Source organism: Brachyhypopomus gauderio, chromosome 8, assembly GCF_052324685.1.
Source record: "Brachyhypopomus gauderio isolate BG-103 chromosome 8, BGAUD_0.2, whole genome shotgun sequence".
NCBI classification, from domain to species: Eukaryota; Metazoa; Chordata; class Actinopteri; order Gymnotiformes; family Hypopomidae; genus Brachyhypopomus; species Brachyhypopomus gauderio.
In genome coordinates this window covers 24,404,013-24,470,100 of record NC_135218.1, presented here as the reverse complement: position 1 = coordinate 24,470,100, position 66,088 = coordinate 24,404,013, and the positions used below count along the sequence as shown (strand labels likewise).

Sequence of the window (66,088 nt, the reverse complement as noted above, 5' to 3'; positions counted from 1 at the left end):
ACCAAACGACACACCAGTGGGGCACGTTTCAGCCCAGTCGACGCATGCCTGTCTCTCTGTCGACTCTATCGGTCTAAACGACTAATCTAAACACGGGGAGATATTCGAGGATTCAAAAATGAGGGTAAGGGCACTAAAATACACAAACATCGAGCTTAACTAAAATAGATTAAAAATGTCCCCGGATAAAATAGTTGGGGGGTAACATCACGTTTATGGGCAAATATCAAGGAAACGAATCCATTATGAGCCTATCAAAGAATCAGTTAAATGAGCGTGTAAAATTAAGAACAAAACCTCGCTATTTTTTCTTTTTCCTAAAATTCTGATCCCCTGTTTCCATATGTGGCCCTTATTCCGTCGAGTGTTGCCACGGAAAATAAAGATGTACTTGGGGGAGCCGCGCCGACGATCCGTGCAGAGAGCGATGAATCCAACAGGATGAGCCGAGCATCACTCGACATGGAGCCGGGCAGGTGGGGACGATCCGCTCGGGATGGTACCGAAACCGCTCCACGCCAGTCGCACTGCTCTTCCCCGTCTGTCCAAATCCGTAGCCGTTATATCACACCCAGTACCGGAACCATTACCGACACGCACGCACAGCCCTTGCGCCATGTACAACAACAGCAGTAAAAAAAAAAAGATTAATACTAAGAACGAGACAAAACTGATCACGACGCGAGGATATAAAAATAATGCGAAAAATTCAAAACAAATCCCACCAACCTCGCTCCTTCCGTCTCTCCTTCTTTCGGTACACTGTGAAACAAGTGGGGCGGCGAGGAGGGGGTGAGAGAGGCAGAGAGAGAGAAAAAATGACAGAGCGGAGAGAAAGATCCACAGCGCGCGCCAGAGCGCGAGAGCGCGGGCCGAGCGGGGAGCAGGACGGGGGGGGGGGGTGGGCGGTTCGGTGCCGTCGCCTCTATAGGTGACCAGGGTCAGGATGGAGCATTGAATATTTACAGCTTCTTCTTTTTCTTTATCCCCTTTTCAGTACAGTTGGTAATTTTTTGTTTGTTTTTGTGTTTTTTTTTTTGTTGTTGTTTTTTCTGTTTTTGCTCGTTTGCCAAAAGTCTTTCGCTTGTCTCCCACAAACGAAAACGGCCCGAATTTATCACCCCGTTGGGCGCTTGTTGAGGATAGTAAAGATGTTTTAAATATCTTTTTGGGTGGACGTGGAGCGCGAGAGCAGCACCGCTCGGCACGTGGGTGTGTGCGAAACAGAGAATGCTCAACAAGAGTCCGTCACGAGCTCCTTACTAATGTGCACTTGTGTGAAACTGTGTTGTCCGTATGTGGCAGAATTGAATTTGAGTGAAATTAGGCTTCGTGTAGTCCAGTCAAGAAGGCGCGTGTTAGTCTCGCGTTTAGTTCTTTAACACATTACTGTAACACTTTTGGCCTTTTAACAAATATTAACGGTGTATGAACCAGTTCAAACCCAGCGTCCATATTTACGTCCACGAAGCAGGAATAAACTTTATATTGCAAAATTAAAATGCCACTGAGGTACAAAGTGTATTGCTGTAGTCAGCATCAAAAACAGACGCGGACATTTTCGGCTGAGTCCGTGAGTGTTGTGGTGCTGAAACGGACAGCTCCTTCGTCCAGACTCCGCTGGTGCCCACAGTGGCTGCTCACTGTCTCCCCCTAGCGGTGCTCTCACACATCGAGCCTTTACTGCTGTGGGATCCGTTGCAGCAAACGCACATGGCCACTCTAAACGCACCTTGGCGTGGTGGGATCTTATGAGGTTCTGTGTTTATGCACACAGTTGCAGTTAGACGTCATTATATGGACTAACAGATAATGTCTGTTATTCCCCTACTAGAGTGTGACAGGATGCGGTGGCTGACGACTTCATATACATAAACCCAGTAGCGAACCGTGACCATTAAACCTGCCCCCCCCCGGAAAAAAATTGTTTCCTCTCTAAATTAACTGCAATAACGAAAAAAATTGAGACGACAGTACAGCTTTAGACACGCAATAAACAATAATATCTGTACTAGATAACTTCTTAAGCAAAATAAGGTTCCAACAAAATGAGGTTCACAGCTGCGGAATATGTAAACAACGCGCACGAGGGCATCAAAGGAATGAATCTATATTAGCTAGCGGTGGTACGCTAACGACAGCTAGCGTCGCCACAGCGGGCGGGAATTATCATACAGTTAAGCCCGCCCACTAAGAGGGAAGATATGATTGGTCAATTATGCTGTCATTTGAAACTGGTATTGCTGAATTATAACTGCCAGGCCCTCTGTAAACGAACAACGGGCATCACAGTCCTGATAGGGGGAGACAGGCTCACAGGCTTCCACTTAACCCCTCACCTTCCAACACAGATTGAATACATGGTTGAATAATTTATTTGCTTATATTTTTGTAATTGTTTAGATGTCGATTGTCAAACTGTAAGTAGATAAAATAAAATTGGATAAATTATATTATATATATATTTATGATTTAAGAATATTTTTAGGCCCTCTGAGAGGGCGTAGAGGGCCCTGACGGTTCCCCACTGCATAAACCATCCCATATGATAAAGACTGATCTCATGGTGATTATCTAAGATCTGGTTTTGTGGTCAAGATCACTATAGGGGCTCACTATGTGTGTGAGATCAGCACATTGGCTCAGAGATCTTCTCCAAAAGAGCCCCAGATCTTTGAGGAGGTTTAGTGCTTTGGCCATTCGGGTTGCAGTCACCAAAAGGATGATGTGTCTCTGCTGGCCACCATGGGGGGGCACTGACTAGAATAGGAAAGATGACATAGAGAGGAGCAGACAAAGAGAAAGGTGTGTGTGTGTGTGTGTGTGTTAGAGAGAGGGAGAGAGAGTGTGTGCTTCGCATGAATAAAGCTCGGGCGGTCAGATTAGCTATTCACTCAGTTAATGCTGAGCTCACTGTGGAGTGGAGCAGAGGACACGCTTAACATTCAGGTCCACAAAGGAAACACTCTCAACCAGTCAGCGATACACCGCACAGAGACAGAGAGAGAGAGGGGGAGAGAGAGGGGGGGGGGAGAGAGAGAGAGAGAGAGAGAGAGAGAGAGAGAAAGGAAGGAAGGGAGTGACAGCAGGAGGAAGAGAGAAGGAAAAAGAGGGGGAGGGGGGTAGCGGAGAGCAAAAGAAACAGCGAAAGAAAAAGGATGGAAAGAGTGAAAGAATGAGATTAGATAAGAAATGAGAGGCAAGATTAGACAAGAACTTCTCGTGCCTTTATACGGGCTATAAAGCGGCCCATCCATTGTGATGTACTGCTTCCCTGGCCCGGGTGAGACGGTGGTGAGGAAGACGAGGAAGAGGAAGAGCAAATCCAGCCTGACGGGCCACACTTGGCCTGGTCCTGCCCATCCCACGCGCCAGATCCGATGGCAGGCGACCGCAAGTGCGCCAAGGGCATTACGCCATCCGCCCTGCTGCTGCTCCCAGACACGTGGGTGTCTGTGTCTGCCCCGTGCGTCTGTGTCTGTGTCCTGCACGTCTGTGTCCTGCACGTCTGTGTCCTGCACATCTGTGTCCTGCGCATCTGTGTCCTGCACGTCTGTGTCCTGCACGTCTGTGTCCTGCACATCTGTGTCCTGCGCATCTGTGTCCTGCGCGTCTGTGTCCTGCACGTCCGTGTCCTGCGCGTCCGTGTCCTGCGCGTCCGTGTCCTGCGCGTCCGTGTCCTGCACGTCCGTGTCCTACGCGTCTGTGTCCTGCGCGTCTGTGTCCTGCACGTCTGTGTCCTGCGCGTCTGTGTCCTGCACGTCTGTGTCCTGCGCGTCTGTGTCCTGCACGTCTGTGTCCTGCACATCTGTGTCCTGCGCATCTGTGTCCTGCGCGTCTGTGTCCTGCACGTCCGTGTCCTGCGCGTCCGTGTCCTGCGCGTCCGTGTCCTGCGCGTCCGTGTCCTGCACGTCCGTGTCCTACGCGTCCGTGTCCTACGCGTCTGTGTCCTGCGCGTCTGTGTCCTGCACGTCTGTGTCCTGCGCGTCTGTGTCCTGCACGTCTGTGTCCTGCGCGTCTGTGTCCTGCGCGTCTGTGTCCTGCACGTCTGTGTCCTGCGTGTCTGTGTCCTGAGACATGCATCAAAAATCAGCCACCTGCCTCCATCTAGTCTGAAAGGCAAGGCAGGAGGGAAGATTGCACTGTGTGTGTGTGTGTGTGTGTGTGTGTGTGTGTGTGTGTGTGTGTGTGTGTGTGTGTGTGTGTATGTGTGTGCGTGTGTGCATGCGTGTGTGTGTGTGCGTGTGTGTGCGTGTGTGTGTGAGAGAGAGAGCATGTGTGTGTGTGTGTGTGTGTGTGTGTGTGTGTGTGTGTGTGTGTGTGTGCGTGCGTGAGTGCGTGCGTGCGTGTGTGTGCGTGTGAGAGAGAGAGCATGCGTGTGTGTGTGTGTGTGTGCGTGCGTGAGCGCGTGCGTGTGTGTGTGAGAGAGAGCACGTGTGTGTGCGCACCAGAGGGCTGGCAGAGGTACAGGGTTGCTGCTGACTGGCGTGTTTGTCTGTGCAGCTGTCCAACACTACAATCACACAGATCCCAAACACAATTAGACAGCTTACAGCAGCTTTGGGGAAAACACAACAAACTAACTGCTGGCAGTGACACTCCCCCCATGTTTGGCCTCTAAAGAGCGTCGCCCAGCGTGAGGTTTTATTACGCCGCTCTAGATTACACTCTTGGTGGGCCAAGAACTTCTTACACATTAAATCGGCTATTTGCGATCATAAGTGTCAATGGCCAAATACCGTTCACATCTAAAGCCCAAAGAACCGGGCAAAGTGGGCAGGAAGGTTTTCATAGAATTGTAAGTCCTGTTCTGAGGTCAGTGGGTCTGTATACCGGACAGGTCCTTCAGCTGTGGTGTTAGTACTGCAGACCTAGTTTATGTAGTTGGGTTTCAAGGCTTAAAGCAGAGCTCCCCAACTATTTGGGGCAACACACCTTTAAACTTGCAGTTAATCGTATTTTTCTTATTCTCCTCCTTCTCTCTCTCTCTCCCTCTGTCTGCCATATTCTCTCTATGTCTCTCGCCCCAGGGACAGGTTGGGGTGCCCTAAATGGTTGTGTGTAAGTCGGGGCTGTGGAGCGTGTGTGTGGCACCTGCCGCTGACTGGCCTAGTTCAGGAACTCCTTCTGCACCGTCGCCACCAGCAATGTCAACCAGGAGGAAGGAGCAGAGAAACAGGGGGATGGAGGGAGGGAGGGAGAGAGGACGTGGCAAGAAAGAAAGAGTAAAGAGAAAGAAGCAAGGAAATAAAGGGTGAAGTGAAAGGCTCATTCTAATTCAAGTGTGACTGGAGTCAGCCCCTCCAGGAACACCATCTTGTTCAGTCCACTGTGTTTTTGGTCACATTCAGTCTCTTCTGTCTGCAGACTTCAGAAGTGAGACTGTAGGGATGTAGAACTGTACGGCTGTTGGGGTGTAGAGCTGTAGTTCTGTAGAGTTGTAGACCTGTAGGGCTGTAGGTCTGTAGACCTGTAGGGCTGTTGGGTTGTAGAGGTGTGGAACTGTAGGGCTGTTGGGTTGTAGACCTGTAGGGCTGTAGATGGCAGTATAGTTTGATAGCTAAGACTCCTTCCAGTGTGAAAGGAGCCCAGTTATACAAACCTGAATATGAGGCAGTTTAGGTCTGCTGTCCCCACCCACACTCCTCCTCTTAAGAAAAAAACTCCCCTGAGGGGCTCTCTTCTCTTTTCTTATGTATCCCTCATTCTCTCTCTCTCTCTCTCTCTCTCTCTCTCCATTCCCTTTCTCTTGCTCTCCATCGCTTTGGTTCCAAGGACGGCTTAAAAATAAAGCGTGTCGAGGCCTGTTGGGATAGCAGACGCACGCAGGAATGACACACTTCTCAGAGTGGAGGGAGGGGCAGAAAGGGATGAGCAGAAAGAGAAGGGAGAGAGAGCAGGAGAGGAGGAGAGGGGAGGAGGAGAGAGAGGAGGAGAGGGGAGGAGGAGAGGGGAGGAGGAGAGAGAGGAGGAGAGGAGGAGAGGGGAGGAGGAGAGAGGAGGAGAGGGGAGGAGCTCAGTGAGGAGGTGCGATAGGGAGTCTGCACTGCTAAGTGCTGTAGGGTAATGTAAGGACAGACAGCGTGTCGGAGCTTTGCCTCTGATTGGAGGTGTGTCTGGAGGGGGGGGTCGAAACGCTAAGAGAATCCCCAATTATAAGGTCTAAGGTTGACATCATAAATCATTATCAACGTTGCAAAGACAACATACAATAACAGATACACAACCAAGAAAAAAGGAATCGGGCCTTCCTGTCATGTGGTTATGGTCGTCTCTTTCGCATGTGCAGAGATGAGGAGTGAGTCTGGTGTCTCAGTGACCGAGGCAGCGTCCGTCCCAACGGCTGGTCCTGTATGACGTCTGTCACGTCCACCTATAGATCACACACTGAGAACTGAGCACTGAAGGCACCAGTGCAGTACAAGGAGTCAAACATGAGGTTTTGACTGACTATGCAATAACCATTAGGGCAGTCACACTGATTTCTCTTCTTTAAGAATGATGTCAGTGAAGTGATGTCAGTGAAGTGATGTAAGTTACAGACACTCACTGTAACTCACTGCAATTTAGATTATGACTACGGTTAATCCATGACCATGGCTGGGAAACTCGCTCTAAATCATTATGATTATGGGATTCTGGCTGATTATGGATTATTATTCAGGATCATTGGCTTACTCTAGTTCTTTCTTCTCTATCTCGTATCCACTCTGCTTCTGAGAGGTTCACTTTGGAAAGTAACACTCTAACCACAATCTCTATGCTTCTCTCTGAGTCATTTTACTGGACACCCACCAACACACCGTCAGGAACTTCACTGCATGGTCTGTGGGATCTCCCCATAGGACAAGCCTTCATCAGTATCCAGAACCAGCCACCAGACCAGTGGTCACCAAACCTTCTTTGTAAATCTACCTTCCTACACCATGAAGTTCTAACTCACACCCACCACACCCACCACACCCACCACACCCACCACTCCCACCACTTCTACAAACTGTGCTCTTGCGTCAGACTTGTGGCTCGGGTCTCTGCCGGGAGGTAAACATCTAGGAGGGGGATCGGTGACCCCTGACCTGCGTCGTCATTAGTGTCACAGTGACTACCATCTACATGTACGCACCAGGTCCTCCAGCTCCACCTGTGGAGTGCTGATCTGAGACCTGATCTTCTGCTCTAAATTCACTTTAACCAGCTGAAGCATCTGACTCAAGATCAGAGCTGCCAGTCCTGGGATAAAAGAACTGGACTCACAGACCTCTGGGGTGTAATGTCACTGCTCTCAGTCGGAGAACTTCAGGTAAAGAGGTGGAAACACTGCTGCTCCGCGGACCACAGCACCACCTCTCCACCTTCTCCATCACGCTCAACAACAACAGTGATAGTTATAATAATGCCTAACCCTGGTCTGCCCTTCATGTCTTTGCCTCACTGGTCATCTCTTCCCATCCCTCTCTCTCTTTCTCCATCTCTCCCTATCCCTCTCTCCCTCTATCTCTCCATCTCTCCTCCATCCTCTCTTCCTCCCTGTCGTCTGCTCTGCCAATGGGAACAGAAGGAGAATCAATATGTTTTCAATTTGCAGCAGCATCTCGCACCCGCGCATTCTAATAAGGGCTGAGTGTGTGTGTGTGTGTGTGTGTGTGTGTATATGTGTGTGTGTGTGTGTGATTGGTATTAGGCTATGTTTACCTTTATATTCTCTGCTATTTCCAGGAATCGTCTGGTAGGCTGACACCCCCTCAAATAATCTTTAAAAAGTAATTGTTGGCATGTAAAACACTTCTGTCATCTCATCTTCTCACATCTTCAAACATCCATCCACAAAAGGAGAGAAGATGTCTCTGCACCTACTAAAAACCCTTTATAAAGCTATTTTCAATCTGTTGACATGTTGGGTTTACAGTGTGCAAAATGCCCCATTTTAGCAGAGAGTATATATGTCAAGTTCACAGTGAGCCTCATAATGTGGTTTATTTATGAAGATAAGTCCAAGCACACGTTTGTCTGCACAGAGTGGGAGGACTGAGACAGATGTGTGATGTGTGAGTATGTGGACGCATTATTGATTGTTATGTGTGTCGTGAGAGTTGTCAATATTGCTGTGAGTGGCTGGGGGTGGTGAGAATATCATTTTGTGTGTTTTGTGTATGCGTGTTAGTGTGTGCGAGTTCCTGTTGAATGTTTGTCAGTATTGCAGCGGGCGTGTGTGTCTGAGTGTGTTAGTGTTGGTGGTGACGACGCTCTGGGAACCATACAGATGTGCTGACTGCTCAGTTTCCATGGGAACCGCCCCCGCCCCTTCTCCTCCACCCTTCCATCCTGCTCAGCATCAATGAAAGCGCGATTCGTTCTCATCACTCAACTTTCCTCGTCTTCTGGAGTAACACGCGTCAACGTGCGCGCGCATGTGTGCGATTTAAGTATCATATTTGCTCTCCCCACCCATGCAAACTATAAAACGCTCAGCTGGGATTTACCGCGTTTGAGTGCGGCGTGGTTCGGCTGCATGGGTCGCCCCGGACGGTGTTTGTATGCAGCCTGCGTCCAAAGGTGCCGGAGTTTGTTTGTGTATGGACATACGTGCACATCCACCTGCATGCTGAGAATGAGCACACACACACACACACGTTATTTCTATTTAACACAAACATATGTCCAGTGCATGTGTTCCTGTGGTGAATCCTGTATCATGTACTGGGTAAGTGGAGGAGCGGTGATGCTGGTGGTTGTGTGAGAGTTCCTTAGGAGTGGGACATTCATCATGTATTTAATCAAAGGCAAAAGCAAAGGGGGAGGAGGGGGTGGGGTTGTTATCAAATTGAGTGGCTCCAACATACACTAAATCAATATTTGTGGAGTTTCACCGCGAGAGAAGTGCACCATGGGAGTGTGCACGAGACTGGACGGAATGTAGCGACCACCACCTGGAAGCATTGCGCGCGAATGACAGAAGATCAGAGGGTCCCTGCAGCCTGTGACATCACTCCCGCACAAAACCCTTCATTTAAGGAGCGGACAGAAAGCAGGAACGAAAGAATTACTGCACATGAAGAACCGATAAGATTCCCTCTCCACCGATCAAAGGCATCTTCAAAACCCCCCGGTCCTGCACGTTAGCTCGTGATCCGCAGCCTTCGCTCGCCCCCTCCCGGAGCCGCAGCGCGGAGCACGCGCGCCTGATCAGTATTCCGCGCGCGCTCTGTCTGCCTCTTCGCTTTATTGGACTATTTTTAACCTGCTCCCTCCTTAACCTTGACCAGAAATGATTGAAAGATCGGGATGGCAGGGGAACGAGGAGTGGGGGGAGGGGTGTGACGGATGATATTAAAGTGGAGGAATAAAAGGAGCCCATGAATAAAAGAATAAAGAATCATGCGCGGAGAATTAAGAGGAGCCGGGTCCGGTAACCGCGCGCCACACTGCACAGAAGATGGTGTCTCCGAGTTCAGCGTGTTTGTGGTCAAAGCACTTTACACATCGTTCCTACTCTTCGTATTCTAAAAAACTGTATCATACATGAAGTTTAAACCCATATATGGAGTGGCAAAACAGGCTAATGTCAGCGAATTAAGACTACCTGTTACGTAGCTCAACAACAAGTTATTTTATGTGTGGAGGTTCATGCTGAACATGACAAATTCCACATTATGCAAGAGATAAAAAATTATTTGTAAGAACGGCCTGGTCATTTCATATTAGCAAATGAAATAAGGCACAGGTATCACTATCATCCCCATATTTATCTAGTTATTCATTTCAAGACCAAGTTTGTTTAAAGCCTCGCCACACTGCCCCCTTGTGCAAGGTTTGGGTATAACGTGTGTGAACAGCACAGATACACTGCAGACTTCCACCGTCCTAATACAACCAGTGATACTGTAAAAGACACACTGCATGTCTTTCTGATTGCTTTACCTGCAAAACAGCAAAATTGCAATTTCTACTGAAATGAAGACACGGACAATACAATATTGCTCAAGCCTTTTAATAACGTGTCTTGTTTAGTTTGTTGTTAGTTTGTTGTCGATGAGCAAAGCTCGGGCGGGTAGGTGCTGACATTTGGTCTCTCCTCCAACGCATCTATCTCTTCAGGTCTCCTCATCTGGGGGGGGGGGGGGGGGGGGGGGGGGGGGGGGTTACACAAAAACATACACGAATGAGTAAACCCCTTCCAAATGTTCCAGCCTTTTCTGGGCAGTTTCCTCTTCCACTTGAGACACTTCATCTAAGGAACTGCACCCATACACATGATGAGAACGAAGGATATGCTGGTATAGCCAATATGACATTTTCTATTTTGTCACAGCCTACAAGCGACTTTAAACTGATTTTGTGACGCAATACACCCGTTTGTTCAGAACCAGGGAAACGTTGCCCCATATGACGGTTCTTATGAAGGCAGTTAGCTTTTAGCACGCGAGGCTCAACGCGGTTCAGCGGGTTTCACCTTCGTCATCTTCGTCCTCATCCTCCTCTTCCTCATCCTCGTCTTCGTCGGAGCTGAAGGTTCCGTCCGGGAGGCTGTAGATGCGGATCACTTGCTGGAAACACAAACACGCCGGAAACCTCAAGTCAACCTCAGTGCTGTGATTCACTTTATACCACAGGTGTCAAACTCAAGGCCCGCCGCGGCATTTTATGTGGCTCGCGAGAGCTTAAAAAGCCAAATTGTCAAAAAAATAAAATAAGTAAAAGTGAGCAAAAACTACATTTCCCGCAATTATGTTACCCGCATCTCGACACTGTGGTGTTTCCATATCGATGCGATTTTCCCAATAAGTAATTGAGAAATACAAATAATGATCCCAAAATGTCCAGGAAGAGAAACGTTGATGCAGATAGGAGGGTGTTTCAAGAAAGATGGGGAAGCGATGTTTGCGCTTCAAGGAGAAAAACGGGTATGAAGCGATGACGGATATCAAAGAGTACAATATACGTCGGCATTTTGCGTCCAAACACGGAGCTAAGTATGCCAAAATGAGCCATCAAGAAAAATGGCGAATTGTCAAAAAACTAAAAAGCAAAGTGCGATCACAACAGAATGTGTTCACAACCACAAATGAAACGGCAGTAAAAGACAGCTTAGTATTGGCTGAAGTAATCGCCGCACTTCAGTCTCTCAGAGGGAGCATTTTTGAAGTACAATTCCTATTTTCAGTTATTTGATATTTCAAGTTTTGAACAAAGTAAATGTGATATATTTGATCATTTTTTCTTTATTCACTTGGTATAATGTGGGTTTCATAATTTAAAGGATTTCTGTTATAATAACAGAGCAACAAGCAAACATTTTTTTTTACATTTATGCAAACATATCTGGAATATTTGTAACTTGAATATGTAATAAATCCAGAGGTATTTAACATTAAGGAGTAGGTACATTTATAAGTTACATATGACCCTCCATGGGTAACGATTACGCTGATGTGGCCCGCGGTGAAAATGAGTTTGACACCCCTGCTGTATACGTTTCCCCTCTAGCATCCCAAACTGCCTAAGTGATACCAATCTCCATACATCACACCACACCATGAGGTGGGGGGTGAGGGGTCACGGGGGGGGGGTCGTGCTCACCTTGTTGGGGTCTTTGAGGATGAGGTATTTGCCCTCGTCCAGTCTGCGGCAGATGTCGATGGCACAGCGCAGGATTCCCCAGGCGTTCTCCATGCTCAGGTTGATCTGGCTGGCAAACTCGTTGGGCTTGAACTGCTGCGTGCCCAGAACCACGTGGCGCGCCGAGTCCTTCACGTGGTAGCGGGACACGTACCTGAAACACCAACACAACTCTCAACACTCCCCAGATGTGATCCGCACTGGCAAAGCCACCATCTCTGATCCAGGTCCCCTGTTTGCAGTTTTAACAATCAGTAGAAATATTGGTAAATGTGTGAACACATTGAGGTTTTTGCGCTAGTCTTCCTCGTTCCTAAATGAAAATGCAAGGCTGAGTTTTACATTTGGCACTGAACACATTAACCAGAGGGATGTGGTTACTTACACAGATACACACGTTTTGGTTGTTATTTTAAAATATGAATACATTTTCCAATCCTTTTGCGCGAGTGTAATCTTATGCAGTAGACAGGGCACTAAAGTGTGTAAAGGCACACAGCCTTACTCTGTGTGAACGTGTGTGTGTGTGTGTGTGTACGTTCTCACCCCAGTTTGAGGTACTCGGATCCTGCCAGCAGGGCACAGCAGGTCCAACGGGCCAGCTTGTAGCTGTTGTTCTTCAGCTCTGTGGCCAACACGGCTCCCCTCTGAGAGTCCAGCTTCTGCCGCCAGTCCACTCCGTTACAGTGCTACACACACACACACACACGATCAGACGTTTGGCAGGAGAATCCGCATGACGAGCAGGTCATGAAGCACGGTGGTTGTGGGCCGTCCCCCATCTAGCCGTCTGGGGGGTGTGTGTGTGTGTGTGTCCCCGACTCACCCGGGAGTCCCACTCGTTCAGCGCTTTGATGTTGATGAAGGAGAGCTCTCCGTTCGCCCCAGTCATCACGCCATCGTGCTCGCAGCGCACAATCAGATCGATATCTTCACCCAGCTTCCACCGCCGGTACCTACACACACACACACACACACACACACACTCACTACCTTCTCTCTTAAAATACCTACACCACTGATCTGGGAACAGCCTTCCAACTCCCAAAACTAGTTCACTTGCCACCAAGGTCACTTCAGAACTGACCCTTGAACAGCCACTCTGGAGCACAACGGGCCAAAGTCTGAGATCCAGGCTAGAGAAGGGGGCGTGGTCTGTAGATGACCACACCCACCATACACACACACACAGGTCACTCACCTGTAGGCCACGGAGGCTACCTCACTCTTATCCATGTCTTCCTCCACAAACGGGTTTGGGTTGGGGAACTTGTGCTTCTCCCCTCCCTGACCAAACAAGGCTTCGCGTTAGCTTTACGATGGTGTGTGTGTGTGTGGAGGTGGGGGTGCGGGTGTGGTGGGTGAAGCTTCTCCACATTACCATGCGCAGGCACTGCTGGCTGAAGTTGTGGTTGATGTAGGTGGCCTCCATGGCGAGGTTGCGTGGGGAGTTGAGGGAGTTTCCCTCGTCCTGGGGCGGCTCGTTCGCCGTCTCGCTCACCGTCAGCAGGTCTGAGTGTGGTAAACACGCGGTTACTCGGGCCGGCCGGGATGGCGACTCGCAACGCTTCGACCTCCAGGTGGTCGTTTAGCAGCACGTACGGCTGGCACTGTTCTAACGACGGGCTAAACGTCACCCTGCGTGACGCACTGCGCTAAAATAGGTCATCAGGAGCTTAGGAGGAACTCGACAGTTTTCTTGCTAAACACGGCAGCCTAATAGCCACCGCAGAAACGCAGAGCTGTTTAATAAGTCTGCCGCCGGCCCCTTGGAGACTCACCAAAGTCAGAGTTGTCCCTCTTGTCGAAGAAGAGCTTGTTCCCGACACGCTGCACGATGATGTCCCAGGAGTTCACGGAGCGCGTGCAGCACATGAGCGTGGCCAGGATGGCGTCGGTGGCGAAGACATTGCCCTGAGTCTTAGCCAGCTGCAGAGAGCGTTGTAGAGTTCGTATTAAAGACAGGTGACACCTTGATCAGTGGTTACGGTATGGGAAACAGGAATTTAGCAGTTTACACTACCAAAGCAAGAATAGCCACCCCAAACAGAGCGTGGTAAATACTATGTCACATCAACAGTGGCCTTGTAATGCTATTAATTTACCAACATGCGTTGGGCCGTTTTTGGTGGTGCGTGGCGTTACCTTGCGAATGACGGGGTCATCGGTAGTGGTGACTGTGTGGAAGATTCTCTTGATGCTCTTCAGCGGTTTCTCATTACGTGTGGTGATGCGATCAAATGCTTTATCGTAATACTCCAGAGCACCACAGCATTCACTGAGAGAGAGAGAGAGAGAGAGAGAGAGAGAGAGAGAGAGAGAGAGAGTGAGAGAGAGAGAGATATCAACATACAACTCTGCTACATCTACCTGTAAGGTGACGCGTCAGTTTTACACCAGCAGCTGCTGTTGGTCAGCCAGGCCAGCAGGTGTCAACACTCACATGTCTACAGGATCGGCCACGTCCATGTATCTCATCTTCATGAGCCGTGGGAAGTCCATCTCCTCCTTCACCTCCCAGTCACTGCGCACCTCCACGGACGAGTCCCTGGGCTTCAGCTGAGCCTTTGGATCAAAGAACGGAGAAACACCTTAACACCCACCAACCGCGCTGCCACGGCCGAACATCTAGCCAAACCGCTGGGCAGTGCAGGTGATGAGGAGGAATAGCCTAGTAGTTCGTTATTACTAAAGAGTCCAATGAGATCACTGCACATCCATCAAAGTGCAGGACCGGCTTTACCTCACAGCAGCAATTTGAGGCCGCTAATAAAACTTATTGATTTTCATCGATCGGTGAACAACTGTCCACAGTGTTTAGCATTTAGAATACTCAAGTGACTAACAAATTCACACAAACACACAACTAATTTGTTCCTTTTTCTTTCAACATGTACAACGCAACCTTTTCTGTCCAAATTGCAAACACTGTGATTCGTCACCATCTTACGCAAACAGGCGAAGCTGGTGGACCTCAGAGACAAAGACAAAACACGAAACAGCCATCTGTGGGAGAGGTCCGGAACAGCGAGGGTGGGGGGGGTTGTACCTGTGACTTCTGGTCCCACTTCTGCCGCACGCCAAACTGCTTCTGGAACTTCTTCTGCAGACGCATGCGGTCACGCTCCTTCTGCTTGGCGCTCTTGGGCAGCGTCTGCATGTTGAACTGGGTCAGGTTCCTCCGGTCCTTATCCCGCCGCAGGTTCCTCTGCAAACAGACCAGCGTGAGCCCTCGAGCGCTTTTTAAACCCAGCTCAGAGTGTGCCGCTTTTAACAGACGCAGAGGTTCTCAACCTTCACGGTATATTGGTTAATAAAGCTTGACAAGACGTCTGAGGTGCCGTCGGTGGACGCGGCTTCTTTCCAGGGCCGTCCCGAAGCCCATGAGCCCACCAACCGAGGCCTGTACCTGAGCAAAGCGCATGCGATTCCTCTGGTAGGCCGTCTTCTGCGTTTTGGCCGTGTCCACCAGCTGGAAGCTGGTCTCATCCTCCTCGTGGAAATAAGCATATTGGCTTCCCCCTCCAAACTGGGACGAGTACTTATCTAACAGGGCCAGGAGAGACACAGACACACTGACTTCTCTGGAACCGGAACCGCACTACCACAGCGGTCCAAATATACTTAAGGAAAGTGTGTGTGGCCTGACTAACACGAGGGCTCATTGTGGCTCAGACACACACACACTTACTTGTGTATCTTTTGTCCTGGTATGTTGCTCCAGTCCAGTCAGCCACCTACACACACAAAGAAAAACGTTACTATATATAAAATGTAATAAAAAATAAAATAAACTGGGGGAGAGAGAGAGAGAGACTTTACCTTGCCCAAACGATCCCCTTTGCTGAAGGGCTGGTAAGGCATGTCCTTAAACTTCTCAGGAACGGCACAGGGGCCCCATCCTGACGGGTTGTCCTGGATCACTGGGGCCAGGAACTTCGCCATTATCTTCACACACAAAATGGAGGGAGGGACACACACACACAAAAACATGTTTACACATCTGGCAGACGCTCTTATCCTGAGCGACTTACAGTTTTCCTTCATGTTAGAGGACTGGCACAGTGCCCAAGTGTGTCTCGTCGAAGCGCAACACAGCCCGTATAAACACGGACGTGGTGAAGATGGTGGAGGTGGTGAAGGAGGTGAAGATGGTGGAGGAGGTGAAGATGGTGGAGGAGGTGAAGATGGTGAAGGAAGTGGAGGAGGTGGAGAAGGTGAAGATGGTGCGCTGAGGTAAAGGTGAACACTGAGGCTCAGACTCAGATCAGCACTGCTGTCTTCACACGGGCGTGAATACACGTCAGCTTGCGCAGTGGTCTAGTCATCACGGACCCCGTTAGCTCACCGCTACCGTCTAGTCAAACCTCCCCGTTAATAATCATCACATATCAGATGAAGAGCGACACCCGTCCGCCATTAAACAAACATCACGCGCTAGTGAACTCGCGCCACTACGGCTCGCGCCCCGTCCGAGTTCACCTAGCATAGCAACCACGAGCTAATGCGATTTACCGAGGAAATTTAATAGAGCGAGTCGCCAAACCTTCTAATAACCCAACACAACGACAGTTCATCACAAACGTCCGACGTAATGTTTATTTTCTTTAATGGGCGAGCCCAGTGAACGTGGATGTTTAAGGATGTACCGTTACCTCTCCCCGAGTACAATTCCTCCCAATATGTCGCTCCGACGCCGGCGGAAGAGGAAACGGTTTACGGCGACGTAAAGCGCGCTGGACTTCCTGCGAAGACCTCCGACACGGTATTATCTTCGCACAAACAAACCGGCGTCTTCTAATAAAGTTACATTTCACAAAACGTTGCACACACTGTCGGGACGGTAGTTTACATTCCCTCTTAATGAAGTAAACGATGTTGTAAAAAGTAGAAAATTACCCGAACAGTTCTTAACGACAGTTAGTGGGTGATTTACGGCAGTCTTTATCGGGGCGGCGCAGGCGTCTCCATGGCAGCGGCGCACCCCTGCAAGAGGTAAGAGAGGCGGCGGCGCGCACACTGTGATCATATCTGTGGATCTAATGGGTTAGACGGCCGCTATCTGCAACTTGGACACTGTACACACGCAGTTGCGTGCACAGTAGTTATGGACCAGAGGGTTTATCCATAACATAACGCTAGCTGCACTCTGTGTGTGTGTGTGTTCGGCTGTAGTTGGCGAGCTGGGGCGCGTTTTAAATGGGAAACATGGCCGACTACAGCAGCACTGGTGGACCCAGGGTGGTGGTTCAGAAACATGCAGTTTATTTCGCTGTCTCACCGTCCTGGGTGTTACTGACAGGGTTAACTAGCGGCCTACACGTACAGAAAGAAGCAAATGGTGCTTACAGCACTACGAGCCCTTCAGCAGAGACTCGCAGTCGCCTCTAAGTCGAGCTATCTGGTTATATAACTTCATTTCTATTGCATTTCCATTAGCTCGATTAATAACACACAAGAGCTCAGAAATCTTTAATGCAGTGCTATAAATGCATCGGAAAACAAATGCCAACATTTTTGTAAGACTCGATAGTCACTTTAAAGTATCGATGGACCGTGGTCAACTTCTTTGGTCTTGGGGAGCATCAGCAAGCGCGTGCCTGTCTTGACCCTGCAGGCGCGCGACTCCTCGAGCGTTAGTACACCAGTGGTTTATTTCTGGTCATTGGTAGAGTTGTCATGTAGGACAGCTGCCTGTGGTCACAGTTTGGCTCATAGCTGCATGTCGCTTGCGCAGGTGATGCAGTTGGGATTGCCCCCTGCAGACACGGTGAAAGGAACACTCTTAAAAACCTTCTTCGTGGTGAGTGTTGCAATGTGACACATCGATATTGCACTAATTTTAGTACCACTGCCGCAGTAGCGGGAAACTGCCTAATGCATCATCCCTTTCAACATATTTTATTGTCTGCCAGAATCTTGACTATGCAAAATTAATGTGAAAAAGCACAAAATGGTGGGGTTTTTTCAAGATACAAATCCAGCCATTATGAATTTATTTTATTAAACATTGCAGTTTGTGAACCAAAGGGCGTTGCATGGTCTGCAAAGAACCACTAAACCTCAACTTTCCACAGAGAAAGCATGCAACACCCCCCCTTCCGTATATATATACTGCAGCCTGCAATGTATGCAGTGTATACCATAGGAGTGTACAGTGTCACGATGGAGGACAGCATCATTAAATACATCACTATCCCTTTCAGCTGTGCAAGAAATGGTTAAGTCCCTACTGAGTAAAAAGCGCACGTCTAGTTTTATATTACCAGAGAGCTTGTGGTGTACATGTATTGTATTTTCTTCTGTACAAATCCACGCCGTTGCACTGAGGGAAATGGTGGATACGTAGAAGTTGGTGGTCACAGTTTTTATTGTGCTTTTATTGGTCCATTGTGAGAATATAACATTAGATAACGGATTAGATTCCTCATACACATAATATGAATTTTTGTCCTCACTACCTGCCACAGAGTTCACATATTTCACTGTGCTGTCCTTATGATGCAGTACTGTAATATCCTAAAGCACTGGGATGTTATATGCATGATGAAATCCTGGCAGTGACTCACGTGAGAGCGCTGTGTGTGTGTGTGTGAGCGCTGTGTGTGTGTGTGTGTGTGTGTGTGAGCGCTGTGTGTGTGTGTGTGTGTGTGTGAGCGCTGTGTGTGTGTGTGTGTGTGTGAGCCCTGTGTGTGTGTGTGTGTGTGTGTGTGTGTGTGTGAGCGCTGTGTGTGTGTGTGTGTGTGTGTGAGCGCTGTGTGTGTGTGTGTGTGTGTGTGTGTGTGTGTGAGCGCTGTGTGTGTGTGTGTGTGTGTGAGCGCTGTGTGTGTGTGTGTGTGTGTGTGTGTGAGCGCTGTGTGTGTGTGTGTGAGCGCTGTGTGTGTGTGTGTGTGTGTGTGTGTGTGTGAGCGCTGTGTGTGTAACCTGTGAGGCGTCGCGTTGTGCTTCTGTCTCCACAGACGGTTTTTCTGAGCGTGTTGATGCTCCCGTTGCTGAGGACTGTGGGATTGAGAGCGTTCTCCATGGCGACCGAGGCGTATTCCTCCGGCACTCACTCTGCAGCGTTTGTCACTTGCCCCAATGAGACGGTGGCCAAGGAGCTGGCCAGGTACACGACCCTCGACCTGTGACCCACGACCCTCCATCATGCTCCACACGGCCTTGCGCCAAACGTAACCCCATAGGCCTGTAATCAATCACGCTTACACAAGCTGAGCTACTGACATCCATAATCTTTATTTTGAACATCATACATGTTTGATTTCTCTCTGTTTATGTAGAGGTATAGTGGAGAAGAAGCTGGCAGCCTGTGTCAACATAGTGCCGAAAATCACATCAGTGTGAGTAACTGGGGGGGGGGGGGGGGGGTGAGTAATTCTGGGGGGTGTGTGAGTAATTGGGGCTGCAGCATATGGACAAAATATTGTGATGTGCTGCTACAAAAACATCTGTGTCTATGCTATATATTAATAATGTATTGGGGAGCCTTTGATGTGACATGGCTGTAGACTGGCCTGGGTTATTTTGACCAGAATGATTTATCATGCCGTGATCGTTCAGACTCTCACTGAACAATCTACCAGGACAAATGAGTCTGGTCAGGATGCTCACAACACACACACACACACACACACACACACAGTGATTAGTTAGGTTGCTCAGTTGCACAGCCCCTCATTACAGCAGAGGCCAACATCCCACTGTCTACTAACAACCAATATAGAAAGGCCTGCATAAATAACGCAGGTGTTTTCCATTTGTCTTGGTGTGTGTCATCCAGAGAGCCTTATTGAATACACACAGAGCGAGAGAACAAATCCACCTCCATTCATCACGGAGGCCTTTGCCCACCCTACACGGGCCTTGTAGGCAGCAGCAGATCGCAGCAGCTATGCGTCCTCAAATTTTGCTGTTTGCTGTCTTTGCTTAGGCTCAGACGGCTTCTCACTTCCTTGTGCCCTTTGCCCTTTGACCCTTCAGGTATGAATGGCATGGCAAGATTGAGGAAGACAGTGAAGTGTTACTGGTGAGTTACAGCGTGTCTACAGCTCACATGTGCGGAAAGAAACAACCATTCGAGACCAATGCACTGAAATGCCTTTAAAGGCATTTGATTAAACCCATTCGATTTTTCTTCCTTTTAGATGATTAAGACGAGGACTACAAAGATCTCTGCACTGGCTGAACATGTGAGGTAATCTCCACACTCTTACCCACCGATACCACAGTCCCTTAGAGGCATGCGCAGCCAAAGGACGATTACCAGTCTTGGAAAAAAAAACCCTAATTCGCCTTTGTTGTTCATTTGTCGTTCTTCACATCATAGCTAACAAATTTAATGGAGCAATAATCGTCATTAACCAAGCCAGCTCACATGCAATGGCAGCAAGTCCATTGTAGCCAACGGGAAGGTTCCCCAGAAGATGAAGACAGATAAGGCAACCAATTGTACTGACAATTGTACCAATTGTACCAATTGTTCTGACGCTCGCCTCTCCCTGCAGGTCCAATCATCCGTACGAAGTTGCCGAGGTCATCAGCGTGCCCATTGACCAGGGCAATCCTCCCTACCTGAAGTGGATTGGGGACATTGTGCCAGAATGATCGGCCTCTCCGGACGTTTCTCCCAACAGAAGGCCATGATGGGTGCGGCTGACTCTCTTCACCGTTGCTCAGTTACAGGAAACCCGCAGTCCACATCTGGTGCCTTTTGTTTGACAAAAGAATCTTCTGTATTCTGTTGTCTACAGTTACAAAAAGACAGAACAAACAAACAAGCCAAAAGTAGTGTGTCCCTAAATAAGAGCTGACTGCAGTCAGTTTACATTCTCTCAATTATCAACTGCATGTTAAGTGAGCAATTTGAAAAACACGTTATCAAAGTAGAGGATAAACCACACGTTTTCACACGCTGTTTTAACCAGTGTTTCCTGGTTTAGATTAGTTCATGGTGGATGGAGCCTAACGCCTCGTTTTGTTGGATTGCTTTTTCCCCCACATTTGTCTGAGAAAGTTTAGCAAAGTTTATTTGACACAATAAATCACAGAATTGCGTATCACGCCAGTGTCGAAAGGCTCAGTGATCAGCTTCAGTTACAATGGAACAACGCACAGTCAGCCATGTGAAGCAGTTCTGCTGTGATTTACTGGTTCACTGTCTCGCACATTTTCATTTTGCTTCCTAGTCCTGGGACTGGCTTGCTTTGCATATTTTATGTTTTTTTCTTATTCACATAGGTGAGTGTTGTTTAATCAACGCCTTCCCACCCTGGCCCAGGGTCTTCCTCAGGGGAACACACCGCACCCAGGGCAGTGTCTGGGAAGTCGCTACACGCAGTCCTGAACACTGAATGGTTCCTGCAGCGCGTTGCAGAAACGGTCTAGTGTTTTGAATATGCAGACTCTCATGGGAGCCATGTATTATTAAACAGTGTGTAAATGGCTTTTGTATTGTTTTGCAAAAAAAAAAATTTGTAGCGTTTGCGGCTTTTGAAAATGCTTTGTCCTGTGGGATCTGTCTAAGTAATCGAGAAAAACACCCAGCTAACGTCAGGTTATGTCAGGTTATGTCTGCACAGAGTTTGGGTTCTTCTTGGTGTGACTGCACTTTGAATAAAACCGCCTCCCCTCATGAGACACACTGACATTTAACAGTTGAATGCTTCGCAGACTCCAGTCTGTTCAATACCCTTACAATAAAAAAAAAAAAAACACGTCGATATAAAACACGCGTCCCGTTTCTAGGAAGGGGGAGTTGCCCGCGCGCGGGCGGCGCGTTGGCCGCGGAGACGCGCCGATGTCGCGCGCGGCCACTAGGGGAGCCGTTACCTTGGCGATTCCCCGGGTCCGTTTCTTCAAGTTCACTTTAGTCGAAGCGCACGTGCGTCGTCCTGGCGAAACCGCACAAAAGAGGAAGAGGTTTTAACTTCCGGCGTGCACCGTCAGCATTAACAGACCAGTTACCGATCACGTCGTCTTCCGCTAATGCTGCAACGGTAGTTTCATTTTTTACTGGTCTTTTAAAACAGAAAACAGCAAAGTGTAACATTTAGTGTTTATTTACAGTTGCTGTTTTAATTGCAACTCTGTTTGTGAAAGCTCCGTCTTTCGTACCGTGCCAAAACGGTGTAAAAGGGGGAAGCCACGATGTCCCGGGGTGAGAGAGGCCGTCAGGTGTCCAGGTGCATGTAGGCCACAGGCAGTGTTGCCATAGTTACTTTGAAACAGTAATCCGACTACTGACTACTGACTACTTCTTTAAAAAGTAACTCAGTTAAGTTACTGACTACTTGCTTTTAAAAGTAACTAAGTTAGATTACTTTTAGTTACTTTCAGCAGAGGCTGATCCCCCGCCCCTATAACATGAAAATGACTACCAGTTCTGCCAATACTCACTTTATTGACATGTATTTTAACCGGAACATCAAAAATGACACTGGCATTTGTAAAATTTTTCTTGAAATAGGCTTACATGTTTTTTAAATAAATAAATAAGACAGTCTTTCTGTTCAACTCCGCCCACTTACAGGGTTGCCAACTGTCACGCATTGAGACACACGCATTTGACTGTCTTCACACGCTTACGCCACACTTCCGATATCTCACGCCGAAAAAAAAATCCAGTTTATTTACCTCTGATCCACATCTATGATTCAATGAGTTACTAGTTCGATCTGGCGCCAACCACCGGCGATCGATCGATCGCAATATAATACTGAATTTAGTCAATTTTACACCCCGCCCGGTAACAATTTACGTTCGCCGCCAAGCCCCGGTTTTTTTTTTTTTTCAGGTTTGACGTTGTGTTTTTGAAAGTAGACAGCACTCTGTCGCCAGGACAGAGTGTACAACGGACCTTAATGTTGTCTTCCTTAGCCGAAATAAAATCAAAATAATGCCTGTATTTCCAGCTGCTAAAGGCGAACCTCTCCTTCCATCTGACTTTGGCGCCGCAGAGCAGAGATGACGTAACCGCGTAAGAAACGTGTAGCCAAAAAATAAGAATGAATAAATATAACCTACGTTCCCCCGAAATGCAGAAATAGTAACGCACGATGTTTTAGATAAGTAACTTTAATCTGACTACTAGTTTTTAAATAGTAGTTGCGTTAGACTACTCGTTACTGAAAAAAGTAGTCCGACTACAGTAACGCGTTACTAAGTAACGCGTTACCGGCATCACTGGCCACAGGACAGCGTGTCCATCAGGAAAAACACACCACTTCCTTACACGCCATCTGCTTTCGATACATTCAATTATTCACTAATGACTCAGGAGCCTTCTGCGCGCACAGCTTTAAAAAGGATTTAAAATAATGCATTAACACACTTACACTCGACATCTGCTCATTTATCACTTCTTATTCACACAGCCTAATATTAGGACTTCAAGAGTAATGCCGTTTCATTATGCCCTAGTCTCAGTTTCCATGCGACACTGCCATCCAAACACATTACACAAAAATGGCATGTACCTTCCTCTTTTGTAGAAGAGCAGACACATTGAAAATAGGAGTCAGATGTTATTTCCCGTAGTGACACTGGAGCTCTTGGGGGTTGTTGGGTCTATGGAGCAGGAGTAGTCCTGGACTGAGAGCAGTTTCAGTGGCGAATCACCATCACCCGAGTAACGGTGAGGCCCCAGTGTGAATGTTGACTGGCATGTGTTCAGTCACTTAACCACTTTGTTACCTAACGGTGGGGTTTTGGTTTGCTATAATCACGTTTTATATGTGTAGCCACAGGCACCATGATGAGACCCACCCTGAACTAATTTAGAATACTGGGTTTTACTAAACACAACAAAATAACTGATACCCACAACATATTTATTCATTAACAATATGTTTATTTAACAGTGAGTAGACGATCAGTACTCGTTGACGGCACAATTGAATTTACACTCTTTTCTCCATCATTAAGGACATGATTTGTTTCTTTAAAGTTGTCCAACAGAGCTTTTAGAATATGGAGGACAGGAGGCACAATTGAACTTTAAAAGAGTTCCCACAACTCTGCACTGTTGGGACAGTCAAGACTTTCCAAAAGTATATGGACCATCTTTGACTGTGTTCACTTTAGTACCTTGAATGAGGAAAAAAATTACAACACAAAACCACTTTAAGGGCTAAAGCACAGAGTTAATGGAATTATATTTTTGTGTTTTCACCAACCATTTAGAAGCATGTTTTGTTCATATGTATTTTACGTCAGGACAGGTCTTCTGATGTGCTTGTCTTCAGAAAAATGTGATTACGCTCAGTGTTAATTATGGGCTCAAAATGAGATGAGTAAAATAAACATGAATAACTTAAGAAATGGCATAAAACAGATAGATGAAGTAATGCCCATATACTTGTAGAAATTACTTGTGTGTGTTCTGCATTCTGAAGGTCTTTTTAGATGAGACACGTCTTTTGTCTTGTAACATTCACTCACTCACTCATGTTTAACATCAGTCACCACAAGGGAGATCTGTTGGCACAGAAAAATACTTTGGTCCTTCAAATCAAGGACACTGTCCTTATTAGATGTGAAGCGCCTTGTGAAACTGCATTGGAACTAATTCTCATACCAACTCGCACACACTCACACACACACTCACTCACACACATACTCACACACACACTCACTCACACACACACTCACTCACTCACTCACACACACACACACACTCACTCACGGTTAGCAAGCACTAAATTCTCCACAAGGTGGCAAAACTGGAAAAAATACATCAGGTGTACTACAGGACAATGGTGCTTTGCATCAATGGCACTTTGTCCTAGTTTCTCATCATGTCTGTGTTACAGCTGCTCACCAGTGCCCCTGCTGGACAAACACTCTGTTGGGGATATCAATATGCAGTACAGACAACGTCTAATGCAATATCTTTCACACACACTGGGATGTACAATAAGACAACATAATGTTAAATAATTTAACAAAATATTTAAGCAAAAAAAAAAAAACAAAACAAAAAAAACCACAAACGTTAGAATTACTACATTTGATTGTCACAAAACTTAAACATCTCATTATCACCACTCTTTAATGGGAACACTTGCTTCTCAAGCACTAAATACTAAGTCTGTTTTAATTGTTCCACTGGTTTTTAATTCAGAAAAAAAAAGTTTACCATTTATAAAGCACACACAAAATAAATAGTACTGAAATACTGAAAGGGACATTAAAAACGCAAGTGATAATGAGTCACTTTCTGAAAACAATATCCTACATTTTTTGTGGGGGATGGGGGCACCAATTTGAAGAGGTGTAACATTCATACAGTTACTGTTTATTACTTCTTCTCTAACAGCTCACAGGTAACTAATTTCCAGGACGGGTTCTGTTGGTTCCTCTGACGGCCGTTTGGAGTTTTCCTTCTGAGCCCCCGTGAGTGCAGGGACAGATCCAGAGGTCGGACTAATATGACCCCTGTTCCCCTGAGTCCTGGTTCCGCTATCAGAGTCTGCAGCCTGACGGCCAGCCCTCTGTGACAACATGGTCCTAGTGCCCTCCATGTGCCCATTCCTACAGCCGTTCTGCTCCGACCTATATCTTTCGGTCATATGGGTGCCATTCTCCATGTAGCCTATTTCTTCTTGCTCCTCTTCCTCATCGGCTTCTTCATCTCTCTCACACTGTGTGTGTGTGCAGGGTTCTCTCAGGCACTCTCTGGGCTCCAGGTCTCTCCTCATTTCCTCCAGTGGCAGAGTATGGTTTCCCATGGTGCCCTGCTGTAATTCCTGATTGTCTACCCGCCTGGTTGAGCGGCACAGCGCTTTCCGAAAGCCTCGCTTGAAGTTGTCTGAGAGGAAGCCGTACAGGATGGGATTGGCACAGCTGTTGGCATACGACAGGACCACCACAAAATAATACAGGCCGCGGAACTCCCCAGGAAGCAGAACCAGCAGGTTGACGATGTTCAGCACGTAGAACGGTAACCAGCACAGCACGAACACGGCGACCACGATCACCACCATCCGCGTGATCTTGCGTTCTGACTTGCGCCGCCGAACGGACGTGGCTCGCACCCGGCGTCCGGACCTGCGCACCTTCACCACGATGAGCAGGTAACACAGGCAGATGACCAGCAGGGGGCCGAAGAAGCCCACCGTGGCGGTGTAGATGATAAAGGCCGCCTTCCACACCTCAGCCGGCTCCGGCCACACGATGGTGCAGTTGCCGTCGTCCTGCAGCACGTCGGCGAACACCACCACCGGCAGGACCACCACGAAGGAGACGGCCCACACCGTGACGTTCACGGCCTTGGCCACCCGAGGCTGGCGACACTTCGAGGAGCGGAGAGGGTGCACCACAGCCAAATAGCGGTCGATGCTCATCACCGTGAGGCAGAAGATGCTGGTGAACTGGTTGATGGCGTCCACGGTCATGACCAGCCTGCACATGAGCGAGCCGAAGGGCCAGGAGAGGAGAGCGTTCTGCACGGCCAGGAAGGGCAGGCCCAGCATGAAGAGCTCGTCGGCGATGGCGAGGTTCAGGATGTAGATGTTGGTGACGGACTGCGTGTGCGAGTAACGCAGGACGATGTGAATGACCAGCGTGTTGCCGCCTAACCCCACGGCGCAGACGGCGATGTAGACGAGGGAAATGAAAACTCCAGCGACGCTCGGTGCAAAACCCTCGCCTCCGCCATCCGTCCAGTTCTGCAGCGAGCCGTTGGGGAGGGGAAAGGTGGGGTCGGCGGGCAGCACAGAGATGTTGGAGTCCCAGGTGGGCAGGTCCGTGCGTCCGGATGTGGCAGCCGTGAGGGGCTCGTCCATCGTGCTGGAGGTGGGTTCAGCAACGGCCCATGCTGCCTGGGAAAGAAACCGTGAGAAACTGTTACAGCATGTGTTTGTCCGTTAGCTTAAATGAGAGAAGAAAACACATTCCCGCAGCTGGTTTGTGGGGGTTTGTGGGAAATGTTTTGTGAGCGGCTCAGAGCCTCGGCGCAAGTAGCGCAATTAGCTCACGTCTGTCGGTTGTCAGGGCAAATGGGAAAAGTGCACAGGCACACGACGGCGGCCCGCACCCCAACCGTGCGAGAAATGAGCGGGAAGGGTAAACAGCAGTGTGCTGCCGTGGCCCCGGGGGCCATGTTTTCGCCGTCAGCCGTCCATCAAGGTTCTCACGCCCGCTCTCTGCACCCGCGCTGCCTAATTGGCTTTGAATTAGAGGAGCGCTGAGCACCAGCCAGCTAGAGCTGCTTCTGGGCACAGAGCACAGACTGCATCGTTCAGCATTAACGCGCCGGAAAGACACAAGCAGAACCCGGGCCACCTCTGAAATGGCCTCCTATGTAGCAAGTACCGCACTACACAGGAAATGTCCACATACTCCATGTAGCGTGGTGTAGTGAAAGTGCGAGTGAGTGTATAGATGTTGGCCAACAACATTCCTCTACACCCCAAGCTTGTATTGTCCTTATCACTATGTTAACCCGTGTTTCACTTTGAAGGATACCAGCATTAATTTTTCCAGGCCTACAAAACAAAGTGAACTAGAACAGGGAGACACTGTGGACTGATGGTTGTGTGGTTAGCAAACCGAACTGGGAAATTACCGTAGGAAATCTTCCACAAGGGGGCGGCGACACTGTGGTGTTTCGTATCCGTGACGATGTTCCCTTGTTTCCTGCCATCTAATGCCTTCTGATTGGCTGGTGTGCAGAACGGTTGCCTCACGACCTTTTATTCATCACAGTAACCATTGCTGGAGTTCGGCCTCCTCACTCTGAGAGCTGATTGGTCCTCTGACTAAAATGCAGTGGGTCTGATCCAAACGGCCTGATTAGCACATTTGTTAGACCCAGGCAGACACACAACGGCTGGGCTCTCAGATTCTCTGAGCAATCAAGCCGTGAAAGCCATTACAATGAAGGCCTGTCAGAAATGTTGCACTTAAGTTTATGAACGTGCCAAAGAAATATAATTTCAATATGTGGCAGTTGCGTTCACAGGAATGTAGTAGGCTAATTTTCATTAAAATCGTTTCTTTTTTTCTCTTTCTGTCTGTCTCGCCTTACTTAGAAAAGCAGTATTATGAATGATGTGAACAGCTGCTCGTGTGAGCTATTAAAGAGAAGATTTAAAAAACCTTTTATCCTATTTCAAGACACGATCACTAAATAGCACAATGTAGTGCAGCCTGTGGAACCTGTTACCACGTAAATCGTCATGGGGACTGTCACTCCAGGAGATACAATGGGTTTTCTGATTACTCTTCATTCGAGTTCTTTGGTCTGGTGTGGTGGCCGGCACACATGTTTACCACATGGGTTTGAAACCTGGTATAGCTTCTGTTACTATCTTAAGGTTTTGTCTTTGATCTGCATTGTAATACAGCTAAGTCCTAATCTCCTACACATAATCCTGGTCTCAACCTCATTGAACAAAATTTATTGTTTACACTCTTTTTGTTTTTTGAATGAAACCTGCATGTTGTGTAGAGAAAATGTCTTATAGAGACTGATAAGTCACAATTTTCCTGGTTTTTATGTTGACATCTGGTTTACTATGTTGGAATCTTTACTTTAATCTTGTTGGGCTTTTGGAGAGGTACTGAGGACCATTCAGGCAGAATGTTTTAATACTAACATTTAAACCTTGTCCAGTTGCCTTGCCTATTGGCCGAAAAGAAGACAAAGAAAAACATCTTTCCCCCATGAATCTTCAGAGGCATAATGAGGTCGCTGCTCCTGGAATCACCAACAAAAGCAACACTGAAGAATCTCCAGTGTGGTGAGAAGCCATGTGAACATGCCGTGTGCTGGTGTCCAGAGGAGGGGGGTGGGGGTAGGGGAGGGACGAGTGGTTCCCCAGTGACCTCGCAGGACTATGGGACAAACGGGGTGGGGGGGGGGGGCATCATCATTCAGCAGCTTTGATGTATATTTATTCACTGTATATACAGATATTTCTGACAGACAACATTCCAATCGTAATTAAGGAGAAGTGGGTCTTTAGCGCTGCACTTTCTATACTGCTGTGTTGGTTATAGAGGCTCCGCAAACCATTAAGGTTGTTCTGCCTTTCGCTCTGCGGTGGAACTCTGCACCAGGTCAAGACGCCATCACAAAACTCAAGGCCGCGTTTGACAAAAAGACATCAAGCAGATATTCGATTCTCCATGACAGCTAGGAAAATGTTGTTTTCTGGGCGACTGGAGGTGGAAGATCGCTGCGGACAATATATAGAGATGTTTGCTTGAAGGGGAGTGTGGGTAATGTCCATATTGATCCAGCACCTGACACACAAACAGTCAGGAAGACGGGTAATCACATACAACATGGCCAACCGCATACACACACCTCTAAACCCATTAAATATCTTGTAGAAGCAACCCCCCAAGATCTTTGAAATACCTCCTATCAGTCATTATCAACAATCTCAACATGCGTTCAGCCTAGGCTACCGGGCGGTGATAGCCCCCGCTTGCCGGGCTCTATCTGCCACAGCCGTAATGAAAGGCACAGGCGATACGGAGCTAATCTCCCACACACACAAAGAGGAGGTACACAGTCTGCTCCTCGGAGACACGCCCTCCATTCTCACGGTTTCCTCCTGGCCTTTTCTGGACCTGGCATGTCGCCATGGCAATGAGGGGTCAGGAGGAGGTGACGCTTCTCTTCCAGACCTAAATTGGTTGGGGGGGGGGGGGGGTTGTGGCGAGCGTGCTCTCCGGGGAACGCGTGTGCGACGGCGGAGAACGGGGCCATTAGTGCGACCGTGGCCACATTCGTACGACACGCCACCTTTGGCCTTGGCTCCATGTCCCCTGGGATCCCCAACCAGGGGACTGCCGTGTTCTCCTTGTTCTGACTCCTCATACAAAAGAAGCAGGTGACCAACGGCGGTTAGATAAGCCTGGCTCAGCTGCGGTGGGAGCTGGATCTTGAAGGCCTGAAGCCCTCTACAGCAGAGATATGGTTGTGGGGTGAACACCGTGTACACACAAAAACACACACGTTACCCAGGGGTAGTTACGAGAGAGCTGCAAAGCTATGTTGGATCCTGTACTGTCATTTGAAATAAATGCTACCTGCCCGCTCCTACAGGTGTGCACCTGCGCACACACCACAGTTCAGCCCATCACCTCACTGATGCTTGACATATCTTTCTCGAGCCTAAATTGGTTGGAATGTGTGTGGTGGAGGGGGTTGTGTATGTGTGTGTGTGTGTGTGTGAGAGAGAATGGCAGATGCAGGCTGCATCTGTGAGTTCCAGGGCTGTAAATGTGACTTTATAGTAACATTAGCATTAATTTGGCTGTGATGCACACATACACACACACACACAAATATATATAGGAGCTTGCCTTCAGAACTCTTCTAGATCTATAATATCTGTACGTTAAACTGTTATGTATACCTGTAACTTTTTAAAGCCCTTTACAATAATTTCAAAGAAATAAGAGATAACACGTTATTGATCCCAGATACCAGATCAGAAGTGCATGCAAATACACACACACACAAATACACGGCAGGGTGACACACCTTCTGGATCTGTGATATAAGACTGCACTTACGGGTCTGCTGGGGGGGCTGAGTGGCGTGTGTGATTGCACGGTGCCTCCGTCGCTGCTGTGGGCTGTTCTGCCTCAGACAGCCGTAATTACGTATAATAACAAATCCGCCTCGCAATCCTCACTGGCAGCAAATAAAAGCATCCAAACACACGGGCACTAACAATGCCATCCAGCGCGCATGCCGACTGCCGAGCCAACCGGGCATTCTCCTGCGGGAATAAGCAGGTGTGGCGAACGTTACATTTTGTTCCATTTAACGTGAAATTGGCTCTTAAAGGGTCGCGGTTACGCTAATGGACATCGGGCTCCGGAGCAAATGAACGAAGCACTTTTGGGGCGTGATGGGGCGGCTGCATAATGCAGCGCATTTAGCCTGAGAGGACAGAACGAATGTTGACAAGAACCCCCCCCCCCCCCCCCTACCCCCCCCCGGTGCTTGCCAACGTGGCGGTGCACTTTATGACTGGGGCTCAGGTTTGGTTCTCAGCTGTGCCATGTGCAGGCATGACCCCTGAGGATCTGAAGAGCTGTGCTCCTTGGGGAAACAGATGGCCGAAACATCCCTCCACATACGCGTCCAAAACTGCGCATTACGGGCGTGTGCTTCCAGAGCTGCTTGACCAGCGTCCTGCGGACGGGACTGGTGGTTCAGGACACCCACCTCACACCACGTCCCGCTACTGCTGGCTCCGGTTGTACTCTGTACTGGGAGTACGTCAGTAAACCAGGAGCTTCCTCATGGACTTCTGAAGCTTTGAGGAACCAGTCAAGTATTCATGCTTCTGAATATATGCTAAAGCAAATTAAATGCTAATTTACTGTATAAAATTAACTTAGAATGTGCTCATAATGGTGGAATATTTGCATTGCCATGTGCAGCATGCATAGACGTGAATAGAGCTGTTTGGTAAAGAAGGGACAATGTGAAACTAAATGTAGGCAAACAAAAAGACAGACAGAGAGAATCCAACTATTTGGAAGTAATCAGTCTAACTGCCTGTGAAAAGCCCCTCACAGGGTTTGGCACTATTACAGGAGAGACACTCGAGACCTTTCCACTGAGAACGTCACCCACACACTAGAACTTACATGTTTGCATTTATGCAAATGCATAAATGCATAAAAGACTAAAGACAAGAACTGCCGGAAACCTTATAATTATGGTAATGAAGGAATGTTATTGTTGTGACTTCTACCAACATACCAATTGTGTTTTGCATTTTTTTCAATCACTGGCTTACAACCCCAGTGCTTAACTGAGTCAGAACAATACAACAATAATTAGCTGTTAAATGTCTCAAGTATGAATATTTTATTAATCATCAGGACACATGCTGACTGATTCTCTCTGGGGCTGTGTGGCTGTGTGGATCATAACCATAAACTCTAAAACTAATATTAAGCTTGGATTATTATCAAAGTCAATTTTCACTAAGCAGTCTGACATATGAAGATTCAATATTGCACTCTTCACAGTTTGACACTTTATCCCTCTGACGTTGAGGGTCCTAAGAGTGAAAATACAGAAGAGAAGAGACGTGTTGAAGCAAACAGCGGAGGGCTGGAATATTTGTTCCCTTCACTGACATGTAAAAAGTGAAGAGTACAATTGTGTGTGTGTGTTCATGTCCATGTGTCGTGTGTGTGTGTGTGTTTATATCCGTATGTATGTGTCATGTTTCGTTTGTGTGTGTGTTTATATCCGTGTGTATGTGTCATGTTTCGTTTGTGTGTGTGTTTATATCCGTATGTATGTGTCATGTTTTGTTTGTGTGTGTTTATATCCGTGTGTATGCGTGATATAAACGTGTATGCGTGAGTGTGTTTGTTTTTGTGCATTTACATGGTCCTGACATGATTGTTTTTAAAAGCTAGATATGTGTTATCAGTTACTGAGGCAGATTGAGGTTTACAGTTAGGTTTAGTCAATTCCTATTACATGAAGATAGTTACATACATATAAAACATTTGTATTTATGGCCCCTCCTGGTACAAAAGCAAGGTGTGTAGGAGGTGTACAGACTGGTAGCCCCGTGCGGCTCTGATGGATTTCACAAGGGAAGCATGTTCCCAACACTTTACCGTTTAGAAAACCTTGACATTCAATGATCACAAACTGTATTTTTACAAATCACTGGAACATCCTGTCCTTGCTGCTTGAAGTCATACGGAAACCTGCACTGACGTGTGATACCCAGGCCAGCTGTAGCATCTGAGGGGAACTGACTGCTTTGCCAAAATCACCTGTAGTTTCCCTCCCAGTCCTGAATCCTGCTAAATGTCCTGCAGTTCCCCTCCCAGTCCTGAATCCTGCTAAATGTCCTGCAGTTCCCCTCCCAGTCCTGAATCCTGCTAAATGTCCTGCAGTTCCCCTCCCAGTCCTGAATCCTGCTAAATGTCCTGCAGTTCCCCTCCCAGTCCTGAATCCTGCTAAATGTCCTGCAGTTCCCCTCCCAGTCCTGAATCCTGCAAATCACCTGTAGTTCCCCTCCCAGTCCTGAATCCTGCTAAATGTCCTGCAGTTCCCCTCCCAGTCCTGAATCCTGCAAATCCCCTGTAGTTCCCCTACCAGTCCTGAATCCTGCTAAATATCCAGTAGTTCCCCTCCCAGTCCTGAATCCTGCTAAATGTCCTGCAGTTCCCCTCCCAGTCCTGAATCCTGCTAAATGTCCTGCAGTTCCCCTCCCAGTCCTGAATCCTGCAAATCACCTGCAGTTCCCCTCCCAGTCCTGAATCCTGCTAAATGTCCTGCAGTTCCCCTCCCAGTCCTGAATCCTGCTAAATGTCCTGCAGTTCCCCTCCCAGTCCTGAATCCTGCTAAATGTCTTGCAGTTCCCCTCCCAGTCCTGAATCCTGCTAAATGTCCTGCAGTTCCCCTCCCAGTCCTGAATCCTGCTAAATGTCCTGCAGTTCCCCTCCCAGTCCTGAATCCTGCAAATCACCTGCAGTTCCCCTCCCAGTCCTGAATCCTTCTAAATGTCCTGCAGTTCCCCTCCCAGTCCTGAATCCTGCTAAATGTCCTGCAGTTCCCCTCCCAGTCCTGAATCCTGCAAATCACCTGCAGTTCCCCTCCCAGTCCTGAATCCTGCTAAATGTCCTGCAGTTCCCCTCCCAGTCCTGAATCCTGCTAAATGTCCTGCAGTTCCCCTCCCAGTCCTGAATCCTGCTAAATGTCCTGCAGTTCCCCTCCCAGTCCTAAATCCTGCAAATCACCTGTAGTTCCCCTACCAGTCCTGAATCCTGCTAAATATCCAGTAGTTCCCTTCCCAGTCCTGAATCCTGCTAAATGTCCTGCAGATCCGCTCTGCCACCCCTTGCTGTCATAAAGTTGCTGCGTAGAAGCTAAAACCAAACACAAGATGTTAGCGTCTTGAAGGAGCACCCATGGAGTCTGAGGCGTGACGCCGTGTGCAGCGTGTTTGGGCAGGAAGACAATTAAAGAGCAGATCGGAATCTCTCTCTCTTCCACTCACTCGCCCTGGTTTTCTGTTTTCTGTCTTTTAGTCTCACCATCAGTCTAATTCTTATTGAAAGGAGGCCGATTGGCAGGTGGAGAGAGATGGTGTTTAGTGAAGAGACTCTAATTGCACCACCAGGGGGAGGAGAGGACATCAATCAGCTATGCTTTTCCCTCCATCAGTCAAACTGAAGTGAGGTGCGTATAGTGTGAACAGCTGTGGACTCTAATCTGAATTAATAGGTCTCTGAGCGGACAAAAGGGCAGCCATTTTGATTTATGTGAGGCTTTTCGATAAATCTATTTCGCCGACACACAAAGACATGTTTTATATGCATACTTGTGTGTCTATATGTATTCTGTTTGCCTTAATGGTACGCAACAGCTTCCTGCTACGATATTAAAATGACTGCACACACACACACACACACACACACACACACACACACACACACACACACACACACACACACACACACACATATATATATATATATATATATATATATATATATATATAGTTATTGAACAGTTATTGAAGTCATACAATGTCATGGGTTTTACATATTCAGAGGAAGACAGACATGCAGACAGACGGGCAGACAGACAAGCAGAAGACAGACAGGCAGACATACAGGCAGACAGACAGGCAGACAGACAGACAGGCATAGGTGACTGAGAGAAGCAGCCTCAGAGACTGTGTGTGGAGTCATGGTTCCTGCTCATTTTAAGTGCTCTAACAAAACCGCATGTCCAACCGTGATTTATAAGAAGGTGACTTACCAATTGCACTCTTAATTTCAGCCATTGATTCCAGACACGTGAAACAGTGTTACTGGAAGAAGCTGAACTCGAGAATGAATAATACAAATTTCCACTGAATTCTTAATGAATTCCCACTAAGGGAGCCACTGTAGTAACATATGAATATAACGTTGATATAGCACTACACCTGTGTAAAAACTGTGAAGATCATCTAAGCCCCTGTTCCATATGTAACCTCCTGTTTTTAAGATGTTTAATTGCGTGTCCAGAATGTAAGAGTAAATTCACGTAAGAATTCACGTACGTAAATTCTCATGATTAGTTGAGAATCACACGGGGTTCACGTATGAAAATGTTTAAAGGTCAAAACCTTAAAGGTTTTTTTCACTGGTGTTCTTAGCCTGGCAGACATATATAAGACATAATATCGCACATATATAAGTTGTAAAAGCTACCTGTAAATACGGTTTACACGAGACACCAAATGTTAGCACACTTAAGTAAAGCAGACTAAAGTTTGTTAGAGTAGTCCTTCTGTCTCCTCATCCCCACATGAAGAAAGAAGCTTCGTGCTGCCTATATGCACGACATCCTGCACGTACCTGCACATATAAGATATGCTGCATAAAACAAATTACATGCAACACATATATTCACAAACTCTCCATGGAAATACGCGCAACATTTAATTGCTGTCAATAAATAATTTCATAAAAGTTTAAACGTGTCGTGGGTGTCAGTGGGGATATTTCATCAGCGATTTCATTAGCCAACAGCGCAAACTTACCTTACGATGACTGGGACGTTGTGGGGCACATTCACAGTCAAAACAGGTTCGGCTTGTCGTCAGTGTAAAACAGCCTCACACCACACTCACTTTGTCACTGTAGTACTGACACCTTCATCTGCGGGACGCGCGGGGCAGGACTGCGCGAGCGATCCGCTACACCGCCGCACAGCATCTCGTATCCAGGTAACCGAGCGCCCGTGCATGGGCTGTGAGCTAGGTGTGCGAGCATGTGTGTGCGCGCGCGCACCCGGAGAGGCTGCTGTAACTAAGGAGAGCAGAGTCGTCTGATCACTATAGTAACAATTTGTCCCCGGTCACGCCATCCTAAAGTTGGCACAACAATTTGAATTAAGATCTGATGCAGATTAATAAATGGTGATTTTTGGTTTGAAAGATGAGTAGATGAAGATTCTGACTACAACACTCAAATCCACAGATTTATAAGGCTGCTACAAAAGTGACATTTGGATGAAGAGAACAGCCATCACTGCTGATAGATTCGGCCATTTGTTTATGGAATTGTGGCTCATGTATCTATCTGTTCTTGATCAATTCTCGTGTTGCTCTGACATTCAGTGCCTCCCTGAAACAACCCCCCGCCCACAGGTGTGTGTGTGTGTGTGTAATTACCATTTTGGCCACTGGCTGGGAAGTGACTCCGTTCTTTGCTGAAGGTTTGAAGGTGTGAAAACAGCCATCAACAGATCAATCCCTCATCAGTCCAGCCACGGGGCAGTGTCCAAGTCTTCTACAGCTTCATTCTGGCCCTCTCATCTACCCACCATGGACACTTTGTCCTTTTAGAGTCTCCTGTCTCTGGCCTTCTTGATTTGAGACCCTCATCCCTCTGTTCCAGTCATTTGTCTTTGTCGTTTATCCTCTCTCCATTGTAAGCCTCTCACTGTCTATCCTTTCATCTCTCTCTCTCTCTCTCTCTCTCTATCTATCTCTTTCTATCTCTCTTGTGCTCTCTCTCTCTGTCTTTCACTCTGTCTCTGTTTCTCTCTCTTTCTCTGTCTCTCTCAATTTTCACTTTTAATTTTAAATTAGTTTTATTGCAATGATGAAATGATGAACAGAGCACTAAACAGCTGTATATACAGTGTATATATACAGTTGTGATCAAATTTATTCAACCCCCACTGAAATAAAGTGTTTTGGCCAGTTTGACATTGATTTTGATCATTTCAGTCATCTTCTTTACAATTATATCAAAGAGGCTGTAACGATCTGCGCTGGGCAGAACATGGAGACGGACACAAACGCGGAGGAGAGCGAGATTTAATACAGGAAATTCCAAAAGCAGAGTCGTAGTGGCAGGCAGGGGTCATAACGGGAAGGCAGTCCATACAAGAAATAACAACAGACATACTCGGACAGATAAACCAAACACGACGGGGATACACGGAACAGGCAGGAATGCAGGCAGCGGAAACAATACTCACAACCAACAGGCAACAAAGCACAAGGCACGAAGTAGACAAAATCACGGATAACTAGACTAGGGAAATACTGGGACTTAAATACATAGAACTGAAACAAGGAACAGGTGATAACAATGACACTGGGGCGTGGCAACAAACAAGGAATAAACGCGACAAACGAGCAGGGCGGGACAAACAGGCAGGGAACACGGACATGAGGGAACCCAGAGTGACAGCTACGAGAGGGGGCGTTGCACTACGTGACAGAACCCCCCCTCAAAGCGTGCCACTCCGGGGCACGCAAGGGCAGACAGGACAGGGACACCGACTAGGACAGGACAGGGAACTACGGCACACGGCGAGGGACAGGAACAGCAGACACAGGACAGACCAGAGGACATGGGACCTGGGGCATGGCAGGGACAAAGACAGGGGACATGGAGACTGGCCAAGAGCTGGACAGGGACACGGCATGACACGGGACACAGGGAGACCGGACAGGGCCAGGGCGAGGCACAGGATCAGGGCCGGACAGGACAGGACCGGGGACAGACACTGGAGTGGGGCCAGGGGACAGGGCAGAGGTAAACACTGAGGTGAAGACAGCATGGACCACAGAGACAGGCACGGGCACAAAGCGGGTCGTGACTTGGGGAACAGACACGGGGACAGGGACCTGGAGGAACTGACCAGACGCAAACACAGGGACGGGTACAAGGACACGAACAGGCACACACACAGGAACTGGGACCAACACAAATCCAGGGACAGAACACGGGAGCAAGGGGAACACGGGTACAGAGGCAGGTGTACAGGGCAGAGCAGAGGGCACATAATGTCCGGGCCCAATAGAGGGCAGCACAGTCTCTGGGGACACAGGCGCGGCCGGGCGGCGGGCAGCGGGCACAGGCGCGGCCGGGCGGCGGGCAACGGGCACAGGCGCGGCCGGGCGGCGGGCAGCGGGCACAGGCGGAGCCGGGCGGCGGCCAGCGGGCACAGGCGGAGCCGGGCGGCGGCCAGCGGGCACAGGCGGAGCCGGGCGGCGGGCAGCGGGCACAGGCGGAGCCGGGCGGCGGGCAACGGGCACAGGCGGAGCCGGGCGGCGGGCAACGGGCACAGGCGCGGCCGGGCGGCGGGCAACGGGCACAGGCGCGGCCGGGCGGCGGGCAGCGGGCACAGGCGCGGCCGGGCGGCGGGCAGCGGGCACAGGCGGAGCCGGGCGGCGGGCAGCGGGCACAGGCGGAGCCGGGCGGCGGGCAGCGGGAACAGGCAGGGTCCGCTGGCGGGCAGCGGGAACAGGCAGGGTCCGCTGGCGGGCAGCGGGAACAGGCAGGGTCCGCTGGCGGGCAGCGGGAACAGGCAGGGTCCGCTGGCGGGCAGCGGGGACAGGAACCGGCGTGGACGACCCCTCCTGGGTCGCGGGGACAGGAACCGGCGTGGACGACCCCTCCTGGGTCGCGGGGACAGGAACCGGCGTGGACGACCCCTCCTGGGTCGCGGGGACAGGAACCGGCGTGGACGACCCCTCCTGGGTCGCGGGGACAGGAACCGGCACGGACTGCCTACGGGCAGCGGGGACAGGAACCGGCACGGACTGCCTACGGGCAGCGGGGACAGGAACCGGCGGTGAGGAGATGCACTCGGGGGGCGGAGCCGCCATACTGACGTCCTCGGGGGGCGTGTACGCCAAGCCGACGTCCTCGGGGGGCGTGTACGCCAAGCCGACGTCCTCGGGGGGCGTGTACGCCAAGCCGACGTCCTCGGGGGGCGTGTACGCCAAGCCGACGTCCTCGGGGGGCGTGTACGCCAAGCCGACGTCCTCGGGGGGCGTGTACGCCAAGCCGACGTCCTCGGGGGGCGTGTACGCCAAGCCGACGTCCTCGGGGGGCGTGTACGCCAAGCCGACGTCCTCGGGGGGCGTGTACGCCAAGCCGACGTCCTCGGGGGGCGTGTACGCCAAGCCGACGTCCTCGGGGGGCGGAGCCGCCAAGCCGACGTCCTCGGGGGGCGGAGCCACCATACTGACGTCATCGGGGGGCGTGTCCGCCAAGCCGACGTGGCTTGTACTCCCCCCCAAAAAATACATGGGGGTGTCCTGTGGAGTAGCCGGCGGGATCAGCGGTGTTAGGTCCTCCTCCTCAGTGTCCGGGTTGAGCCTGGAAGAACACACAGACACACACGCCCCTCGGTGGCTCTCTCTGCGATGGCTCCGCCTCCTCTGAGGCGTCGGGAGCTCGCAGCAGCCATTGAGAGCCGACCGAGGGGTAAGCCAAAGCTCGTCTGTGCATTCCCTCCGTCTGCCCGCTGCTTGTACCACAGGTTGCTCACCCCTGTGGCGTTCGTCAAGCAGGGCAGACTCACAGCGCTCAAAAGGAGTCTCGCCGCGAAAGCCAGTAGTGAGAGACTGCGCTTTCTTCGGTCTGCGACGAGACTTCCTTGTTCCCACAGCGCCAGGGGTATTCCTGTCTCCGGCTCGTTCGCGCTGTAACACATGAGAGTTAAACTGCACGGAAGCAGCCAACAACTCGCTACAGCGACTAAACTCACCGGAGTCTCGCTCTCTCGCTGTGTCCTCGTTTGATCCGTGATTATGTAACGATCTGCGCTGGGCAGAACATGGAGACGGACACAAACGCGGAGGAGAGCGAGATTTAATACAGGAAATTCCAAAAGCAGAGTCGTAGTGGCAGGCAGGGGTCATAACGGGAAGGCAGTCCATACAAGAAATAACAACAGACATACTCGGACAGATAAACCAAACACGACGGGGATACACGGAACAGGCAGGAATGCAGGCAGCGGAAACAATACTCACAACCAACAGGCAACAAAGCACAAGGCACGAAGTAGACAAAATCACGGATAACTAGACTAGGGAAATACTGGGACTTAAATACATAGAACTGAAACAAGGAACAGGTGATAACAATGACACTGGGGCGTGGCAACAAACAAGGAATAAACGCGACAAACGAGCAGGGCGGGACAAACAGGCAGGGAACACGGACATGAGGGAACCCAGAGTGACAGCTACGAGAGGGGGCGTTGCACTACGTGACAGAGGCACTTATAAATTAGACAAACATAACATAATATTTATGATGGAATAACCACAAATGTCTTTACTGTGCTCACATCATTATCAGTTTTATTCAACCCCCTAGTGACATTATTTTTTAGTACTTAGTACAACATCCTTTTCCAGTTATGACAGCTTTCAAGCGTGAAGCATAGCTTGACACAAGTGTCTTGCAGCGACCTATGGGTATCTTAGCCCATTCTTCATGGGCAAAAGCCTCCAGTTCAGTCACATTCTTAGGCTTGCGCACTGCAACTGCCTTCTTTAGGTCCCACCAGAGGTTCTCAATTGGATTTAAGTCTGGTGATTGCGATGGCCACTCTAGAATGTTCCAGCCTTTCATGTTCAACCATGCTCTAGTGGACTTGGATGTGTTCTTTCGGATCATTGTCCTGTTGGAAGGTCCAACGTCTCCCAAGCCGCAGGTTTGTGACTGACTCCATCACATTTTCCTCCAAGATCTCCTGGTACTGAAGGGAATTCATGGTACCCTGCACACGTTGAAGCTTTCCTGTACCATTAGAAGCAAAACAGCCCCAAAGCATAATTGACCCCCCGCCATGCTTCACAGTAGGCAAGGTGTTCTTTTGTTCATAAGCCTGGTTCTTCCTTCTCCAAACATAGCGCTGGTCCATTGTCCCAAACAGTTCTAATTTAGTTTCATCTGACCACAGTACACTGTTCCAAAACCTTTGTGGCTTGTCCACATGACTTTTGGCATACTGCAGTCGACTTTTCTTGTTCTTTGGAGTCAGCAAGGGGGTGCGTCTGGGCGTTCTGGCATGGAGGTCTTCGTTATGCAGTGCGCGCCTTATTGTCCGAGCTGAAACTTCAGTGCCCACATCTGACAGGTCTTTTTTCAGTTCCTTAGCAGTCACGCGGGGATTTTTCTCCACATTACGCTTCAGGTAGCGCACAGCAGTCGCGGTCAGGATCTTCTTTCTGCCACGACCAGGTAACGTTTCCACTGTGCCCTTTAACTTGAACTTGCGAATGATACTTCCGATAGTGTCTCTTGGAATATTTAACAACTTTGCAATCTTTTTATATCCATTGCCATTCTTGTGAAGAGCAATAACCTCTTCTCTTGTCTTCTGGGACCATTCTCTTGCCTTCACCATGCTTGGAAACACACCAGTAGATGTCTAGAAGGAGCTGAGTATCACAGTCCTTTTAAATCTGCCTAATTGGTGCTTATCATGCTTGATTGCTGCTCGTTGACATCCACAGATGTTTTCAATACCTGATGGAAAACACTGGAATGAACCTCTGTTCTTAGGAGTGGTAGTCGTAAAGGGGTTGAATAATTGTGTCAATGAAGAAATCACAAAAAGGCCATTTAATACTTTATGACAAAAAAAATTGATGCTATCTTAGTTGCATTTAGTTCTTTAACAAGTCCTTGTAAGATTTCATTATGAACACAATTACAAATGTGCACTGAATTCCATAAAACCCTTCGCAGCATTGGGGGTTGAATAAATTTGATCACAACTGTATATACTGCAATGGTAGTCTGGGAAGTGTAGTTCTGTCACCACAGCTATACCACAGTGGGTGCAGAGGCGTTGTTTGGGCGTCCAGGTGTGTCTGCCAGTCTGTATTGCCAGACTGTGGTTACCCTTCTCAGGGTCCTTCTCTGTTTGTTATTAGTCACTGTGCTTTGATCACCAGCCCCTGTTTCAGTCTAGTGATTCGGGTAGTTTTCTGGGGTTTGATTAGTGTGGGCTGAATTCTCACGAGTGCCATAGTCCTGATGTTGTCTGTCTGGTGTGTTAGTGCTGTTAGCTGGGATTGCTGTTTTTAAGTGAGTCCAGAATGTGATGGCTGTGTTGTCAGTGTGGAGTAATAGAGGGTGAAGGCCTAATTCAGCCATGCATGCATCACTGATGAGCAACTCTGGATTCTCCACATACTCTTACAGAACTCTCTGTCTTACTCTCTGTGCAGGGTTTCAATTGGGTGTTTGTTTTGCTTTTCAAATGGACAGATTATTGGATCTCAGACCTTATTGCAGTGGCTTCTATAATTGGAGCATTTTGATCCAGATTCCAATTGGTAATTCATATTTCAACCCCTCCTTGGTTTCTCTCAAATTGTTCACAGTCAAGATGAAATTACCCAATTAACAGATTTTCAACCCGAGATATGTATATTTAGTGATGCTGGATTTTGTTTGTTGCAATGGTGATTTTCTATTTATTTCCCTGACACCTTGATTTGTTCTCTGGAATGTTTGCATTTGGAGGTTTTGAGGTTGAATAATCAGGGACCAGGTCGAGGAGAACAGGTTTACTGTGTCCAGGTTCTGCTGTAGGTCCTGGAAACAAATAAAACAGATCATCTGCACCTCTCTCTCTCTCTCTCTCTCTCTCTCTGGAGAAACATTAGAAATAAAGTTCAATACTGCATGTGCTTATTTTGATAATTTTATTGAACTATCCGAAATGATAATTTTTTATCCGAAATGATAAAATTTTTTAATTTTTTTGGTGTCGCCACTAAAATGAGTGTCACGGTAGGCCGGTCCAGCGCCACAGGGGAGCCGCCCACTTCACAACACTCCACCTCCTGTTTCCTCCCATGGTCTCCATCCTCTGCCTACTGATTCACTCTCATCAGTACACACACCTGTTCCTCATTCCCTTCACCTCTTTATAAGCCCACAGGTCCCACTACACGCCGCTGTGCCTTGCTTGCGCCTACCCGGACCTGCTGCTGTTTGCTGACGTCACACGCTACCCCCTAGACCAAGTTAGAAATTACTCTCGTCAGAGTTTTGAGCGCTCTACGCTCCTCTGATTTCACGTATGACTATTTGTTTTGAGCTGTGCTGTGTCTATGACGGAAGTGGACATTAAAGTCCACCCAGCACAACCTCCTGTGTCTGCTGCTTCTGTCACCACGTTCAAAGGAGAACTTCACTGTAGATCATTGAGGCCGATATAAAAGAACACAGATAAAGACTGATTCAAAAACCAGGCTGCCTGCAGATTCTCTGTTGTTAATCCTGGCTGGTTGAAGCTTCTGAGCTTCCTGCTTTCTCTTCACTTCCTCTTCTCCTACTTCCTCTGCCAACCTCGCTCGTAAATGCGGAGTGACTTCTAACTGACATCGGCCTGTCTAGCCCCTTCTTCACGCTGCTCTAGTCCTTGAGACCCCATTTACTGTAAACAGAACTTAGTTCTGCTTCAGACCCGGTGCACACGAGTCATGTGCACTGCGTCCAGGAGATTCAGTGTTAATGTGTGTGCGTGAGTGTTTATGCGTGTGTATCTATGTGTGCGTGGGTGTTTATGCGTGCATTTATGTCTTTATGGGTGATTAGGTGTGTGCTTGTGTGTGGCTGTTTATGTGTGTGTGCCTGGGTGTGTATGCGTGTGTGTGGGTGTTTTTGCATGTGCTGTACATGCGTTCATTAGATGTGCTGCAGAACACTCGAGATTCCAAACCCGTTCCACGCTGTGCGTGAACCAGTACTGCCCAGGGTCAGCACACCCAGCCTAATTGAACAAACTCCTGCCTCATGTTGGAGCTACAGTGTAAGCATTTAGCTTGGACCCTGATCACCATGACTTAAAGGTAAAGGCCTAATGACTTCACATTGAAAAACGACCACAGGCCTGACTCATAAATGAATCACTTAAACGCTGGAACACAGTTCGTGTTTAGTGTAGAAGGAGAGAACATTTAGTCTTAAAATAAACGAACAAAGTAAAAACATCTCCACTTCATCCTTTTCATTCATTCATCCTCATCCCCTTTGCTGTCTGCCTGCCTGACTGTCTGTCTGCCTGTCTGTCTGCTTATCTGTCTGTCTGTCTTCTTCTCTGTCTTCATATTCGTGTTGGATCTCTTAAAACTGCTAATGAGCTCTTGTTCCTCCTAAACTCCTCCACCCTGATCTTTCTTCTGGTGTGATGGTGAGGAGGGCTGAGTAGAGACATGTTGGTAATGTGGGCTTCATTTGTTCACACATTACCTTCCCCCTCCCCAATCTACCACCTCCTCACACACACACCACACTCTTGCTGTTTCTAGCTGACACACGCGCACACCCACACACACACACACACTTTCTCTCTCTCTGTTAAACACATACACATATACTCACATACAGTTTTTAGATTTCTGTCCCATGCTTGCTTACTCTTCTCAGCATTTCACTCTCTCTCTCTTTTCTCTCTCTCTCTCTCTCTCTCTCTCTGAGATCTGTTATGTCGTGTGCATGTTTAGAGCAGATAACTACGTTAATGACCTGGTCCGCCTCAGTTGCACACACTGCCAGCTACTGCAGACGAGCTCTTGAGCACAGTGGCACTGTGAGATAGTGCTGATGGAGCGGAGCAACAGTACCCTGGACTCAAACAGCCCATGTATATCTACAAATACCACAGGCTAATATCTAGGAATACCAGTGTAAACGCCAGTGCCCATATCCTTATAATGAACTGATGCAATACATTTGAACTATGATTGATATTATCACAACACAACAAGTGCACAGATGTCAGGTGCTGAAACGCCCGCTTCAAGCCCCACGTGGTTCCAAAGAAAGAAAAAAAAAACTGTGACAAACTCAGCACAGCGCTGCCTGGTAGATTTTATTTTATGACAGAGATGAATTCTGTATTAGCACTGCATGCCAAGGTTATCTAAACAACAATCTCCTTCTCTCCTTACAACAGTGCCACGCAAATATTATTTTGACAGGCAGCTTGCAGCCAGGAAGTCTCTTCACGAGTGGCTTTGAGCTCCTTCACTGTGTGCTCTCCTGTGTTCTGCTGATGGGGTTTCGAAAGCTTTGGTGGATTGGTGCTCTAAATGTGTTTTCAATTGTAGTTGTCCAGCCGGCGGCTACATGTTCAGATCTTCGTTTATTATTGAGGCGCTGCTTGCGTGCTCCATGTACTGGCTTTTGGGCTAATGATATTAGATTAATAATACAGATTATCTCAAACTTCCAGGCCATTAGGTGTCAGTATAATCCACACATTCTTTAAGCTACTCTGTTAAGTTACTCTCCTACATATGATAATCAAATATTCAAGTATGCCCTTCTAATTTTTATAAGGGCTTCTAACAATTCATGCTGTTTGCAATCTTCCTTGATTCCGGTCTTCAACCGTTTCCCGTAGAGATGTGCCATTTGCCGAGGCCAAGAATTTATGAAAGAGCTTCCAAACTCTGTTACTGAGGACGTCGTTACTGAAGCCAATATCCTGACTGGCGCACATAATCACTTCAGATTATGTGGCTTCTGTCTCCTTTCCTGTTATTCCCTCTCTCTCTCTCTCTCTCTCTCTCTCTCTCTCACACACACACACACACACACACGCACGCACACACACACTCACAGATTTGGAGATTGCTGATAGCTACTGAGGCGTGATTTTAATATAACCCACTTGTTGGGCTAAGCAGCACCGCCGTAGATGCCCAACAGGTGAGTGTTTGCAGAGGCTCTGCCGTCTGGAGCAGGAAGGGCTCACCTGCCACTCAGCTGAGACCTGTTGGGGAAACACCTTCATTACATCGATTCAGTCCAAGTGCTTCACAGTCGTGTGTGATGTTCAGTGATGTCAGTAACGCGTTACTCTAATCTTACCACATTATACGAGTAATATAACGCGCTACTATTTCCAATCCAGTAATCAGATTGAAGTTACTTATCCAAATAACTGTGCGTTACTATTTTTATTTTCCCTAGTAAAAATATATATTTTTGCTTTCTTCTTGGCTCAGTTCTACTTTTGCGTCTGACCGTAGCGCTCGACTCCGCACGCTGCGCGTGAACCTGTGAGAGCGCGTGCACGTTTTACAAGTCATTCTGTGCAGTGTCCTCCCGTAACGATATGTGGTAGTATAAAGAAACACCCCTCAAAAACAGGGGAAGGAACATTTACCTGAAGAATTTTAATGTTGCACTGTGTTCCACGTTTGAAAAGTGCTGGAATTTTGACTAACGTCGCCTACTTTAAAAAGCTTTAAATTGTAATGGTATTTCGTTTCACAACAAGTAGCTGTCTGACTGAACAGTTCGCTTGTATTACGTTTACAAATAAATGTACAAATAATACCGCGCAGCTACACAAACGTAATGTCAGGAGATACTGTAGCGACTACTACTGCTCACGGTGAATTCACTAACGGACATTTGGCCACTCAAGGAGTCTGGCCCTTTAAGTGACACTGGGGGGGCGGGGCCTGCACGCACCAGGGTTGCGTTATCAATAAAGTTTCCCTCCTCGGGATTTTTGGATTAAGCAGTTTCTGCCTCGGTTACCGAACCTGCTTCAGTACATTGTTACTGTTAAAAATGCACTTCCAATAAAGTGAGTATTGGAAAAATTTATTTTGCTGCTGAATGTAACTACTAAAGTAACTTGTAATCTAACGTAGTTACTTTTAAAATCAAGTAATCAGTAACGTAACTAAGTTACTTTTAAAAGGAGTAATCAGTAATCGGATTACTTTTTCAAGGTAACTTAGCCATCACTGGTGATGTTTGGTTTTTATATTCGCTACCAGCTCATTCCTCCATCTTGACACAAACAAGCAGAGATTTTTAAAGATGTATATCCTTAAAGGCCCCACTCTCTCTAATTATGCACAGACTGCCTCCATTACCTCGTATTTTACTAATAAACAAAACCTGATCTTAGTTTACAAAGGTACTAAATGATGATATAAAACAGTACCAAAATGTTGCCTTTAATGATCAATACACAAACTAATTTCTCCGAAAGCAAATCTTTAAACTTACAAGCCCCCCCTCACATCTGTGGGCCTGCACATCCGGAGTAGCATCTTCCCAACAGCCGTTGAATTTAAAATGCAATTAGGTTAAGACGTCCTCTCCACGAGACGATCCTGGTTTGGATCCATGCTGTTTCCTGCTTCGCTCCACAGGAAGTCTTCCACGACATCTCCACATTTTGTTTGCACCTCTCTCCACCTGAGATTGGTTCTTTAATAATCTGCCGCACGCTTTCATCTGGGAGGACCCCGATTTCAATCCGAGAATGGTTGCCATGGCGACTTAGCAGTTTTACGAGGATTAATGCAACAGAAAGCTTGCAGGAGAACAAGCGGAATGGAGCACGTTGGAGCGGTCGCCTTGGTCGAGAATATAATATATAGGATAATTTTAGTCACTTGTGTTGGTAAACTTGATTGATGCCTTTTTGTTTATACGCATGGATGTGGTTCTGAAGAAACAGCTGGTCCAGTGTGTCTTTAAATGTCTAGACAGGCCGCACACACGTCAGATCACCTGTCTGGATTTTTATCAGCCTTTAAAACATAGGATTAACTTTGAGAATCAGCTATTTCACGGAGTCCCCAGTATCAGTTAAGCCCATAACATCTTATTCTGAGTTGTAGTAGTTTTCTTACTAATACAGAATGTAATCAAATGACCTTTCTGTCAATCAAATGACCTTTTCTGATCATTATTGGTGTTATAGATCCACAAGTATTAATTTTCTTTTCTACCTTATTAGCACTTTGAAAACATCTTGAAATGCTCTTATTACACAAGGGGATTGTGTGTTTATAAGTTATTTTTGGATTTTATTCATCCTGTGCAATTCTTTCTGATGTGCAAGTTAATTAGGTCATGCTCCAGAAATACCTTGTTGTAGATATGGATGCAAGACTGTCATGGAAGGTTCACACTGATTTTATTTGCAGTAAAGGTACAGAAACATATTCACTTTGAGAGATGGACTGATACCTTTAAGGTTTAATAACCAGGTTGTATTACTGTTTAAATCTTCTGTAATGCAGTGTTGTGCACTACTGTACTACAACATGGCACCACTTTCTCTCATTGAACCCGAGAAGCAAAATGTTTAGACTGCTGTGAATCTGCTACAAGTGAGTCAACATCAACACGTGAGTCAACATTGACATGTGAGTCAACCTCGACACGTGAGTCAACCTCAACACGTGAGTCAACATCAACACTTGAGTCAACATCAACACGTGAGTCAACCTCAACACTTGAGTCAACATCAACACTTGAGTCAACCTCAACACGTGAGTCAACCTCAACACGTGAGTCAACCTCAACAAGTGAGTCAACCTCGACACGTGAGTCACCATCAACACGTGAGTCAACCTCGACACGTGAGTCAACCTCAACACGTGAGTCAACCTCAACACGTGAGTCAACATCAACACGTGAGTCAACATTAACACATTAGTCAACATCAACAAGTGAATCAACATCAACACTTGAGTCAACATCAGCACGTGAGTCAACATCAACACGAGTCAAATTCAACACGTGAGTCAACCTCAACACGTGAGTCAACCTCAACACGTGAGTCAACATCAACACGTGAGTCAACCTCAGCACTTGAGTCAACCTCGACACGTGAGTCAACCTCGACACGTGAGTCAACATTAACACATTAGTCAACATCAACAAGTGAATCAACATCAACACTTGAGTCAACATCAACACGAGTCAAATTCAACACGTGAGTCAAATTCAACACGTGAGTCAACCTCAACACATGAGTCAACCTCAACATGTGAGTCAACCTCAACAAGTGAGTCAACATCAACAAGTGAGTCAACATCAACACGTGAGTCAACATCAGCACGTGAGTCAACATCAACACGTGAGTCAACATCAACTCGAGTCAAATTCAACACGTGAGTCAACCTCAACACGTGAGTCAACCTCCACACGTAAGTCAACATCAACAAGTGAGTCAACATCAACACTTGAGTCAAAATCAACACGTGAGTCAACATCAACACGTGAGTCAACATCAACACGTGAGTCAACATCGACACGTGAGTCAACATCAACAAGTGAGTCAACATCAACACTTGAGTCAACATCAACAAGTGAGTCAACATCAACAAGTGAGTCAACATTAACACATTAGTTAACATCAACAAGTGAGTCAACATTAACAAGTGTGTCAACCTCAACACGTGAGTCAACATTAACACGAGTCAAACTCAACACGTGAGTCAACCTCAACAAGTGAGTCAACATCATCACATGAGTCAACTTCAACACGTGAGTCAACATCAACACGAGTCAAACACGAGTGGAGGTTTTGGGCCAAAATGAAAACGCTGTGTGTGGCGCAAACCCAACACAAATCGTTCCCTGGCGGGCAGCAGCAGTGAAATATGAAGAGTCCACCATCATGTGCAGGGATGTTAATCTACCACAGCGCCTGCGCATGGGTGGTGGAAAATACAAACATCTGCATGCCAACTGTGCATTATAGCTGTCGCTTATCTGCATGTCTCATTTCAGGAACAATCTCCACGATGTAGATTTGTATTCCAAACAAAAGGTGAGCAATTCTACATCCAGGTCTGAAGCCCGATTGAGAATTTGAGGCACAGTTTGAAAACTGAAGCACATCACTGTCATCCTGCCCAAACAATCCAGAACAAACCTGGCAGGACGATTAGACAAAACTTCCCCCCAATGCAGAAGCTGCCAGGAATGGTAGTACTACTCTGAAGCAGAGGGACACTATATAGTAATAGTATAGTAGATCTGATAAAGAATGAATCTGTCTTTAAAATTTAACATTTTGACCATACATGCGCAATCTGGAACAATATTTCTAAGTTTCCTTTGCAATCCAAACGTCTTTTTAAGGGGGTTGAAACATTTTAGAAGGTATTGTAGTTACACTGTAAAATGTGTTGTCAAAGGAGCAAGTCCAGGATGAAGGTCCACACTTCTACTGCCTGGAGGATCTGTGTGGCCTCCTGAGACACTTCAGTGTGATAGCGGTGAACACCAACATACGGACCCTCAGCACATAAATGAACACTTCAGGCTGACCTCCTCTCTCTGTTCAGCCTGGTACATAAAAAAGTGAACCAAAAACTGGAAACTGGTAGAGATGTTTGATTCACTAAGCATCTAGAGGTTACTGGCTCCCGGGTCTAAGGAAAAGATTACGAATAAAAGCCGGTTGTTTCAGGCTTAACCATTCTGCTTGGCATGAAACACGACGGGAACCTGCGTGCATGCTTCTTTCTCCTAGCGACGTAAACACTCCTGTTTTCATTAATCAGCTAGTTTGTAAATTCATAACAGCTCTAATTGTGGACATTATTTTTTAATGAGTTGCTATCAGCAGCAGTCTCGCCGGGTCTCACCGGACAACATTATGCTTACATAATAAGTTCCTTAAGTCGTTAAGGGTCAGAACATTTTTCATTGCTGGACTACAGTGACCCCTAGTGGTCACTGTAGTCGCACACACGACCTCCACACGTTCTCGCTGCAGAAATGCAGAACCTGGTCATCTAGCGCACACAGCCGCCACAGAGACTTTGGTACCGGATCAGATGCGCTGGATTAGGGCTGGAACTTTGAGAGGGGCAACAGTGCAGTTCAATATGCCCTTACATTCAGGTAGTCGCGTAAATGTGGATTTAAATGTACTCAGCCATCAGCTTTTAACTACATCCACAACACACACGTGAAAGGAAAGAGCAGTGCTAATAACTCCACATAGTCAGTGTATTATTAGCAGCACTGCACATCGGGTCATTTTTGAGCTATTTTGAAAACGTCACCCCACATCCTAATAGCTTCGCTGTAAACGTTACCACTTTGTTAACATGTATAAAACTATCAAAACGCAGTTAACATCAGATTAATAGGTATACAAGTCCAGTTATAACACTCTGTCTCTACTGAAGTTGTTTTTTCTTTATCTAAATCATTACATTTCCTCGATTACTATTATATAACGTCTTACTTGACGACTTATGCTGTAGTCGCAATCTAACTGATATATTAATGACCCAGTTTTTAATGTAAATGCAGCCCAAACGCTCCGTGATGATGGGCGGAGATGGTGATGTTGTCAGAGGAACTACAGACCACGGCTGCAGGAACTGGACCAGTGTGTTCACGTTGGCCCGTGAAACCCAACGGAGCAGCTATTAGAAGATCCATGTTTTATAATGATGGAGTGTTGTCGTCCCCCATGTGAGTACACTCTTTATTGTCGAAGTCTTTTTTAATCGAGTTTGTTGTTAAAAAACCGAGACAGGCGACATCTGTAACGCATATTTGACATATAAAAGTAACTCAGTTTATTATAAAGTGATTCACTGGACTTCTTCCCTACTGAGAGTCACAGATGAGTCCGTTTTCTTAACGATTTGGGCTATTAGACTACAGACCAGTGCGGTTCAGTTCTGCCATTTTAAAAAGAGGTTTTATTCAAATAATGATATCTGGAACTGGTACTCTAAGGCATTATCTTAATGTATAACTCATACCGAGATCAACCAGGCAGGTCAATGATTGTTATTGAGGGACCTCAATTGCAACCTGTGAATATCATCGGGGTGAAAAAGTGTGTTTTAATGCATGAAAGGATCAGATCTAAAGAGCTTCTATGAATAGTTTTACAGCAATATACCGTCTTTTCTTGCATATACATAAACTGCTAACGGTTGTTATCGGTGTCATGACGTATTTATTTGGGAATAAATGTAGATTGAACAGTGTGGCGAATACTAGACCAGTCTCGTATCGGAGTGTTCAAAGAGACTGTCTCTTCTGATGAAAGTCTGTCGTTTCCTCCTTCTCCAAGTAAAATTTAGAGTAAAATTCCGCTTTTTAAAACAAGTGATGTAATAATGTTTAAAAGAACCTGTGCTGAAATGCTGCGCTGTTGCATCACATTAAAATGGCAGCGAAACTCTTAACACCAGGCTCAAAAATGTAAAGAAAACATTTTTTTTTTCACTGAAAGGTGCAAAACTGACTGCCAAATGTGGTTTGCCCAGCACAGACACACCTATTTCCCCCGCGCTCAGGTCTGAAAGGGACATTTAGACCAACCATAACTCACAATTTCCTGCCTCAGAAAGCATCGCCTACATATAGTCTCAGACCTTCCTCTAGCACAGATGAAGTGTGACCAGACAGAAGATATTCATTAAATATTTTCCCACAGTGAATGATAAACAACTTTGCCTCATCTATCTGTACAAACGGATCTATTTCCAGACATGACTAATCAAAGCACCACTTCTAATGGAGTTCAGCTTCAGTTCCTAGTTGCTCCATGTGTTGCCCACAGCTAGCATATCCATGAACATAAGTGACTCTGCATCCCGATTGGATGAGTCCTGCAGTGTACATCTCAGCTCATCACTTAGCAGTATATCAGGAGACCAGAGGACACACTGAGCTGAGTATGTAGTGTTCTTAAGTGTCTCAATTGCCAGTGTTTTCAGTACAGGTGTGAAAGGAGAGAGAGCAAGATTTTAACCCTAACCCTAACTCAAACACACTTAACCTTGTGCAGGTATATGCACACACACCCCAAACACACCTAACCTCATGCAGGTATACACACACACACATCCCAAACACACATAACCTCGTGCAGGTATACAAACACACCCCAAACACACCTAATCTCATGCAGGTATACGCACACACACCCCAAACACACCTAACCTCATGCAGGTACACATACACACCCCAAACACACTTAACCTCATGCAGGTATACACACACACACTCCAAACACACCTAACCTTGTGCAGGTATACACACATACACCCCAAACACACCTAACCTCGTGCAGGTATACACACACACCTCAAACACACCTAACCTCATGCAGGTATACACACACCCAGAGGTGTCAAGTAACCAAGTACAAATACTTCATTACCTTACTTAAGTAGACATTTTGGTTATTTATACTTTACTGGAGTAATTATTTTTCAGCTAACTTTTTACTTCAACTCCTTACATTTTCACACCATTATCTGTACTTTCTACTCCTTACATTTTAAAAAATAGCCTCGTTACTGCTATTTCATTTCGACTTGTTTTCATTCCGGCGTGTCATCGTTAAAAAAAAAAAACCCTATCCTTACTTATCGCGCATCCGGGAATTTGAGTGAATTTGATTGTGGTTGGATGAGAAGTATAAACATATAATATTCCGACACCCTATTGGTTTGTACGTGATCCATCGCACCTGCACACGTCACGTCACACTCCATGGAGGACGTAGCAGACGTATGTAGCTTAGTATAAAAATGTATGTGTCAGAGACTCAAGAGAATTTGAGCGAAGTGTCCCAACTAAGCACCAGCGAGGAGGTTGGTGGACAGGAAGACCAACCAACCCTTGTACTAAAGTACATTCATTTTCAATGGGCATATGTGTCCATTCTTCAACATTAACATTTTAATGTTAATGTTGTCATTTAATGTTAATGTTACATTATAGTCATTATGGCTTTTTAGAAGAATGGGGTTTTTGGGGAGGTGGGTTAGTGCACTATAGACCCCTGTGGTGTGACCTAAGCTTTTGTCCTCAATGGCTTCTTTTCCCTTACATTACTTTTACACTGTAAGTAGTTTCGAAAGCAGTTCTTATACACTTTTATTGAGTAAAAAGCTTGAGTTGATACTTCAACTTCTACAGAAGTATTTTTAAACCCTAGAAGTTATACTTCTACCTGAGTAATGAATACTTCTGACACCTTTGCACACACCCCAAACACACCTAATCTTGTGCAGGTATACACACACACCCCAAACACACCTAATCTCGTGCAGGTATACACACACACCCCAAACACACCTAATCTCGTGCAGGTATACACACACACCCCAAACACACCTAACCTCGTGCAGGTATACACACACACCCCAAACACACCTAACCTCGTGCAGGTATACACACACACCCCAAACACACCTAACCTCGTGCAGGTATACACACACACCCCAAACACACCTAACCTCGTTCAGGTATACACACACACCCCAAACACACCCAACCTCGTGCAGGTATACACACCCACCCCAAACACACCTAATCTCGTGCAGGTATACACACACACCCCAAACACACCCAACCTCGTGCAGGTATACACACATACCCCAAACACACCTAATCTCGTGCAGGTATACACACACACCCCAAACACACCTAACCTCGTGCAGGTATACACACACACCCCAAACACACCCAACCTCGTGCAGGTATACACACACACCCCAAACACACCTAATCTCGTGCAGGTATACACACACACCCCAAACGCACCTAACCTCGTGCAGGTATACACACACACCCCAAACACACCTAACCTCGTGCAGGTATACACACCCACCCCAAACACACCCAACCTCGTGCAGGTATACACACACACCCCAAACACACCTAACCTCGTGCAGGTATACACACACACCCCAAACACACCTAACCTCGTGCAGGTATACGCACACACCCCAAACACACCTAACCTCGTGCAGGTATACACACACACCCCAAACACACCTAACCTCGTGCAGGTATACACACACACCTCAAACACACCTAACCTCGTGCAGGTATACACACACACCCCAAACACACCTAACCTCATGCAGGTATACGCATGTAGAATGCAGAAAGACATCCATCCTTTTGTGGATGCCATTGATATTCTTAGTCATGGAAATTATATTTCATATTTAAGATGTTATAGAGCCCCCTTTAATGTACATTTTATGGCTTCATATTTTCAACTGTATATTTTTCTTGTCTTGTCTTTCAAAATTAGATCACTAGAGCATTATAGAGCTCACTGTCAAAATGAGATCTCTTAGAGCCTTGTAGATCTCAATGTCAAAATGAGATCTCCTAGAGAAGGTTCAGATGCAGGTTCAAATGTAGGTTCAGATACAGATTCAAAAGCAGGTTCAGCAATTTGTCTATAGCCTCAATTGATATGCTCAGTTGTGTGATCTTATGTGAAATATGGTATAATTGTTATTTAATGACATATAGTGGTCTTCAATATATAAAATATTACATTAAGAAATATTAAAAATATTACATATTTCCATGTAAAACCATGTATGTATTTCCATACATACGTAAACCGTTTCCATAATAAATACTATAAATAAACGAGTGAAAGTGTACAACAAAGGAACGTATAGATGAAATGCTACATAAAATGATCTAATGCTCTCGTTTCCTGTTTTTAATCTGAGTTTGGACGTGTCTTTTGATTCTCATAAACCCAAAGGAAACATGGATGTGTGTGTGTGTGTGTGTGTGTGTGTGTGTGTGTGTGTGTGTGTGTGTGTGTGTGTGTGTTGAAGTGCCCCCTGATTTCTCAACAGAGGAAAGAATTGAGATTGAAAATCTCAGGATGCATAAGCAAGATCTCCTGGATGACATTCAGGTACTTCAAAGTTTAAAAAGTCCTACAATCTTTACAGTTCTGTGTATCTGTCTATCTGTCTATCTGCCATCCATCCATCCATCCATCCATCCATCCATCCATCCATCCATCCATCCATCTATCTATCTATCTATCTATCTATCTATCTATCTATCTATCTATCTATCTATCTATCTATCTATCTATATTAATGTCACTGTTTAATTATTTGAGCTGGCATTACACTGCTTCCCTGTTAAAATAAGACGGATCTTTCTGGAAATGTGTGACACTGAGTCATGCTGTGCTGAAACTCCTTTTGCAGAAGCTGAAATGGGAGATAGAGAATGTAATGGCTGAAATTCATGACTTTGAGTCTGCCGAGGAGAAGTGAGTGAACTCTGTGACTGCTATGGAAACTAACTGGTGTACACTCATGTCTTTGTCTACGCTGCAAAGGTCTTACAGTAAAACACAATAATTAATTATACATATTCTCTGTCATGCATAGTGTTGTTGTATGGGTAGGCAATTATTGATACATTCAAATTTCAGAAGAATAATTTTTGTGTATTTTTCCTAAATTAACATTACACTGATTCACATTCATTGACATTACACTGACATTGATTAGTTATTTGTCTATGCGGGTATTGTAAATGGTGTCTGGCTGATTTTGAATCATCTGGGATTTACTTCTTTCCTCAAAGTAAAGTACTCGAGAGAGGAAAACAGTTTTCCAGTGGCAAGAAGAAGTTCAACATGGACCCTAAGAAGGTGAGTCCAGCGTGAAGGGACGTCCTACACCAGCGTTACGGTCACTTTTCTGCCATCTGAACTTCTGGAGGTTGTGCTTCAATGCTGTTGTTAAGATTGCAGAGATTACAGTGTTGTCTCTGAGATAAAAGTGGTCGGCCTTCCGCTTTGACTGGGTGTCTCTCATGAAGTCACTGTGATAGGAATGTGAGTTTCAATTGTGATCTGACTTCAGCTCAAACATCAGCTGACAATAACATGACAGAATTTAATGGAAATGCACAGTAAAATAGTAGAACTACAATAGCTACTTCCTAAAGCCACTGGCAATCTTGGTTTAGAAGCAACTCGTGCTTCCCACTGGTCTGGAAAAAGGAGCCATAGAAAGGATTGTGGTCAGAAAAGACAAGCCTATATTTGAAAATGGACTTTCTTGTCATGGAGGGTGGGGGGTGAGTGGTGTGGTGAGGAGAGAGAGAGAGAGAGAGAGAGAGAGAGAGAGAGAGAAACGGAACACCCACCTCTTGCATCTTTTTTTCTTTTCTGTTTTCTACATAAGCGTGTGGGTTTTTCACTCTGAATATCTGCGGTTTTCAGACGATGACATTCACGGCCACCCCGGCTTACGCTAGCAAACAGAGACAAACATCTTTGTCGAACGACGTTTCCATGAAGTAAACACAGCCTGGTCTATATTGTGTTTGTCCTTTTGGACTCAGGGCAACCCTCTTTACAAGAATCTGGAGCTGCTCGGCACCATTAAAACTTTCAGAGGTCTGCTGGTGGGCGGGCCAATTTCGTCGAGTGAAAACACTATTGCTTCTTATTAAGCTCACCTCAGACACCACGGGCGAGGGCTAGACACACCCTCACCCTCTTGCCCTAGTTGCTCAGCAGTAGTTATTCCTCTCCCTAACCCCTGCCCTACTCAGAGGATAACAGTGTAAGAACCTGTGTAGGCCTCTCAATACGCTCAGACAGCGCCCGTCCAAGTGGTCTAAGTGAAACATAGTTCCGCTTTCACAAGCGGAGACTTGCAGTGTGCAGGGGCCAGGCTGTGTTTCACCAGAAGTCAGAATGCCAGGGGAACAGTCATTAATGGCAGAATTAAAGAAGCTTAGCTATAATTTATGGTAGCCTAGGAGGCTCAAACAGCATTTATTCACTACATGACGCAGACATTACCACAGGTACCTACTGTGGCATCCCTCAAAACTACAGTAACACTGCTTATAATGGCATTTTGCAGAAAATGGACACGTTTTTGCAGAAATGACACACAGAATATCACAGTCCATTTGTTGCTAGGTTTCACTGTAGCTTACAAACGTGCGAGGTCAGCAGAGGAAGAGCCCTCTCAAACACCGGGACTCCAGTTTGACGGGTTGGCATCAGGAACTCGCTCGATGTCGCCTGATACCGGATCTGTTAGCAACGGCTAGACGACGGAGTCATGACAACGAGGGGCAGTGAAGAAGTGTCCACTAGAAGGACTTGTACTGGAACTGGAACACACACACACACACACACACACACACACACACACATTCTTTGTTTAACCGTTAGGATAATTGTTTATGAAAGGGAGAGCATGAATAATTACATCAAAACCAGATCAGTCACCAAGAAATTAGAGCCTTTATGTGCAATCAGTTGGTAGTTGTGTTACTTTTTGAAACAGGAAGCACAAATAAGCGCTGAAATAAGTAATCTGTGAGTCAAGCATTACACTTTTAGAGTTTCAGAAACCATGTTAATTTGACCAGTCAAACACCTGTTTTTATTGCAGGGGATAAATTACTTGGTGGAGAATGACCTGTTGGAGAATAATCCTCAGAGTATAGCGGAGTTCCTCTATAAAGAAGAAGGCTTGAATAAGACTGCCATAGGAGACTTCCTGGGAGAGAGGTCTTTAATCTGCTTCTACTTGTCTTTTATTCAGTCCAGTCATCAATAGACCTGAATGGGCTAGAATGACTTTCTATGTAACAAGGTTCCTGGTCAAAAACAAATAGGTTTTGTTTGCTCTTGATCACAAATAGTAAAAAAAAGCCTCGTTAATCTTTATTGTGCTTAGATTTATTGTAGATCTGTATATTCCACTGGTATCATTTTACACAGTGAACATTTCAAATGGAAGTCTGCAAATGTTGTTGTTTGAATGTACTTTAGTTTCTTTGGTAAATTAGTCATGATGAAGATTTTGGACTTTAATGTAGATCCTTATTCAGGGCAAATGGACAACCCCTTGTGTGTATGTTTGACTATGTACGTTGAGTTTGCTGATGTCTGTGGTATGAATAAAGCCTTAAACCTCCACAGAGACGAGATTCATCTGCTGACTCTCAAAGCCTTTGTGGAACTTCATGAATTTTTGGACCTCAACCTTGTCCAGGCACTGAGGTAATGTTTTATGTATGTTATTCAAAAATTAAAAGACAAATATTGATTTGTGTTTTTCAGTCTGTAGAAGCATTTATTATATATGTATTATTACATTTATATTTATTATACATTTATTATATATGTATTATTACATTTATATTTATTATACATTTATTATATATGTATTATTACATTTATATTTATTATACATTTATTATATATGTATTATTACATTTATATTTATTATACATTTATTATATATGTATTATTACATTTATATTTATTATACATTTATTATATATGTATTATTACATTTATATTTATTATACATTTATTATATATGTATTATTACATTTATATTTATTATACATTTATTATATATGTATTATTACATTTATATTTATTATACATTTATTATACATCATTCACCAAGCAGAATAACTCAGGGTTCCACCACTTTTACTTTATGTGTATATTATGGGACACAGAAGTCCAGTGCAGACAGATATGGTGAGGGATTTTCAGCCCAGAACACCAAAATCTCTCTCTCTCTCTCTCTCTCTCTCTCTCTCTCTCTCTCTCTCTCTCTCTCTCTCTCTCTCAGGCAGTTCCTCTGGAGTTTCCGTCTTCCCGGCGAGGCTCAGAAGATCGACCGCATGATGGAGGCTTTCGCCACACGCTACTGCGAGTGCAACGCCGATGTATTCCAGTCCACCGGTGAGCAGGAGACACCCTCTCACACGCCGTCGCTACGGGGATAGCACATCACTACAGGGATAGCACATCGCTAAAGGGATAGCACCTAGCGGCATTCTAGACTGTTTTATGTTGTGCTGGACTTAGCATTACATGTCAAAAACAGAGAAGGTACAAAATTGAACAAATTGTGTTTGCTTTATTTTCAGACACATGTTACATCCTGTCATTTGCGATCATTATGCTGAACACCAGCCTACACAACCCCAACGTGAAGGACAAGACCACACTGGAACGGTTCATCAGCATGAATAGAGGCATCAACAATGGGGAGGATCTACCCAATGAGCTGCTTACGGTGGGAGGAATTAGCCAGACACATGAAGCCATTATAGGTCATGTGACTTTTTTTAAATATAGTAATCAAATACTGTAAGGAACTTTGAGGTTGACTGATAGCTGGGTTAAATAAAAGCTACAGCTTTGAAAGATTTCTTGACAGGCAGACCATTTAAAGAGTAATTTATGAGCCTCAAAGGTCCTAAGCAGACGTTTGGAAGTGTTAGTGTATCATTTAAAAGTTTGAAATGTGATATGCATTGTATCTTCACCTGCTCAACCAACAACTAGCTTTCAGGATTATTAAAGATCTGAAAGTCTTCAAAGAGACTGTAGCAATGATGTCACTGAGGGCCTGAGTAACACTGAAGGTTATATAACGAAACCATTTGCAGGATTAAACGTGGTGTTTCTTCAGCACAGCAGTAAGATTTCACAGTCAAAGATGGTTTCTCCTGTCCCTCAACCAGTCCCGTTTGCTCTAAATTTGGCCTACAGAAGCTGTTTGATAGCATACGGAACGAACCATTCAAAATCCCAGAGGATGATGGGAATGACCTGACGCACACCTTCTTTAACCCAGACAGAGAGGGCTGGCTGCTTAAACTGGGTAATGCACCTCATCTCATAAAAACTACAAAGAGCAGAGTCACAGAAGATGGTGGGAAAACTCTAGGTTTTTGTCGTATGGTTGTAGAATGGTAGAACCCTACAGTAAAGGGACCCTTATGGGCCCTTATTTTTACAAACCCCACAAAGAACCCTTTACAGACCCTTTATAACAGTGTAATATGTATGTATGATCTGTATAAATGTTGTTATATGCGACTGAGAGTTGAGAATATAGCAGTCGGCTCATATGTGGTGGCACACGGGCTTTTCCGCAGGAGGAAGAGTTAAGACGTGGAAGAGAAGGTGGTTTATCCTGACCGACAATTGCCTGTATTACTTCGAATACACCACAGTACGTACATGCAGTCCAAATCACTCAATACGGTCATTAATGAGTTATTTACTGGCACGTTCGTTAACTTAATGCGACAGAGGCATTACTCAGCATCAGGACTGAGAAACTGACCAAGTGTTTCACTTTCAGGACAAAGAACCCAGAGGGATCATTCCTCTGGAGAACCTGTGCGTGAAAGAGATGAACTGCACACGCAAACCCGTAAGTTGAGTGACGGTACACAGCAGCGTGGCCACTGCAGTCCAGGACCTCCCTCTCTTTCTGTTTCCTAGCGCCGTTTCTTCCTTTAACATATAAGGACTGACGCTAAAGTTTTGCTGAGGTGTCCAAACCGTGAAAATCTTCTCACGAGTGCCTCTAAAACGTGACTTAACACTGTATTCAGATGGAATAATGAACAAAGGGGCCCCTGAACGTGAGCGGTGTGACACGCACTAACACAATACGAGCCCTGTTGGTATTACACAGAAAGCAGTAGAAATTCCTGATTGAGGTTTGAATCAGTTCTGCTCCTGAAAGCATAACTGTGATCGGGTGTGTGTGTGTGTGTGTGTGTGTGTGTATGTGTGTGTGAGGGTATGTGGCAATGGTGCTTGGGCCAGTATTTTGTAAGCAGCAGGACTCGTGATTACACAACAATATCATGCCAAAAACACTTGCAATACAAAAATGTGACCTAATGTTGTGTGTTACTTGTTCACAATGGGGTATAAATACATATTTCACATAAATACTGAATGTCTTTTTGATTTAAGGAACAGCAAGTTCATTAAGAAGGCGGACACCACCTTCATCTTACTGTGTGTTTGTGTGTGTGTGTGTGTGTGTGTGTGTGTGTGTGTGTGTAGTACTGCCTAGAACTGTATAACCCAAACAGTAAGGGACAGAAGATAAAGGCGTGTAAAACGGAGACCGACGGCAGAGTGGTGGAGGGGAAACATCAGAGCTACATGATTTGTGCTTCAACAGCAGAGGAGCGAGACAGTTGGATCGAGGCTATCAGGTGTGACACACTCTTCATACGTCCGAGCCTTCATTAGGCTCCAAACCACCCGCTTAAATAAAGCTTGATTAGGGAGACGAGGTGGTTGAGCTTCTGTTTTACATATTAATATAGCATATTTATATACTTTTGGAACAATGGTGAAGGTGAACTGGTTGAAGCTCAACTCTGTTATGAATCATTCCACAGGGCGAGTATCACAAAGGATCCATTTTATGACCTCGTTTCAGTTAGAAAGAAGAAAGTCATCAACTCAGCGCCACAAGACGCACCGCAGTAGAGCACCTAGCACCCATGGGAAATGTAGTTTCTTTCAAGTGATGGCCGCCACAGTCCCACACGTAGTCTGCCCACTCCATGGAAACTCTGACACTTGGAAATTATTCATAAGTTGTCTGCAACCATTTTACGTTGCTCAGTAGTAGTAGTAGCACTTTGTTGTCATTACACGTTGTCACAAGTACAAGGTAACGAAATTTTGTTCCTGTGGGGCCTTGTGTAACACACCGTGAACCCAGAGCGGCCGCAGCATCAAAAGGTGTGATAATTATCACAGATTATTCTCTCGACTGGACAACATAGCACATATTAGCATCAGGCGACAGACAGTCGAGCAGTGAGAGGCGTCTTCATCCAGACAGGAGAAAGACTCATCAGCTTTAACTTGACGAGAGTCTCTGTGTTCTTGCTCATAGCTTGTACACACCACATTAACTTCTGATCCAGATCAACTGCTGTTTTAGATCAACTGCTCTTCTAGAGGCGATCATGTCTGTGTTAGTATTAAAGTCTCCAAAGTGGTGTCTGTATAGCTTTGAGACAGCAGTTTAGGGTAGCCGTGGGTGGGCAAGGGTTTACTAGTATTGCCAGTCGTACAGAATCTTACAGTGTTACGGCAACTGTGGCATTCTGGCTCTTCTGATAGGACACACTGGTGGAAACACAACGCTCCTGTCCTGTGTGTGTCTTGCCCTGTTTCATTCCAAAATGCTCTAATCCACAAGTGCCATCTGTGTCCTGCTACTGCATCATTGGGCCTGGGTTACATCGCTGATGTCACAGATTGTGGGCCAGTCCAATAACTGGGCATGAGTCATAACATTTTTTTTTTTTGTTGTATATATTTATTTATAAGTGCATTTACATGAATTGTCTTTATGTTGTGATGTAGATTGTATGAATTTCCTCATGGTAGTACATAGAATACCTTTTCTATATAATAACCTCTAGGTTACTGATTGATAATGTTTACTAACCAGGAGAACCTCAGGTAAACAACCATGAAATCATTCTTGTATTTGCACTGGTTATTTGACGGGTAAAGAAATTGATTATGTTTTTTTCAAATATTCTTTTCCTTCTGTGGCATTGGTGAAAATATGAGCAAATAAATATGATACATATACCGTAAATATAAATATATATAAACTTATAAATATGGTGTGAGTTATATGATTATTATAAAATTTATGTAGGCTAAATAATTGTGGTAGTAAAGCTGTGTTGTGTCACCGATGACTTTTAAATGCTAGAGATAATGTGTTTGAGTGAGCACTGTCAGGACAGACGCAGTAGTGTACGCTGATAAACACAGATGTCGTTTTGCAGCAAGCCGTGACTGAAGATGGGTGGGTCATGGTCTTTGTTTTTCAAAAAGGGGAAGTTTCACATATGTTCCTATTTCTGTCCCTGACACACACACACACACACACACACACACACACACACACACAAAAACACACTTAGCATTAGCAGTGTTACTTTAGCCGCAACTCAGTCTCTGTTGTTCTCGTGGGAATGTGTATATGTCAGTCTGTTGTTGACCACTATTTGAGACTTTCCCCTAACATTACATAGATTATGCTTAAAACATTGAAATACAGAACTTTAGTCATCACATCATACTTTTTGCTTAGGTTTTTTAAAGGTTCTCCAAAATCAAATTGTATTGCACTGCAAAAAATGAAATACGCTCTGGCTAAAGTCTGATTATTTCTGTACTGCTCTGTGCTGTATCCAGTAGGTAAGGATCGTTTGTTGCTTCTCAAATGAAATAACTATTGACAGAGCAGTGACAGCAGAAATGCTCTATAAAGTGACCTCATCTGATACTAGTGGAAGTAAATATAAGATCCCCATAAGTCATTTCCGCATAACTACAAAGTGAGCCAGAAAATTTGCTGTGTGTTCAAAACGTGCAGAGAGCAATGCCCAATGTTCCACTGAACTTTTGTCACACTGACCAATAACCTAGTTAAAGCATCATCACATCACATCACATCTTGGTTTCAGGTCCTCATTCTAACTGTTCAAGTAGCGGTTGCTGAGGGCCTCTGCTGGTGACATGTGGGAGTGCAAGAGTAATTTAACTTCAGTTCTGAGGGATTATGAAGTGTTTATATCATCAGTTGTGATTTTCACCCCAATCAGGATTTGTCCTCCACATTTACCCATCTGTGCAGTGAGAACACACACACACACACACACACACACACACACACACACACACACATGTACTGGGCAGAGCAGCGCTAGAAATGCAGAATAGGATCCAGTGATGTTTTTCTATCTTTGTGATTTTTCTTATTTATCGCTTTTGAATTATGGTTATGCCAGTTTAAGCATTGTGTAAAATACCATAACCCTTAACCTTCATGTGACATATTTAAACAGCTTTAAGAGCAAAGGTGGGTTCCTTTATTACCCCAGATGCAAATGCAATCTCTAATCAGTGGTTAATAGTTACCTTAATGTGCACAGTTGAATGTAACTAACGCATTTGCGGCTTAACTGTGCTATTATCGCCCTTGCACCTCATTTCCTGTTTCCTGTGATGTCTTTCCTGTGTGACAGTGTTTCAGCAGATCACCTCCTTCAGACGACTCCCTGAACTACCCTGTTCCCCTTTCTGTGCTTAGAGCTGCAACACACTGTGAACACGCACATATACATGCACTCAAACGCACGCACACACATATACAATGTATTAACACACCAATTAACAGAGTCTAGCACGAAACAAAGTCACACACTCAAAGACTGTAACATAAATACTTCAGTGCTTGTATTCCAGATACGTCCAACATACACAGACAAGTAGGTAACCACTAGAGGGCATACAAGCCATGTCTCTGTTTTCACATTATCGCTCAGCAAGAGAAGCAACACGTTCTCTCACCGTCAGTGTTCCATAATACACAAACATTATTTAAAACATCTGTAATCAAACACTGCATACAAAGATAAGCTGTCACTGAGTGCACAGATTACAAACCACTCTGCACACACAGAAATAATGAGGATATGACACAGTAGAAGGGCTTAGGGGAGTCCTGTTGGTGTGGAACATGCCCCAAGCTGCAGTTCTGGTACACTGTACTTTCACATTTGATGTTTGCCCAAGGAAAGGCAACGGCCAGCACTGCTGACTGTTCATGTTGGCCAGACGAGAGTCTAAATCTGAGTCTGTGTCTGTCCTCTCTCCACATAATGCTGTTTATTATTGGGTAATAACTTTGTAGTGCACAGGAGAAGACAACATGGTCAGACCAACAGGTGTAAAAGAAAAAACACAACCAAAAACAAACACACGGCACCCTGTCTGCCATTACACATGAAGTGTGTGGATTGCCAATGTCTTCGACAACTACATGACGTCGTCCTGCAAACAGAGCGATTGCTTTCCATCAACTATTCAGGACACAACACAGGTCTTCCTCGCGTGTTCTTGGGCTTCAGAACCTGTGAAGAGCGAAAGCAAGAAGACAAGCTCGTGACCCATGCCAAACAAATTCTACCTGTGATGAATCACCACAAATAAGCAGGTAATCTGTGAATAATTAGACACACCCTGGTCTTCCTGGCTGCTGGTGGTTTGTTGCCCTGGGCTCTTGTTCTCATTCGGATTCTTGGTCTTTGCTTTTGCAGGTGTCGGTTCTTTTTCGTGCAAATCTTCTATGTGTTGAGTTTGTTTTGCAGCGACATTACTTGGTCTAGGATTCCCGAAAAGGGGCGGGGAGGGGGCGGGGCTACCCTGCTCCATCACTTTTAAAGCCTCTTTGTTACCGGACTCCATATTTTTCAGGTTGGATTTTTTTGGAGTAGCAGATTTCTTCTTAAAGAATGGAGTCCTTTTGTTGCTTTTATTCTGTGTTATATCAGGTGGAATGTTCAGTTGGTCCAGTTTTTCACTGCCACCCGGTGTTGCCGCCCTCTCCGGGCCCTGCGACGATTCTGTGATGTGATTGGTCATTGCAGGAGTACCAGCGGTGGAGGGGGCAGGCTCGTCCTCTAAAACCTTTTTCTTACTGCCTTCTGTCTTTTTTTGTTTGTTTTTTTTCAGGGTCAGCGGTTTCATATCAAACAATCTCGTCTTTTTGCTGCTTTTGCTCAGAGTCTGATCGGGAAGTTTTGAAATGTCCGGGCTCAGATTTTCCGGGTTTCCGCTTCCATCCTGCATCTGCGTCCTGTCCTCGGGAAACGCCTCTGGCGCCATCTTGTCAATGAGGTCCATGGAAGTGGCGTTTCGGTCAATCTCCCCCAGTGCCAGGAGGTATTTTGGGTTGTAGTATTTGTGCGCGGGCACTTTCAGGTCGCCCCTGTCACCCAAGCTGACCTGGAAGCGTGAGGTGTTGGACAGGGTGGGTCGTTTGGGCACCGTAACCCGGGTTAGGGTGTCCGTGTGGGTCCTGCTGATGTTAAACTCCTTAAAGAGGTTGAGCTTGTCTGAGATTGCATAAAGCTCCCTGAAGTCTCGGTCGAATGTGTCCACTATCTGTCCCGACAGCACAGTGATCATGTTCCGGTCCATACGTGACGTTGTCCACGAGTAACTATGGAAGACAAAAGAAAATGTCCACTTAAGAAGACATCAGTTCTACTATGAAGGAGCCGTTCACTCAAATTGTCCTCAAGATGTCCCCTTCTCTCTAGGGTACCTCACTTTCAGCCCAGGAAGTCTGACAACTGAATACTGAACAAGAGCAGCACAGTCCAGAACTCTCTGGATGAAAATGGGAAAACCACAATTTAATGGAAACTTTATTTCTACAGCTGTAAAAACACAGATGAGTTTCTTTCT

At 46.2% G+C, this 66,088-nt stretch overlaps 6 protein-coding genes across 12 annotated transcripts in view; 2 read left to right on the top strand and 4 right to left on the bottom strand.

Annotated features, from left to right (window-relative positions):
• Positions 1 to 832, bottom strand: part of cacng2b (calcium channel, voltage-dependent, gamma subunit 2b) — a 53,407-nt gene extending 52,575 nt beyond the window's left edge. Inside the window, exon 1 of the mRNA XM_077015727.1 lies at positions 1 to 832. This exon is cut by the window's left edge and continues 883 nt beyond it. The gene's annotated coding sequence lies outside the window, so the exon portion shown is untranslated.
• Positions 833 to 9,972: 9,140 nt separating this feature from the next.
• On the bottom strand, positions 9,973 to 16,429 carry eif3d (eukaryotic translation initiation factor 3, subunit D). Of its 3 annotated transcripts, none has more exons than XM_077015717.1 (15): positions 16,272 to 16,429; positions 15,439 to 15,564; positions 15,308 to 15,353; positions 15,026 to 15,162; positions 14,666 to 14,824; positions 14,060 to 14,181; positions 13,762 to 13,894; positions 13,398 to 13,545; positions 12,998 to 13,128; positions 12,818 to 12,903; positions 12,443 to 12,572; positions 12,163 to 12,305; positions 11,578 to 11,770; positions 10,451 to 10,544; positions 9,973 to 10,105 (listed from the first exon to the last, which is right to left on the bottom strand). In XM_077015717.1, the coding sequence occupies exons 2-15, from the start codon at positions 15,559 to 15,561 to the stop codon at positions 10,092 to 10,094; spliced, it is 1,659 nt and encodes a 552-aa protein (XP_076871832.1). In that variant the 5' UTR covers positions 15,562 to 15,564; positions 16,272 to 16,429; the 3' UTR covers positions 9,973 to 10,091. The 3 variants fall into 3 exon arrangements, with proteins under 3 accessions (XP_076871832.1, XP_076871833.1, XP_076871834.1); XM_077015718.1 differs by having other exon boundaries at positions 16,266 to 16,331; XM_077015719.1 differs by lacking the exon at positions 16,272 to 16,429 and adding an exon at positions 16,163 to 16,186.
• On the top strand, positions 16,235 to 21,252 carry LOC143522059 (protein CutA homolog). Of its 3 annotated transcripts, XM_077015725.1 has the most exons (8): positions 16,235 to 16,381; positions 17,354 to 17,419; positions 18,576 to 18,724; positions 18,897 to 18,956; positions 19,597 to 19,642; positions 19,761 to 19,810; positions 20,121 to 20,262; positions 20,854 to 21,252. In XM_077015725.1, exons 1-7 carry the CDS (start codon positions 16,250 to 16,252, stop codon positions 20,218 to 20,220), a joined length of 603 nt encoding a protein of 200 aa, XP_076871840.1. In that variant the 5' UTR covers positions 16,235 to 16,249; the 3' UTR covers positions 20,221 to 20,262; positions 20,854 to 21,252. The 3 variants fall into 3 exon arrangements, with proteins under 3 accessions (XP_076871840.1, XP_076871838.1, XP_076871841.1); XM_077015723.1 differs by having other exon boundaries at positions 20,121 to 21,252; XM_077015726.1 differs by lacking the exon at positions 16,235 to 16,381 and adding an exon at positions 16,463 to 16,611 and having other exon boundaries at positions 20,121 to 21,252.
• Positions 21,253 to 23,456: 2,204 nt separating this feature from the next.
• Positions 23,457 to 37,529, bottom strand: sstr3 (somatostatin receptor 3). Of its 3 annotated transcripts, XM_077015722.1 has the most exons (3): positions 35,790 to 37,529; positions 35,157 to 35,424; positions 23,457 to 26,435 (listed from the first exon to the last, which is right to left on the bottom strand). In XM_077015722.1, exon 3 carries the CDS (start codon positions 26,397 to 26,399, stop codon positions 24,933 to 24,935), a length of 1,467 nt encoding a protein of 488 aa, XP_076871837.1. In that variant the 5' UTR covers positions 26,400 to 26,435; positions 35,157 to 35,424; positions 35,790 to 37,529; the 3' UTR covers positions 23,457 to 24,932. The 3 variants fall into 3 exon arrangements, with proteins under 3 accessions (XP_076871837.1, XP_076871836.1, XP_076871835.1); XM_077015721.1 differs by lacking the exon at positions 35,157 to 35,424; XM_077015720.1 differs by lacking the exons at positions 35,157 to 35,424; positions 35,790 to 37,529 and adding an exon at positions 27,182 to 28,445.
• Positions 37,530 to 50,503: 12,974 nt separating this feature from the next.
• On the top strand, positions 50,504 to 62,908 carry cyth4b (cytohesin 4b). The gene is made up of 13 exons (XM_077015713.1): positions 50,504 to 50,655; positions 54,801 to 54,883; positions 55,188 to 55,252; positions 55,573 to 55,639; positions 57,408 to 57,526; positions 57,941 to 58,021; positions 58,608 to 58,720; positions 58,909 to 59,057; positions 59,537 to 59,648; positions 59,926 to 60,002; positions 60,135 to 60,206; positions 60,854 to 61,008; positions 61,198 to 62,908. Exons 1-13 carry the CDS (start codon positions 50,631 to 50,633, stop codon positions 61,286 to 61,288), a joined length of 1,209 nt encoding a protein of 402 aa, XP_076871828.1. The 5' UTR covers positions 50,504 to 50,630; the 3' UTR covers positions 61,289 to 62,908.
• Positions 62,909 to 64,048: 1,140 nt separating this feature from the next.
• Positions 64,049 to 66,088, bottom strand: part of LOC143522053 (protein FAM83F-like) — a 6,438-nt gene continuing 4,398 nt past the window's right edge. The window contains exons 4-5 of the mRNA XM_077015712.1: positions 64,858 to 65,840; positions 64,049 to 64,749 (exon numbers count right to left, since the gene is read on the bottom strand). Of these exons, the coding sequence (XP_076871827.1) occupies positions 64,703 to 64,749; positions 64,858 to 65,840 (1,030 nt within the window). The 3' untranslated portion in view covers positions 64,049 to 64,702. The remainder of the gene's footprint in view (positions 64,750 to 64,857; positions 65,841 to 66,088) is intronic.

Bases quoted from the DNA above. Each gene is read 5' to 3' on its own strand.
- LOC143522059 (XM_077015725.1), top strand. From the start codon at position 16,250: ATGTTTAAGGATGTACCGTTACCTCTCCCCGAGTACAATTCCTCCCAA. The intron at 18,957-19,596 runs GTGAGTAACTGG...TTGACCCTTCAG, and splicing joins GTGCCGAAAATCACATCAGT to GTATGAATGGCATGGCAAGA. The intron at 19,643-19,760 runs GTGAGTTACAGC...TCTTCCTTTTAG, and splicing joins AAGACAGTGAAGTGTTACTG to ATGATTAAGACGAGGACTAC.
- cyth4b (XM_077015713.1), top strand. From the start codon at position 50,631: ATGATGGAGTGTTGTCGTCCCCCAT. The intron at 54,884-55,187 runs GTACTTCAAAGT...CTCCTTTTGCAG, and splicing joins ATCTCCTGGATGACATTCAG to AAGCTGAAATGGGAGATAGA. The intron at 59,649-59,925 runs GTAATGCACCTC...GCTTTTCCGCAG, and splicing joins GGGCTGGCTGCTTAAACTGG to GAGGAAGAGTTAAGACGTGG.
- sstr3 (XM_077015720.1), bottom strand. From the start codon at position 27,259: ATGGCAGGAAACAAGGGAACATCGTCACGGATACGAAACACCACAGTG. The intron at 26,436-27,181 runs GTAATTTCCCAG...TTTCTTTCCCAG, and splicing joins CTTGTGGAAGATTTCCTACG to GCAGCATGGGCCGTTGCTGA.
- eif3d (XM_077015717.1), bottom strand. From the start codon at position 15,561: ATGGCGAAGTTCCTGGCCCCAGTGATCCAGGACAACCCGTCAGGATGG. The intron at 15,163-15,307 runs GTAAGTGTGTGT...TGGCCCTGTTAG, and splicing joins CCAGGACAAAAGATACACAA to ATAAGTACTCGTCCCAGTTT. The intron at 10,545-11,577 runs GTGAGCACGACC...TTGTGTTTCCAG, and splicing joins TCCTCAAAGACCCCAACAAG to CAAGTGATCCGCATCTACAG.